The sequence below is a fragment of the Pinus tabuliformis genome, chromosome 3_1, assembly GCF_031772625.1.
Source record: "Pinus tabuliformis cultivar Carrire ecotype Pingquan chromosome 3_1, CPIR1, whole genome shotgun sequence".
NCBI classification, from domain to species: Eukaryota; Viridiplantae; Streptophyta; class Pinopsida; order Pinales; family Pinaceae; genus Pinus; species Pinus tabuliformis.
Genome location: NC_142301.1, coordinates 157,280,933 through 157,353,021, shown reverse-complemented (window position 1 = coordinate 157,353,021; position 72,089 = coordinate 157,280,933). Strand labels below are relative to the sequence as shown.

The 72,089-nt window shown below is 36.3% G+C and overlaps 1 protein-coding gene across 1 annotated transcript; it reads right to left on the bottom strand.

The window, feature by feature from the left end:
• Positions 1–21,582: 21,582 nt before the first annotated feature.
• On the bottom strand, positions 21,583–49,995 carry LOC149186271 (F-box/kelch-repeat protein SKIP4-like). Its single transcript, XM_089410951.1, has 2 exons — positions 49,528–49,995; positions 21,583–22,818 (listed from the first exon to the last, which is right to left on the bottom strand). Exon 2 carries the CDS (start codon positions 22,811–22,813, stop codon positions 21,686–21,688), a length of 1,128 nt encoding a protein of 375 aa, XP_089267077.1. The 5' UTR covers positions 22,814–22,818; positions 49,528–49,995; the 3' UTR covers positions 21,583–21,685.
• Between the last annotated feature and the right edge of the window lie 22,094 nt (positions 49,996–72,089).

The following is a 72,089-nucleotide window of genomic DNA, read 5'->3' as shown; positions in this document are numbered from 1 at the left end:
ACCAAATCTGCAAGGTTGTGATTTTATAGAGCTATGAATCTTTGCGGAGGACAGGGTATGTGTGGGAGACCTGGGTATGAACAAATTTCGAGTTAATATTATTATGTTTCATTGTGCAGATCTTTTAGGAGGACAAGGTATGTGTGGGAGAACGGGGTATGAACAAATTTCGAATTAACATTATTATGTTTCATTGTGCAGATCTTTTACTGTGCACAGGAGGGGGTATGTGCAGGAGAATGGGGGTGCATAAGGAACTTTATTTGACAAGGACAAAAATAATGTTAAAATATTTCCTTATGCATAGGACAGAGTATATGCCATAGAACAGTTGTATAGAGCTATTAATCTTTGTAGAAGACGGGGTATGTGCAGGAGAACATAATAATTAATTATTATGTTTCATTGTGAGGAGCTTTAACTGTGTGGAGGACGGGGTATGTGTGGGAGAACAAGGTTGCATTTGGGAACTTTATTCTGTAGGGATGAAATTAGGATGGGGTATTTGCGGGAAAATGACGGGTGCATACGGAAATTAATGTATGTTACTATTATTATTATGTTTCAATGTGCAAAGAGGGAAATATATTGCACATTGGCGACATAGTTGTTGCCTCTACCGCTAAAGAGAGCAGTTGCATAGAGCTGTGATTTTATAGATATATGAATCTTTGCGGACTGAAGGATGTGTGGATGAATATTATTAGGTTTCAATGTGCAGAGCTTTGACTATGCAGAGGATGGAGCATGTGAGGGAGAACGGGTTATGCATAGGGAACATTATTCGGTAGGGACGAAAGTAATTTTAATTTGTTAATGTTAATATGCTATTATTGTGTTCCGTTGTGCGAAGCTTGCTTGCATGAGGTTTTCCTTGTGCGGATATTTTCCAATGTGGGGAAAGGAGAATGTGCAAGAGACAATTGGTGCAGATGGAACTTTATTTCACAAAGATGAAATTAATTTTAAGCTATTTTGCATTTTAAACTTTTGCAGATTTAGCTAATAAGGTTTTTAGTTTGTGTCCTTAATGTCTTAGTTATGTTTGTTCATTTAGTGTTTTCCTATGTGCAATGAAAAATGTGTGGAAGATGGGGTTTGTGCGATAAATTTGGGATTTGTGCTAGTGAGTATAGCATTCGTTTAGGCGTGCACTTTTCTCTTTCATAGTAACCATTAGCGTGTTGATCTTGTCAAAATTCAATAGAAACAGAACATGTGTATGGATTTTACGAGGCATTTCTTTGGTTATTTCTCTCACAGTGAGAGCATGACAGTAGTTTCTAGTGTGGTTATCTTGTATTGTTTCATTTTGACCTGTTTTCCATTAGAAACTTTTACCGATTTAATCTTGCGGGACAAAAGTTGAATGTGTGGAGAACGTTGTGTGTGTGTGAGAACGGGGATACATAGGAAACTTTATATTGTAAACACGAAATTAATTTAAATAGCAACCACACATGCTAAGAAATTCAATAACGCTAAGCAAAGCTCTGCATAACAAACATTAAATAAGAAACATCACTATTTCGTTTTAAATAAGATAGAAACAATTAATCATTAATAAGCTTCAATTTCGTAAAAATTACATGCATTTAATCAATGTGATGGATCATTAACCAAATCGTTCATTTTGTCGATTATAATGTTGTGTTGAGAATATGGGCAAATGTTATCAACATTAAAAATAGGTTGATCAAAGTGTTCATTTTTTCGTCCAACAAGATTTCTGGTGTGTTCGCAACGCATCATTTCCCATATTGTCGGCACAGAACATTATAATCAAATAGGGCCTCTTGATAATCACAGGGATTCTCTTCAGAACTATCTAGTGCGATTGGATCATATTACACTAGTACACAATATAGGCTCTTCTTCATTTTACGCTTTTCATCGTTGGCATTCCTTTAACTTTTCTTTATCTTAATAGTGTGGCTTTATCTATTCTTGGTGTATTTTTTGAGCTACTTTTATTCTCGCAATTGCAAACTATTCTATTCTATTGATCTATCGGTTCATTTTGTTGGCTGGTGTTTTATAACTCTAGCAAATTCGTAGCATTTTCCATTTTCAATAGATGATCATTACATTTGCTTTATCATTAGTCCTTGCAGATCAATATCAATACACTTTTGTATGGAATATGTGTGAAATATTTTTCAATTCAATTCGAAAAGGATAGCATACACGTGCGACTTCGAAAATTGATATATATTCATGCTAGCGCAGTTCTTTTTTATTCATATCATCCTAATACCCAATGAGTCAAAATGGTCATTAGGATTTATTTATTTTTGTCAGCATTTGATTTGGAAATAGCATTGACTGCTTTATTTCAATTCAATTGTCAGTACTATAGAAATTATGGTAATTCCTTCGTGTTTAGACACGGTTTCCATTATATTTCTTATTATCACTTTGGTTGTTGCGTAAGATTTTAACTAGAGGAAATTGGTGTACATCATCAAAATTGCAGGGAAAGGATTGGGACGATTAAAAATATAGATAGCAGTCTATCTAGATAACGATATATCTAAGGATGTGTCGCAAATATGTCATTATGTTTCCTTGCCTATTAATGTATCGCCTCATCGTTCTACAGTCTCAACACTTCGGTTACCTTTTTTACTCATGCTAGACTATGCAAATGAAAAATAAATGTACTAGTTATATGTGTCCCTTTTGCACTTAGTTTCTCCCGCACATACCCTGTCTTACGCACATTCTTCATTGCACATAACAAAGAAAAAAAATCTCAACTCTGTATTAGCTAAGAGCATAACCTTTGATCAATTAATTAGTTATGTGCAATATTTGTGCCGCACAATTATATCTGCAAAATTTCTGAATGGAAAAGAACTTAAAAATTCTTGTACAGTTCTAAATGGAAAATATCTTAAAAATGCGTCCGTACAGCTATTAACAAATGCTTGTACGGAAATCTCACTCTGCGGAGAGCAAAAATTGTGATCATTTGAGCATTGGTTGTTTTTCAGATTCATGATTTATTGAAAAATACATCTTCAATTTTCAATTGATTTTGAATGACATCTCCAACACGCATTAGATTTTTTTGCTTTATGTTCAGCATTACGTGTTTTTCGTACAATATTTAGAGATGTCATTAAGACCCAATTGAAAGCCAAAGGTTTTTTCATCTATGTAGATTCGTATCTCTATGAAATTGCTCTTCCAAATAGATAAATTGTAAGAGTTTTAAATGGAAAACAACTTAAAATGAAATAACAAAAAAATAGCACACTGGCAATACATGTCGAAGCGATCCATGGTGTAATTTTAACAAGTAATGTGTCGGTTCTTGCATTGGCCAAGTGTTCATCTTGCATTGGTTTTTGGCATGCATATTGGAATAGATCATAGTTCTCGGGGGGCTCGTTACGAATGGTTTTTCTCATAATTGTCAGAATTGATAGTCTGTTCTGAGAATTGTGCATTTTTCTCATTAGCGTAAGAATCATAAATCAAAAGGTTTGAGTTTTATGAAGCTCTTGTGACGTAATTTTAACAAGGAACATGTCAGTAGTTGCATTGGCCAAGTCTTGATCATGCATTTTTTTTGGAATGCATATTGGAATAGTTCATAGGCGCGGGGGAGGGGAGGGGGGCTCGTTACGAATGGTTTTCCACATAGTTTTCGGAATCGATACTCTATTTTGAGAACTGTTTGTTTTTCTATTAGCATAATAATTATGCACATTATCTATTTTTGAAAACAAGTACAAATTTTATGATATTTGTATCAGGTACATTGTGGTTCATTTGTTTTGTGATTCTATATCTCATTCATAGACAAGAGTTTTACGTGAATCGGTTATAGCTATATCATTGTGCTCGTTTTCCTGTACATTGTTTATGTTGTGCTTATTGTCAAGCAATATCTCATAGTGAATTTAAAAAAAAATTGAAGCGTAATTGCTAAAGCATCAATAAACAAGCGTGTTTGAAGTGTCATTCCTAAAGCATCAATGGAGAAGAATTTGTTTACTATAGAAAGAAATGGTACAGACACAACATTAAGGAAACATAATCTATTTCGTTTAAACAATTTTTCATATGTTGTGGGAGATTGATCGTTCAATACTATCCGAACTCTATTACATTTTAGATACACGTCAACATAGTTATGTGAAGGAACAATAGAACATTTCAGGAATTGTTTACATGAAGGGAACGTCAAAGCCATATTATCTTACGAACGTGAATTGAATATAGATGCATTAATACAAATGCATGGTATAAATAGCCCTGATGTTTACCTGGAGAGGATGAGAAAATCAGCTTCGAATATTATCGTTGGGGAAAATCGAGGACTTTTTGGGGACATTTTGTATACATTGGTTGTCGAACTGGCTAAAAATTCCCATAAGACTTTGGTCAAAGACAACAATGAAAAACTATTTGCATTTTAATTCTAATTTGTGCAAAGAAAGTTATGGCATATTGTTTCATGACGAAAATTCAATTGTCAGACATTTTGAACCACTTATGTGCAAGAAAAAACGTTCAATAGGAATTGATCATGAACATATAATAAATATAACAACGTAAAAACGAACAAAACATGAATGGATGCAAATATAAAAAAAACATAGGTAGACATATGTTTAAGAGACTTTCTAAATTCAGGAGTACATATAGTGAAAGTTGTTTTGAAACAATATGTCAATTGATGGAGAATGAATATGATGTTCCCTATTTACGGCACATAATTTCACAAAATTTCGACAATGTAATCATGTCTAATGATTCATTTCCCTTAAATTGCATATAAATATACATGAATGAACATGCAATTATGAAATTTCCTGGAATAGTAAATTGGCAAGGATACATTATACAATTAGGAATTCCATACGAAAAAGGGAAGATATATGGCAGCCTTTTGTTTATGACTAGATACAGTATATCTTGAACATAACTATATGCATATGGTGTGCTAAGACTCTAACTATTGTGGCTAAATTTCGTGGGTTCGAGAAAGACACAATGATATTCCATGTTATGCAATTTGGTATGAGAATATGTCATTTTCATTATGAACCTCTCAAAGAGATATTACAACAACAACAACAAAAATCACGTCCTATTTAAGCAGTTAACGAAGAGCAATGTATAGAAGAATCCAATAAAAAACATAGTGGTGTTAATATGAATGACTTCGAAAACATGAACGTGAATGAAAATGGCATAGAAATTGAGACAGAGTTTATCAACACAAATAAGAGATCGTGACTATCATTACATCTACTCAAAAAACATATAAGAAACAAGGATGTTTTTGAACCAAGTGTTCTTAGAAAACTATGCAAGCCATTAAATTATAGCTCTAAGAACATGGGCATTGATGAAGATACTATTGAACTTAATACAAAACCTATGAATGTAAGCAAGAGACCGCATTCTTTGTTTCACGAAGGCAAAAAATACATAAAAACAATAATGTTATGGAAACAAGTCGGATTACAAGACGATTGAAACAGCGAAAGTCAATACAGAATAGCATATTTGCTAATAAACATAAAGAATTGTTACAAAGGTTCGATTATACATTTGAAACAGTGGCTAAAAAATAATATTTTAGGAAAATACAAGATGTTCATGTTTATGATTTTTCAATATGCATTCAAACTTGGTTTAAAATAGATTTCAGCGAAAAACAAGTCAACAATGTGTCCAAAATTAAGTGTGTATGCAAAAAATGCATAAAGGCATTAGACAATGACAAAGTTATCAAATTTGTAGTTCCAGAGCGAAATAGCCATTAAAAAAAAAAAAACAACAACAACAACAACAAAACAATAAAAAAATAAACAAAAATAAACAAAACAAAAACAAAACAAAACAAAAAACAAAAAACAAAAACAAAAACAAAAAAAAACAAAAACAAAAAAACAAAAACAAAAACAAAAAAAAAAAACAAAACAAAAACAAAAAACAAAAAAAACAAAAAACAAAAAACAAAAAAAAAACAAAAAAACAAAAACAAAAACAAAAACAAAACAAAACAAAACAAAAACAAAAACAAAAAACAAACAAAAACAAAAAAAAAAAACAAAAATACAAAAAAACAAAACAAAACAAAAATACAAAAAAAAAAAAACAAACAAACAAAAAAACAAAAATCATAGTGAAAGAACTTTATGAATTGGAGGAAACACTATATCGTTACAATTACCATTTTTGCAAATATGAGAACTTGGACAGCATTTTAGAACACCGCAATTGGCATTCACTGGTGGACTAATCAATGTCGCTGCCGACATATCTCGAATTCAAATTGCACTTCCTGGTGACATAAATGAATCTAGTATCGTAGTCATGACAATTAAAAGACATTTAGTTTTTAAAAGCATACTTGTTGGGAAAATATGTGTTCATAAACTCATGAAGGCACTGAGACGATTATGTAAAACTCCACTCTATAAACTAGAGAATGTTAGAATAAATGAAGATTGGAGACAAGTCTTTGATTGAAACAATGATGCATATACATGTGGGACACAAACATACAAAAAGCAATGATGATAATGATTATTGTGATCAAGAGTTGGTAACAAAAACATTATTACATGGAATTAGAGATTAGTATAGTATTTATGATCTTTGTAATAATCAAATAAGCATTGGTCTAGGTGAAGGCTATAGGTACCTCAGAGGTACTACTGAGTATGGATTATGGTACAGGAGGATAGAGGGAGTGAAGCTCAAAGGCTTCACCGATGCAGATTGGGTAGGGAATCCATCAAACAGGAAAAGTACTTCATGTGTCATCTTCGGTGTTGGGTCTGCAGCTATTTCTTGGTATAGCAGGAAACAAAGGTATGTGGCACTCAGCTTAGCGGAGATTGAATACATGGCTACAAAATTCAAGCAACATGTGAGGCCATATGGATGAGGAAAATACTTGTGGGTGTTTTCAGTCAGGAGATGAATCTAACAGTGATATATTGTGATAATCATAGTTGCATTAAGCTCTCTGAGAATCTAGTATTTCATGACAGGTCCAAGCAGATTGATATACGGTATCATCATTTGCGGGAATGTGTGCAAAGGAGAATTATGTTGCTACAGTAAATCCCAACTAAGGAGCAATATGTTGACATCTTGACAAAGGCATTGTCAAGAGGTAAATTCGAATTCCACAAGTGCAAGATAGGGGTGGTGAAAAAACCCTTTCTTGCTAAGAGGGAGTATTAGAAAGTGTAGCAAGAAAGGATCAATTTGACTTTAGCCTTAGTCAAATTGAGTAAATTGAACTTCCACATCAGAGAGACAACTATGAGACAATTAACTAGTGTGACATGGCTCTTGTCACTCAGTTAGATCAACAAATTCGAGTTAGTGGGCTTGGATTTCAGTTATCCTGTGTTGATTGCTAAATTGTAGCAATCTAGTTCAATTATTTTTAGTTGTGCTCAGTTAATTGACCTCTAATAATTAATAGAGTCAGTTGTGCAGTGAGACAGCAGTCTAACTCAGATATCTATTAGTTAACCGATCAATCAGCCAAAAATATCCCATACATGCATGGAATTTTAATTTCCCATCTAGAGTGGAGGAGACAAGGCTAGTGTAACATTAATTGTATACTAGTTGAGTGTACAGTTTTTGCATGTAGTCAGGGGATCAATTTCTTGGGAATTTTGCAAGGAAATAGGGACTTCCCTATTGTTTAGGAGCTTAAATTAGCTCAAAATTGCGTAAGGAAATAGGAGGTTGGAGGAGGAAAAAATTGGCTAAGTGTTGGCTAGAGGTACTCATTCAGTAGAGAGAACAATCTTGCTTTTGCAAGTGGTGTTCAGAGTTGAAGCATGCAATTGTAATAGTTTCTCTATTAAATTGATTAATGCAAAAGATAGGAAGGGGTTTTTTCCCAATTGGGTTCCCTTGTAAATCATTGAGTACTTGTGGTTTTGATTGTTTCATGTCTATGCATGTTGTTCTAAACTGTGATTTCCATTCCGCGAGTTAGTAGAGTAGAATTTGTGTCTCCTAATTTCAGTTTGATTTCTTGAGTAGTTGAAATTTCTATCAAATCTCTACAAAAATAGTTGCTTTATCCACCACAGAGGTAGAGTACATTGATGTCTCACATGCTTGCAAAGAGACAATTTGGTTGAAGGGTCTACTATGTGAATTTGGAAGAATGCAAAGTAGTGTAATTGTATTTTGCAATAGTCAAAGTGCTATACTTGGAAACAAATCCAGGTTATCATAGTAAGACTAATCGTAGTGATATTAAGTACCATTTCGTAAGATAGTGTATTGATGGAAGTGGTGTAGATCTCAAAAAGGTCCACACTCAAGAAAACTATGCAGACATGTTTACAAAACTAGTATTGTTAGAGAAATTGTGATGGTGTTTGGATTCTCTTAGCTTACAAAAGAGGTGATGAAAGGACATTGGAAAGGTCAAGCTATGAGGAAAATTATTGTCAAGGTGGAGATTGTTAGAGTGTGACAACAATTAAAAGAAAATGTAAAAAATGCAATTTACTTAAGTAAATTTTTGTTACAATTACTTTAATGGTGTTAGAATTTTGATATAAAATATGGACCTCAAAATTAAAAATGTGATAACAAAGTCAACTTTAAGAAAACCAATAAGATTCAAGATGATGGTGTCATCCCTAGAGGAGAAAAAAAAATGGAGGGAAAAGAAAAACTACTTTTTTTAGTCATATTTTAAACGTATTTCCATGTAGGTTTACTCAAATTTCAAGTGTGTACACTTGTTGGATGTAGAATAATATTTTTCATCCAATGAGTATTGTCTACATACTTTTGAGTGGATCCACACTAAGAAAAAATTCAAGATACATGAAAAAACATGTTTGAAACACATTTTTCATGTATCTTGAATTTTTATTAGTGTGGACCTACTCAAAAGTATGTAGAGTGGGTACTTGTTGGATGCGAAATCTAATTCTGCATCCAACGAGTGCACATACTTGTAATTTGAGTAAACCTACAAGGAGATAAGTCAAAAATACAATAAAAAATATGTAGCTTTCTTTCTTTTATTTAAAAATAAAAAATAAAATTTCTTATTTTATTATTTTCCTTAGGAGACCCATTATAGACCTCAAAATTCCCCTAATAGATGGTTATCATAACCAAATTTAGTGATGCCTACTTCATTTAGGAAGGCCTTTCCCATGGTTGTTTCTTTGAGTGATCATCAAGATTTTGCCATGTAAAATCTTGTCTGTATCGTTTATTTATGTCATTATTTCTATTTTGAATAATTGTACATACTCTAATACCAAGGGTGTGCTTGTTTGTATCACTTACCATGGCATGCCCTCTAACATAACTAGCAATGTATGAAAGATATTGTCAAGTACTTTTAGAGGTTGTTGTGGTGTGTTATGTCATGCCCTCTAACATAATCAATAATGTATGAAGGCTATTGTAAGGTATTGTTAGGAATCTTGCCAATAATAAGTAACATATGGCATAGCAAATGAAAGTGACTAAATATTTGCAAGTGATCACTGGCTATGATCTATGCAATATCCAACAGTATGATAAATATTATTTAATACTAGACTTACGAATGTATGATGCATGTTGTTCAACACTAAACTTAGGAGGCTTGTCAATAATAATGAGTATTCAATTATAATGACTAAATACTTGGTAATTGATCAAGGTTATTTTCTATATAAATGGTACTCCCATATGGAGAAGTTAAGTTTAATTGGTACTCCAGTTAGTTTAAGTTTGCAACTTCATCCCCATCAAGAAGCATGTGTGTTGGAAGAATTTGTCATTGATGTCAAAGGTTGAATGTGCTAACGTTTGTTTGATGCTTTGCGTGAAAAAAATCAAGTAAATTTGGGTACAAGGACCCTCTATATTTATGGCCCTTGTCAAACCATTTCGTTTGATAGGTGGCACATGTTGTGGATCCTACTAGTTGGAGAGATATTAATTTTTTAATTTTGATGCCCCAAGATGGGCTTTGCACCAACACATTTTCCCAAAGGGTTTTGGACTTAACATTCATTGCCTCCCCAAAAAGAAGGTCAAAATTTATAAATTAAGAAGCTTAAATTCATGGGTTCAATTTTTCCTTAAAAGGAGATTATAAGAAAGGAAAAAAAATTTAAGTGTCCTAAAGCCTCCTTGTTCAAGTCGGCTCTAGGAACAGTCATGTCTTTTCAAGGAAATTCTTATTTTTCTAGTTCAGGTCGGCCCCAACTTAGGCCTCCCTCGAGCACACACACAAACACACATATATATGTTCTAGCTGTGGTCAAATGGATGCAAGATTTCAGTTGATCTGAGGTAATAAACCAGTAGGAGTAATTTGATGCCTTGAGCTTTATTAAATACTAGAAGAAGAATATCGAGTTGCTAGGATTCTTATGTTTCATCTTTCTGTTGGATATTTTGCTAGAAAAATATGAAGATTTTGATCTGAAGTTCCATGGTCATTTTATGGGGAAAATGAGATTTGTTGGAGGCCTAATTCGGCCTTGTTCTAAGAGTTGTTTTGGAATGAAAATCGTCCTTGTTTAGGGAAAGATTTTGAGGCTAAGTGTGGCCTAGTATAAGGCCTTTGGTGGCTTGGTATAAGGCCCACTGTAGCCCTCCCTAAGGCTGAATTTCGAACTCCCTCTAAGGCTCAATTTTCAACCTTTTTGAGGTCTCTTTTTCACAAATTTGAATCTTTGTGACAAACTCAATCAAGAAAAAATTGTAGCAAACTTGATATTTGGAGCAGAATTGATATTTGTAGCAAACTTTATATTTGTAGCAGACCCCTTCTTGGAGCAGACCTTGATAATTGTAGCAAACCTTTGGTGCTTGTTTCGGAGCATATCTTTGAAACCTTTGTTGTGAAGGATGGAGTAAGGGCACATGTTGTATTAATGATTTGAGGTTTGAATTGTATTTGATTGTATATTGGATATGGCAAAGGGACAATATTGAGCTTGTTTGAATATTGTTGTATTTGGGTCATGGTCCCTAGTACAAGAGCCCAAGAAGTATTTTTTTTTATTTTTTACTCTAAAGGGTGTCATGGTGGGGCTAGGGAAGGAATTTGTACATTCCTTCAAGAATTTTTCGCCTCCTTCCAGTGGGAGTTGGTAAATCTTGGGATTATAGCCCTTCTAGTCATAGCTAGTAAATCTGGAAGTTGTAACTTCCCTTGTAATATAAATATATTGTTCTTATATATCTTGTTTTACTTTGATGTGATGTGATTGGTTAATTTTTTTATGCTTAAATTGTTGAAATATATGAAATATAGATTCCACCCCCTCAACATTTCCAACAATGTGTGCATACTTTCCAATGAACTCATCAAGTCCCTGCTCTACCTTTATTAATTCCATATCCCTATAAATAAAATTCTCCCTTGACAAGTCCACCACCTATTTCTTGACAACTTTTAAGCCACCATGAGCCGTTCACATGTTGAGGAAGCTTTTGGTGGGTCATAGGGAGTCCACTCTCCCTTCACCGACTAGATAAGCTCCTCCTCCCCACCCCAACTAGTGTTGAACTTAATGGGGGTTCCTTAGTGTGGATCATTCACTCCTAGTTCCAAGACAATAGGAGAATAATCTGAAAAAAAAAATTGAACTAACCTAGTATATATACTTACTCACCTTCTAGAGCACCAAATCCAAGACCACAAAATGGTCCAACCTCTTGAAGGCAAATTATTCCCCCTAGCAATTGTTCTCCCAAGTTGGCCTTACCATTATCGATTCAACATCAACCATCCCACCCAATTCCAACTTATTCTGGAAATATACTGGAAGTCAATTTGAGTGAGCCAAGAGACCCCATACCTCTCAAGGGCTCAGAGTAAAATTCATGTCACCCTCCATAATTAGATTATCCACCTTCAAGACTTGTAGACCAAAAATTTTACCTAGAAAATCCCCCTTCCATCATAAGGGTCATAAATGTTGGTAAGCATGAACGTATGATCTAGACTCAAGAATAATTTTGTGTAAATGTTAGATTCAATAGCAAAAACATTTGTTAAGCAGAGCTTAGAACTCCATCCTGTAATCAAACTAGTAGACAAGCCATTGGAATCAACATAAGCAAATTATCAAGAAGTGTAAATGTTTTTAAAACCAAAAATCAAAAGACCCCTTTTCCCATAGTTTCTTGAACATAACATCTGAATTGTATAACTCAATTTGATGCTTCAAGGTCAGATTCTTGGTGAAATTATGCTTAGGGAATAATCTCTAAGAGGCTCGAAGAAAAAAAATTGTTTCCCTTCGTTAATCAATTTCACAACCTTAATTTGATCCTTTTTAACTGTAGATATTCTACCCACAGTCAAGGCCCCAAGGTTTTAAGGGAATCTACCTCTAGCCCTTTGACTAAGTGAAGCAAGTTTGTGAGTTCTTTTATCTTGGCCAAAGTAAATAGTGACTACTCCCTCTCCCCAAAGACGAAGAGCAAGATTTGTCTATTCCATCTTGAGATGGATCCAAAATTCAAAATGAAGTATCTTAGTCCTCTAAAAGTTTAATTGTTTGAACGGACGAAATAGGATCACCTAGGGGTTCCTACCCAGGGATTTCCATGACATTGGTCGTCAAAACACTGCTCTCCCTAACTATTTCATCAGCCCTCATATTGCTCGGAACAGCAATAAAAAGAATAGGAATAAAAAAGGAGTCTAACTTACTTGAAAGTTATATAATGCCAAGAACAGACATGACCTTCTCTTTAGGCCCTAGGAGACAAACTTGAGCTTCCCACAACCAACCTACAAATGCCTTCATTAGAGTTTTAAAACATCAACATGCCCTCAAATAAGGAGATATAAATGTCCCCTATAAGCACGTTATCATCTTCACCATTCTGAAAAGTATGCAAGACCTCCTTCTCCTACCGTGCCACCGTGTTGACCTCTTGGCGTCCCAAAGTAGTAGCCACATCCCTCCAATCCCAAATAGGAATTACTCTACACTTGACCCCAAGCATAAACAACTTCATTTTACACCACACTTTCCTCATCATCGACATCCCGTGGCCTTTTCCAACATGACTGTAATCATGACAATGAACACACCTGAAGGGGACGTTCAAGTGGTCTAGCCTTTGCCCACATCGTCTTTCAACTTGTACCAAATCCACCAATTCATATAACCCTCACCTAATATCCATATCCACCAACACTTTTACGACAAAGTGCGACAAACAACCGACATAGTTATCATCAATCAATCATAATGGTCTTCCCCAACTGGTCTCCAATTCCCTTATCGCTAAACCTGACCAAAACTCCATGGGAAGATTTGGTAATTTGACCCAGACGAGTGTATTTTCAACAAAGTCCTCTTGTGGGTTAAAATGGGGGTCCATGGCTTTAGTACCAATAATGTAATGTCCACAAAGCACAACTTCTTCATAATCTTCTTAACTTCATCCAAAGATTGAAAAATAAAATCGAGCCAACCTCTCGAGAGTAAGTGGAAAATCGACATGTACCCTAATACTGGAAGTCAATTCTCTCATATTCATCGCCTTACCAACTCCACCTCTAACATTCTTCAAAAGAATTTTCCCAAGAGTTTTCCCTCAAATCTACAACTTGATCCATCATAATATCTTCCCCAACCACCAATACTACTCCACTACCTCTACATTAACAGTAAATGTAGATTCTAAGCAAACACACATTAACAAAATAAACCTACAAATCATATGATAATAATAAAATCAATCCAATTAACATATATGTTGAAATAGAAATCTTTAAAAAACTTCTTATAATAACCATCAAATATATTTGTACATTCAAATTTACACAAATTGTTATAACTCTTAATCATCTAAATCCAACAACAGACACAAACAAATATTGTAAAAATCAACTATATTCTATAAACATAAGTAAATATAATAACCATCAAATATATTTGTACATTCAAATTTACACAAAATTGTTGTAACTCTTAATCATCTAAATCCAACAACACACACAAACAAATATTGTAAAAATCAACTATATTCTATAAACATAAGTAAATTTTATTTTACATTTTGAAATTAAAAATAGGAAATATATACACCAACATTTAAATAGATAGTCAATTGGATGTACCTCGTATGCCTTGTTGTCTAAGAGTCCCTCGAAGACTGAGACTAAAACATATGTATTTCTCAAATGGAATATAAAAATATTTCTTCGAAGGAAAAACATTTAAATAGATCAAATTTAATGATATATGTGTGTGTGTGTGTTTCTACTAATAAGTATAATTATATCATTCAGAATGTGAAGATTTTAATTTGTTTTTAATAAACTATAATTAAAGAACAAAAAAATATAAAAAGTTTTTATTATATATAAAATCTTGTTATTACATGTTTCAGTTTTGTGTCTTTTAATTTCATTTTGGATTACAGAGAGTTATTACATTGAACCATTTACAAAAGAAAAATATATGAAATTGTGCTCAAGGCATAGTATCTAAGAGGCCCAAAGATAATTTTTCATTTCCCTTCATTAATCTCTTTCACAACTTTAATTGAGCATTTTTAAGTGCACATCTTCTACCTACAGTGGACACCCCAAGGTTTTTAAGGGAATCTACCCCTAGCCCCCCTGAATAGGAGAAGCAAGTTTGTCAGTTCCCCTGTCATGGCCAAAAGGAAATAGTGATGACTCCCTTGCCCCATCGATGAAGAACAACATTTGGGTGTGTCACCCTAAGAGAGATCCAAACCTCACAATGAAGTATTCAAGTCCTTTGAAAGGTCAATTGTTAGAACAAACAAAATAGATCACCTAGATGTTCTTGCCTAAGAATTTCCATGACATTAGCAGTCAAAAATAGTGCTCTCCCTAACTATCTCGTCACCCATCATATCGCTCGAAACATCAATCAAAGGCATAGCAATGAAAAATGAGTCTAACTTTTCTAACTGATCTATAGCACCAAGAACAGACATAACCTTCTCTTTAGGCACCAGGAGAAACAAAGTCAAGCTTCCCACAACCAACCTACAAACACCTTCATTAGAATCTTGAAATTTCTGCATGCCCACAATTAAAGAGATGTGAATGTCTCCAACAAGCAATTTGTCATCTTCACCATCATGAAAAGGGTGTGAAACCTCCTTCTCCTACCACGCCACTATATCGACCTCCTAGCCTCTCGAAGTACTAGCGACATCCATCAAATCCCAAATAGGAATTACTATAGTGGCTCCCAAGAAACAATGACTCCTTTTATGCCACACTTTCCTCATCATCAATTTCCCATGGTATTTGGCAACATAACCATAATCATGACAACAAACACACCTGATGGGGATATTCAGGTAGTCTAGCCTTTACCCATGTTGAATTTCACCCTGTACCAAATCCACCAATTCAAATAACCCTTAGCTAATATCCATGTCCACCAACACTTTGACCACAAAGTTCAATGAACAACCCACATAGCTATCATCAATCAGTCATAACGATCTTTTCTAGCTAGTCTCTAATTCCCTTATCGTTGAGTGCAACCAAAACTCCATGGGTAGATTATTTGGTACTTTGACCCAAATGGACGTACTTTCAACAAACTCCTCATGTGGGTTAAAAACGGGGGTCCATGTCTTTATTACCAGTAACGTAATGTCCACAAAGCACAAATTCTTCAAAATATTTTCGGCTACTTCCGAAGATCGAAAAATAAAATTGAGCCAACACGTCAAGAGTAAGTGGAAAATCGACAAGTACCCTAACACTGGAAGCTAATTCTCTCTTACCCACTGTCTTAACAACTTTTCCCCTAACCTTCTCCAGACGAATTTTCCCATGAGAGTTTTGCCCCCAAATCGACAATTTAATCCATCGTAGTATCTTCCCCAACCACAAATTTTGCTCCAATACCTCTACATTAAGATTAAATATAAATTAAATTCTAAGCACACTGACATTAACAAAATAAACATACAAATCATATCATAATTAAAAATCAAGACAAATAACATATCTATTGAAATATAAATCTTTAAACAACTTGTTATATTAACCATCAAATATATTTGTACATTCCAATTTACATATTGTTAAAATTTCAACAACACACATAAACAAATATTGTAAAAATCAACTTTCTTGTGGGAAGGCAGGAGCAGGCGGAGTTGTTCTTCACCTCGATGAAGAAAGAGTGTTGAAATTCTCCTGGGGCCTAGGGGCATCGGCTAATCATCAGGCAGAGTATATGGAATTATGGCAAGGATTGGAATTGGTTTTACTCAACGGACTTCGACAATTGAAGGTCTTCATGGACTCCAAGTTTGCCATCCAACAAGTGATTAAGTGTCGTAAGAAAGATGACACATGGCTCCCTCCCATCTTGCACCGAATCAAAATGTTAATTAAGCAATTTGACAATATAGATTTTTATCATATTAAAAGGAATTTGAATGAAGAAGTTGACTTCATGCCAAACCGTGGAGTGTTATTAAATCCCAAGGAATTAAAGGTAGATGATGAGGAAATAATATTTAAACCACTCCCTTAATGTTGAGCAAGCAATCATAAATAATTGTGTTTACGAGGTGCATTAAGCTCAGGATCAGGGATCAGATTTCATTTTTTATACGACACCATCTCAAATCAAGCTCCATATTAATTAAGACCCAATAGAGGTGTCATATTAACTTGGAGAATCATGCTTTCATGGCCACATGGAGCAGTGATGTAAGCTTGGAGCTGACACCAGACAAATGGATTAGCAAAGATTTGATTAATGGGGAAATTCAAATGTGCAAAACCATAATCTCTGCTCCAGAGTACCAATTTGGTAGAGGAAAATGCTTTGAAACTCAGAGGTTCTATGCTCAGTTCCTAATGGACCCGATCCAAGTGGTTTTGGTAAATGTAGCAGCCTTCAATGTGACAGATTCCCAGAATGCGGTCGGGATGGGAGATTCACCAAGTCTATATATGGAGCCCTTAGGAGCTTATGATACCAATGAGAAGGTAGTTCGATTCCTCATTGCTTTGAGTCGTCAATTACAGAGATTACAAGCATAAATGGAAAGAGTTGACGGTGAAGTCGAAGAGGAGCTCAGCGTTCACATGGCCAGGATAGCAGGAGCATTGGATTTCTTAATCACCCTGACTTCTCGCAATGTGGACATGAAACTGATAGAAGCCAGAGCGAGCAATGAGTTTCTCTCTCATCGGCAGGGGTTGCTAGAGTTGAAGTTGGAACGTCTGCAGTTCACTGTCGAAATGTTGGAGTTTAGGGTCAACAATTTAGGGAGGAGGGTGGAAGAGAATGGTATGGCGCGCGTTCAGGGAAACGACGGAAATCAGGAGTTAGTTGTGAACACGAAGAAAATGGAGGATAGCACTAGTGTCGTTATGTAGTGTTTAATGGAGTTATTTTGGAGATTTTATGGAAGGAATGTTTTTAGTACAGTAGTATGTATTCTCAAGGAAATCTCTGATGTAATGGGCGGGAATTATGGACGGCAATTGAAAATCTCATGGCACACGCTGTAAAAGATTAATAATGCCAAATATACCTGTTTTTTTTTATTAATCAACTCTATTATATAAACATAAATAAATTTTATTGTACATTTTACTATTAAAAATAAACAAATATATACACAAACATTTTAAATAGATAGCCAATTGGATGTTCCTTGTGTGCCTTGTTGTTTAAGAGCCCCTTGAAGACTGGACTGAAACATATGTATTTGTCAGAAGGAAATATACAAATATTTCTTCAAAGAAAAAACATTTAAATAGATCAAATTTAATGCTATATATATTAAGAAGTTTAATTAGTTCATTCAGATTATTATATATAAATTATAAAATTTAATTTAAACACAAAAACATATATAAACTTTATTACATATAAAATTGTATTATTACAAGTTTTAATTTTAAGTGTTTTATTTTTATTTTAAATTACATATAATTGTGTCAATTCTGCTTGGGGTAGCTCAAGTGGCGATGGTCGTGGAATGAAGTTTCATTGAACCGGAGATTTTGGGTTCAAACCTTGTACTACCCTTCCCGTTGTGGGGTGAATAATGGACATGTAAAATCGAAAATAAGAGTCCTGCCAAGCTTAACTAAAAAAAAAATTGTGCCAAGAGGCGCTCTCCATCCCAATATGGAAGAGATGTTGTACTGTCATGTCCTATCATGTTATGTATATTGACTTACATATATATATATATATATAAAGGATAAAATAATTAAAATAAAATTGAGATAAAACAATCATTTTATCGTTAACAATTTTGGGCTTCAATTTTTGACAACCCATGGTTTTGCCAATGGTGTGTGTGTATATATATAGACACACTCTATCAATCTAAATCTATCTTAACTCTGCATCTACCAAACATCGAGAGGGATCAAATCTTTGCCAAGTTTTGACAAGCCATGGTTTTGTTAATGGTATTCTTATGTAAGTTGAAACATATATATATATATATATATAGTATTAGCAGTTTTTGGCTCCAGGTTTTGCCAATTCATAGTTTTTCCAATGGTATTTTTATGTAAGTTGAAATATATATATATATATATATATATATATTCTACAAGCGTAGATCCATCTTAACTCTGGATCTACTAAGCGCCGAGAGGGATCAAATTTGATCCAAAATTAAAAAGTGAAGGTTTCATGAAATGATTTGCAAGCTAGTTTATGTCTTTTAGGCAATGGATCGTGATTACAAAAGCACATAAACTTAAGTAAATTTTGCAGAGATTAAACAGTTAAAAATGGATAGATAGATAGATAGTCAATTTACCATTGGTAGTTTTTGGGCTTCAGATTTTGGCAACCCATGCTTTTGACAATGGTATTCTTATGTAAGTTTATATATATATTCTATCAGCGTAGATCCATTTAAACTCTACATCTACCAAGCACTAAGAGGACCAAGAGAGATTTGATCCATTTGAATGCTTGGTAAATCCCTAGTTAATATGGATCTAAACAGGTTATTATAATGAACTATTTATAAATAAAAAAAATGGATATAAGCAACTTTGATACTAATTTCACATGTTTGATTTATAGTTTGGTCTTTTTGTATCCTTATTTTTATTTTTCATGTTATCGTATAGAGATTTGATTATTCTCAGTGTTGTTGAAAATTGGTAGCTGTAGTTGGTATTTTGATTGGCAAATCACGAGAAAATTTGTATTTTTCACACTTGGACAAGTCAGCCCCACTCATTGAATGGATTTGACCCTATGGTCAAAACCCTCCTAACTCACATATAAATAGAAGTTCATTGACCTCATTTGGAACACACATCAACTCATCAATTCGATCTGATACAAGGAGATTCATCCACACGTGTGAAGGAGAAAAGAAGAAGAATATTTTTGTGTTGACCAACTTGCTTATCTAATGTTTGACTAACATTGACTTGGGCTTTCCTACTTCTATTTCACTGAAATTTTCACTATTTTTGGAAGCCATGACTTTTTGTGGTTCGTTGGCTAAGGTTAACTGAAACTTTGCTCTTGTTTTGGTTTGTTAACCGAGGGTTGATCATAGGTCAACCTCTGTGCTTTGACCAATCTTTTGACTATGGCTGGTTGACTGTAATTTGACTGAATTTCGGCCCCTTTTGTTCAACTACCTCATGCTGAAATTTGGCCCCTTTGTTGCAAACTTTGACTTGGACAGTGTTAACTTTTCTCCCTCATTTGACTAGCTTGACTTGGCATTTATTGAGATCACATGTTTGGAATCTTGTTTCTTATGTACATTTTTTGATGAACTAAATTTTCTCTCACAAGGAAAGATTGTTGGGTTTTCCCTTTGTGGGTTTTACCTTGGTCACTAACCTAAATTTCCGTGCCTCCTGTCTTATTGTATACTGTGATCTCTATTGCTCTATTGAAGAAGTTAATGGTTGAAATTTTTCATGTATAACTGCTTAATGATTGGAATGTTCTAAAGAAGTCTGATTGTATCATTAAAAGTAGTTATCAATTTGAAAATTTGTACTAGTCATGATTGCACTAGAAATTCAACAAGCGCTTGGTAGATTTGGACTTAAGATGGATTTAGACTTGTTATTATAATGAACCGTTTATTAAAAAAAGATATAAACAACTTTGGTACTAATTTCACTTATTTGATTTATACTATGCTCTTTCTTTTTGTATTCTTATTTTTCCTTTCTTTTTGTATCCTTATTTTTCATGTTATCATATATCATTGGAAAATCAAGACAACTATAAATGTTGCAAGGACACATATCCAGGAACTTTCCCCTTGTGCTATCTCGTAAGCTCTCCCATCATATAGTAGAAGGTTTAATGTAAAACCATTAAGCTCGAATATTGTCTGGAGGTATCTTTCTTGAAAATGATATTGGGTTTACAATAACCACTAACCTTACAAGCCATATATCCATATACAAAGCCAATCTCCATAAACAGTCCTATAAATGTCACAAGGTAGCTGAGAGGGAATTGCATAATCTAGAGGCCATGTTACCGTTCCTGTTTAATCTATGTTTAGAGAGAAGTGTATAGACTAGAGGCCATGTTACCGTATACATATTTAATTTCTATTAATATCTTATCAATGCTAAACCGTGCCAAGATATGAAGATTGTAGTTTTCTGTGACAATGGCAGATAGGAAAACAATGCCATCCCACCTGATAATAAATGGCTGAGCATTGAGTTGGTCTCCGACAATTGTTAACATGCCAGCTCTCTTCAGTGACCTCAAAGAAAAACTCAACAATTTACAGAATGATTATCAAAAAAAGGGTGATATCACATCATTGGTCACACCTCAAAACACGAGCAAACATTCGAGAACTGACATGAACACTGAACAATATATTGTTGAAGGATCTCACCTATGAAATCTTGCAGCTGCAAAGCTGCACATTTACGTTTCTATCATTAAAGGATGGCAAATGGGAAGAAATGAATCCCATGTCATTCCACATGATAATACATGGATGAGCAATTTAAATGTTTCAAAGTATTTTTAACATGCCAGCTCTTTTCAGTAACTGAAATGATGAACTCAACCAACCTAAAAGCGTTCATTGAAAAAAAAGGGTGCTATCACATCTTCAGTCACATCTCAATTGACAAAAATTGGAGAACTGATGCAAAGACCTACAAATTTAATTTTTAAAGCATCTCAGGTATGAAAAATTGCAGTTATAAAGATCCAGAATATTTTACTTCACAGAGCTAGTTAACAGAATGTTAATGGAAGATGTGTTTCATATGGAAGGCCGAAAAGGGCAACCCAGCAAGAGATCGTCTGCTAAACAAGTAGTAGCTCTCTAGCATCAAGATTCAAAATTCAAATACAATACACAATTCTATACAATAAATAATTACATAAATTATGTACAGAAATAATTGTGAGCTTTTGTTTTTGTTTTTTTCCCAATTGAAAACTTCGTGGGAAAACCCAGGGGATGCTTACCAACTCTTGCAGATGACATCCCTAGTAAACCCACCAGCCTAGACTGGGATTCGAACTGGGCACCTGACAACACAGAACTAGCCAAATGCCCAGCAATATTGCTAACATCCAGTTGAGCTAACCCCTTGGGCTACGTAGACAGTAATCAGTTGGAAGTTGCAACAATATAAATTGACTCTTTGGCATGCAGCAGTTGTAGTGTATAACAATTTTGGCATTTCTCAAATTGCAATGGTTTTGCAACTAATAATTATATCATCCACAGAGCCCAATCCAGGAATAGAAGTTGTCATCAATGTTCCCCTGACCCTTCCTACTTTCTCCAAGTCTAGCATCAGAGTCTGCAGACCCCTACCTATAACAAAAAGCATGGTCCCGATAGCTGTAATCTTACATGGTGTTTTTATCAAATAAGTAGATATTCTCCCAAGAGATACCCAGCTTTGATTTTCCTTATCTAATATCATCAGTTTAATACCTGCAGTTTGATCTAACATGTACACGTCATCTCCCACCACTACTGCAGGACCATACCAATTCATAGTCATTTCATTATCAACAGCAGACCATACATCATTGGATGTGTCATATACAGCTGCATAAATATCTGGGAATACATTTGTACTGACGTGCCTGATATATATTCTACCATCACAAGCCAATGATTCCCCAAGGTCTGGAAAAATATTCAGGTCTTCATGGGATGTCCATTCATTTGCTTCTGAATCATATGTTTCCCATGAAGACAGTGCCCCTGAGTTAGATCCTATTCCCCCAATTGCATAGAGGTTCCCATCAATGGATCCACTCACAAAATGGCACCTTGCTGTCCGCATGTTTGCAACTTTCTGCCACTTGTTTAGTAAAGGATCATAGCAGTTGACCTCATTGGTCGCATCTTCAGTCCAACCACAGCCACCAAGCAGGTAGAGTTTCCTTCCCAGAACCTCACACGTCATCCCATATCTCTTTGAACATGGATAGGGCAGAGCAGGGAGCTTCTTCCACTTTCGTCTTCCAGGATCAAGCACATAGCAATGAACACATTCAGAGCTATCTCTACATAGTGCATAAATCCAACCATCTGCAATTCCCAACCTTTGACGATAGAAATACAGTTCACTGGATAAAAAATCCCTCCATTTCTTAGAAACACATTTTAGAAGCTGATGATCTCTACGAGGCACCCTTGCTAGGCAGAGAATTCCAATGTCACGAGGAAGACCAGGAATCAATTCAGAATCACTATGCCTAAAATCAGAATCAAATTGAACTCTTGTGTTCTCAACTTGTGATGCGTTATCTGAGTCTGGCTGCTTGCAATATTCCATATAGATGTGTTCTGACATGACTACTGCAATAACAATATGTAATGTGAGATGATATCATCTGACATAAATGGAGTTTAAATAAAAACCAAGCCCTGGGTCTTTAAAATGTTCTTTAAAGAGATCGCAAAAAGAATTGACCCGAATTTTTTATAATTAAAATGAAAACAAGTATGCAATCATGAAACTAGTGCTCCTAGAAACAAACTCACATTGAAAACTAATGGATACCTGAAAAAACTGGAAACATGCTGGCTGAATTTTGTTGCATGTTTTTTTGTGGTATACTTTAATAGACATAATTATGGCAGAAACAACAATCAAAGTGCAGTCTAGTTTAGTGGCAACAAGTCTGATGTGAGGAATCTATAGAACTTGACTGGTAAAATTTAGAATTCTTCACATGTTCCCCACAAACAGCACAGAGCTACCCCACGATATTGCAGGTGCATTTTGGGAGTTTCCAGGGGCAGGTTAGTCACATGACTGTTTTAAGTGAACATTCTCAGCATTGTGTGACAGAGTTGTCTAGTTCATTTAAGCATGCTTGAAAGGCCTTTTACGGAATATCATTTTAATATTGCTGGGACTGAAATGAGAATCAGTGTGGTGCTGTGGAGTTAAGAGGTCAGTCATATTTCATGCAGATTGCTAGTGGCAAGGACACTTTATTAGAGATGTCAGTGCCCCATTTTAGACTTGACCTAGCACTTTAAACAGCCACCAGTCCAGGCACTGATCCAGCCTATTTTTACTCTCAAGACTCAGAAAAAGAAGGCATGTCTATAGCAAGAATTAATTACAGATTTGGTACTCTAAATTAGCAGAAGTTTATTAACAAAGTTTGCAGATCGTCTCATCATAAAACAGCAGTTGAAAAGGAGCATTTGCCAGCTGTATTCTATCTCTAATATACCGCATGCCTGAACAATGGAGTGGCTTATGTCAACATCTGGAAATATATGGAAGTCACTCATCATTGTCAAATTCAAAGATGGCTATAGAATTGTTTACAAATTGACTCTGTATCGGACAGGATCTAAGTCAAGAATTCCAGCCCAGTCAACACTGTAATGTGGTGTTCTTTATTAGAAAAATAGAAGATCCAGAACAGAAATAACAGAATATAACAACATCTAGAGCTGAAATGACAAATTATAACAGCAACATGCAATTGTATAAGAACTGGAATACCACAACAGCAATACCTTTATTTGAAAAGCAATATTCACTTGCCTCTTCAAGGGAGCAACCTCCAGATGAGCAGAGCTCCAATTACAATATGCTTCACGAGACAGCTCATTACATTGCTTCTACTTCTTCATATAGCTTCTATCAGGAACTTTCTAGTAGGTGGAACAAGCAGTAAACGTCCTTACAATTATTGCTTTCACACTATCTATTAAATAGGCCTTATTTAGTAAAATGGCCTCAATACATTGCAACCTATCTACTTAAGGGGGATATAGTAGGACTCTAACATGCCCTCCCCCTTATAAAGCAAATTCATCATTGTGCAATCCGGTGGAAATGCTATAACCCTACCAACCCTGAAAACTGTTTAGTCCATTGAATTCTGAATGGGAAATAAAATTCTAATTTCTCCAAATGAAGTCCAACGAGGTTGGAAACACTCTCAACCATCCTGAAACAATTAATAGTAACGTTAAAAATTTAAATAAGATATAGGAGAATGTTACTCTTACTTTAAGAATTTAATATAACTATTAATTACCAAGGACATAGAATGCTCAAAGCTCTATCCCCTGTCTTTTTTCTATCTTCATGGGTTGTTCAACAAAAAATCTAGAAACGGCACCCAAGCATCCCACTTCTAGGGGAGTGGACCCAATACATTAAAGGACCTTATAGGGGCCATAAAACTTAGGAGAAACTTCTGGTGGTGGTTGTCTTTGAACAAGTTATGCTTGGAAGGTTGCAAACGGAGTAACACTTAATCCCATTCTTCAAAATGGTGTTTGGAACAATGTTGATCACCTGTTGCTTCATCTTGTTCTAAGGCATTACCAGATTATCATTGTGAGTGTGGAGAATGTCAGCACAAATGATGAGGGTTTGTCTTCATCTTGTTCCAAGGCATTACCAGATTATCATTGTGAGTGTGGAGAATGTCAGCACAAACGATGAGGGTTTGTCTACCTATTGCATGTGAAGACTTCTAGTAAGTAAAATAGCACTAACGAGGGCTTTTAGCCATAGGTAACCTCAAAGGGAGTCATTCAAGTGGCATCATGATAAGTAGCATTAAACCACCATTTTGCTAGAGGTAACCGCTGGACCTATTGGGATCATGACTCTAAAGTAAAGCAGTGCAAATACACTTCAAGCACTTGTTGATAGCTTCAACCTCACCATCAATTTGGGGGTGATATGCTATGCTAAGATTCATTGAAGTGCCCTGGAGTCAACAACTCTTGCTCGAAATTACTAGCGAAGGTGAGGACATGATCAATCACAATAGATTGCAGCATCTTAGTCATACCATGGAGTTTAAAGATATTATCCATGACTACTTCAGCTATTTTATAGGCCCTAAGAGGTGTTGCAGAGCAAAAAATGAGGATATTTGGAAAGGTGATCAACCATAACCATGATTACGTATTTATTGCCAAATTTGGGTAACCCCATAATGAAGTTCGTTGAAATATTAATCCATACAACATAAGTCACCACATTTGGTGATTGTTTACCTTCAAATTCAAAATTTGTCGGATTTAAAGGCAATTTGAATAAATTCAACCTAGATTCAAAGAATTTCAAGCGGAATCCAAACTCAAGCTTTAACTGCAAGGAAAACTAATTTGATGAAAAATCAAGGGTTCGTTGAAGTTCAGCCTTAAAAATCGAAAGAGAAAAGAAAAAATTAAACCCTAGCTGCCGGCTCCACCTAGTTTTCACACCATGATTTTTGTTTCCTCCAAGGCTCAAGCTACAGTCCACGTGATGTATTTCCAATTTTCCCGGACCTTCTAACAATGGCAACTCCTCCACTCAACACAATTCTAGGCCCCAGCTTCCTTCACCTCCTCTGCGTAGCCACAAACACCACCACCCACTGTTAATGCATGCATTTCCAGTTTCCAATTTTTCTCTATGCAAGTTGTAGCCCCATGCTCCTCTACCCAACAAGTTTCCTCTGTGCAATTGCAAACTCTTCCGCCCAATGTTGATGCCAATGCCCTTGCAAGTTGCTTCCAACATGCTGTTGTTGTTTCTATCATGTGTTTAATTACATATATTTTCATTTTATTACAAATATTTTTAAATTTTGTAGTAATGTCAAATTCAATACCAAATTTTATCATGAAAATTCACTGTCAATTTTTTGTCAAAATTCAAGGTCGTTGAACTCAAATTCTAACTCGAGTGAGGTAACTTACCATACAACTAGCACAGTTGGTAAAGGTTGCAATTCACCTGAAGGTTTTGTTAATTTTTGGGTAGCTACGGATGGTATTCCCCAACTACAAGTCGGCCCATGAAAAGGAGGGAAAATTAAAATTTTAATAATTGAATTAAAATGGTCAGGTTGACTCCAAAGTACCAATTGTCCCAGCACAAGGAGACATGCCCCTTGGGCACCACTAGACCACTATAAATACAAACTCAGCCTCCCTCATTTGGATGCAATTCGAATCATCACACAATCTGATCTTTTGTTCACATATGCGAAGGAGAGAGATAGAAAAAGAAGACCGAAGTTTGACTAGAAGTTTGAACAATGCTTGACCAGCACTGACCGACCTTGTTGTTGATTGTTTGACCACAGTTCTGGGCAGTTTGACCGAATTATGGGCAGAGTTAACTGAGGTTTTGGGCAGTTGCAGGAGGTCGAATTTCAGCTTGTTGACTGAGGTTGACTGAAATTCTAGGCAGCAGCAGGAAGGTCGACTTTTGGCCTATTTGACCAGTTTTGACTTATATTGATTATGCGGTCTTTTGACCAAGTTTGCCTAGAAAAATCAAATTGTACTTTGTTGAATTGAACAATTTCTCCTAAGAAAATGATGTTGAGTTTTTCCCGAGGTTAGGTTTTCCCAAGGTAAATTTGTGTCTCTTTTGTGTGTGGTTGTCTCTTTATGATCCTATTATCATTATTGCATTATCGTTGAGATTTTCTATGTATAATTGCTTAATGACATATGTGACATAAGTTAACTTGATTAAGAAATCATTGGAAAGTAATTATCAGATTAGAAGATCAATTTCTCTTATGAAAAATCAACAGGGTTCACAGTCTCACCCTTGTGTTGTTGGCATATATTACATTCTACCACAAAGGTACAAATGTCCTTCTTGCCTTCCTAAGAAAATGAGCATTTGATCATTTCATATCTTTTATAAAACCCTGGATAACCTGGTGTAGGAGAGGAATTAGTTTAGATAGCATCTATGACTTAAATGTTGATTGCTTGGTCAAATAAAAATGCCTTTTATAGCAAAGCTCTTCATTTTGCTAAGTGTATCCATTTGAACTTGTTGAATCATGTTAGTGATCTTATCAACCATTCATGGTGGACATTATTCAACCAATTTGCCATGAAGGATAGTGAAAGGACAGACCCTTCCTCTTCATACTTCCAAGAGAGAACATATACTACGGTCTACCACATTCTCCTTTCCCTTCTTATAAATTATCTCATATTCATATCTCAACATTTTGGCGACCCATTTTTGTTGCTCGAGGGAAGAAATTCTTTGCTCAAGGAAGTATTTCATGTTGTAATGATCGCTTTTAATATGGAAATATTCCCCGCATAAGTATGAACACGAAATATCCATAGCATGCAATATAGCCATCATTTCCTTTTCATAAGCTAATATTCCCAAGTGCCTCTCAAATTGTTGTTTGCTACTAAAAGCCAATGGTCATCCCTCTTGCATGAAGATTGCCTAATGCTTTTACCAAGGCATCACATTCCAAGACAAAGATCTTATCAAACTCAAGCAAAGAAAGTTTTGGGGTTGTACACATAGCATTCTTCAATTCCTAGAAAGCCTATTCAACAGTGGCATTACAACTGAAAGAATTTTTTTTAGCAAGGATGTGAAGGAGTTGCAATTTTACCATAGTTCCTTACAAACTTTCTTAAATAACTAGTGAGACCAAGAAAACCTCTTAAACTTTTAAGAGTTTTGGGGCAAGGCCAATCCTTCATTCCTTCAATTTTTTTTGGATCCACACATACATCACCAAGAGTAACAATATGGCCCAAATATTCCACTTCAAATACAACAAAGGCACATTTGGACCTCTTAATAAAGAATTGATGATCAACAAGTAGTTATAAGACCTAATCCACATGGGTGACATGGGCTTGCCAATTTGTTTTGAAGATTATGGTGTCATAAAAAAAAGGACAAAATGACACAGAAAGGGTTTCAAGAATTCATTTATGAGACTCTAGAAGGAGGAAGAGATGCATTGCAAAGACCTAAGTGTTGAAATTGTAACTAATGTTGGTCTTCATAATGTAATGTAAAACTATCATTGATGTATTCATTATATTCATTATTATATTTATTTTTGGTCAGAGCATGTTCTTCATGCTTATGGAGTCAAAAAGAGTCAAAAAGAATTTATTATGAGTCAAAGAAAAATGTACTTGAGTCATGTCCCATTTGGACATTTGTAAGAAAAGAATTTTGAATTTTATGTTGAGTCAATAAGTCCACAAAATGACAAGCCGGCCTTCCTTGGAACAAGTCAACTTGGACCTCCAAGAGACCCCTACTCGACCTCCTGTACAGCTATATATAAGAAGCAAGTTCAACCATCTTGGTAATCAATAATACACATGCAAAAAGTACATATGAACCAATGTTACCAGACTCAGAATCGGCAATAAATCAGCAAGGCAAAAGAGCGAAGAGTTTTAACTGGATCGCGAAAAAATCAAGAAAAAGTCAGGAAAAAACTAGTAAATTCAATAAATAAAGATATGCACATATATTGAATTTGAAAAAAAAAAAACATTTTTCATTTATATTCAATAAAGCCATGTCCAAACAATGCATAATATCAATAGATGTCCAAAATATCATGAATGAATAAGTATCTCATATATGTTATGAGTCCAAACATGATCCAAAGTATTGAGCAGTGACTCCTAACCAGTGACTACATAGAACCAGAAGCATCTGCTTCTAAAAGTTTATAAAATACTGCATACTAATCAGTAGAAAAGTGGTAACTGAAATCTCTTGATTGCTGCTGAAATGATACGATAATGGTTTGCTATTGAAATCTATGACAGAGCACACACTGAAGCCAACGCTGGAGCACACCGCACACTACGTCTTTATTACACTACACCTCTATTACGCGAAGTAAACTGAAATTGAAACCATGCCTCTATTACCCTCTCGGCGTATGAGTTGCCGGGTCTGAGCAGTGAGAAGTGAGTTATGGACTGACGTCTAATTTTTAACCTAACTAAACCACGCGGAAAACAATGTGGCAACGCTAAAAGTTAAAACCTGTGCTCGCCGATTCGAGGGCTGAAAATCATCTCAGTCGCCTAAATCGCAATTAATCGGTGAGTCGTGAGTCAAACTCGTGTTGACCATGAGTCAAACTCGGTCAACGCGAGTTTGACTCGCCTAGAGTTGAATCGGATCGTTTGAGGGAAGAGCAGAGTTTGACTCGCGATTAATCGCGAGTGATCGGAGATTCATGTTTCACTGATCTGAACCATGCGAAGGAAGACAAGAAGCAGAAGTAAAAGTAAAAGGAGACAGAAATGAAGTCAAAGAAGAGAGAAGAATATTTTTGCTTGGCAAAAAATTTTTGTGCTACTGCAAGCCCGAAATCTCAGGAGTTGACCAAATTTGGGACAGTTTGACCATCGTTGACTTCAGCATTGGAAGTGACTTGAAGGAGGGTTTGACTTGGCATTTTTGGTGGCAGTTTTGGTCTTGGTCTTGGATATCTCATTTTGATCTGATTCTATAAGAGAAGGATTGTTGGGTTTTCCCCCTTGTGAGGTTTTGCTTGGCTTGGAGCCTAATTTTTGTGTCTCTTGTCTCTTTGCTTTTCTTGAAAGACTGGACATTTGTATAATTGCTTGTTGAAGAACACTTAAGTAATAAGAAGACATTAAACATTCACTAGTAAATATCAAGGAAGATCAAAGAAGCAGTTGAAGTTTGCCTCTTAAAACAGGTCAAATCTCTCTCTGGGCTAGTATGTCGAATTTTTGTGACATGTCCCTCTATGATACGCGTTTCTGTGGAATATTTCTCTTTGTGATGTGAAGTTCCTATGACATAATTCTAATGCGAATTTTAGAGGCACCTTCTCCTATGGTGATGCAAGTCTCAGAAATATAGAAGTCATAATTAATCTTCGCTAGCCTTTGCTCAAGTGGTTAAGAAGGTCGAAGTTTGCATTTGATATTTTTTGAAATTTATACGAATCTTATGTCGAATGCGAGATCCCTAATGTACTATGGTATGCGAATTTTTTGTGAAACTATGGCACTATACTTCTACAGTATGCGAGTTTCTTAAAAGAACTTTTCTGTAACATCTTGTGGACAAACTAGAGACATAATTTATGAGAGCAATTGTTGCTTGGTGAAGAGTCAATTTGACACTTAAGCAATAGGTCTACAGCGCGTACCTGTGGCTTTATACCCTTGCAACTTGAATCAAGTCCTGTGGCATTTCTCTGAGGTTCATGCGAGTCACCTATGGCAATATATATCATGATATCCAAGATCAAATCCTTGAGGGACTAAGCAAGTTAAAGAACAGTAATATACATCCTTAAATGATGATTCAAAGAAATCTGAAGTTTGTACTATATCATGCCTCGTTCAAAGTGACATTCAAATTTGTAACCAATCTAAACATCTTTGTCACAAATCAGTAGAAAGCATTAGAATTTTATGAAAGTTTGAGCAAGACGAGATTATTGCGAAGATTAAGCTTGAGAAGAAGACCATGTATGACATCTAAATTTGTAACTAGACTGGGCATGGAAGGTATCTTCTTAAAGGTGTCATGATCAATGATGATCATGACACCAAATAACAATAACAATTGTCCAAGATCCGAACCATACAAGGCATCTGAAAATTTATGAGTTGTCAAGTACAAATGATAAATTTCTCCAAATTTTGTGCCTCCATATTATGCAAATCTTGCGATAGTATACGTCTCTATCTCTTATACAACCATAGTATTCAAAATCGGTCAGTTTGAAGCGTAAACCGGTCGGTTCATTAGACCGAGCTATCCAACCGGTAGAAAAATCGATGTCAATCCTTGCAAGATAGGGTTTTTAAGTCTAACTGCCCGATTTTCTCATAAACCAGTTGCTTCCGTTATAAACCAACTGGTTTATTGCCAGGTCGAACGTAGACCCTACAGAATGCGGTTTTGCAAGTTTTGAAGCGGTTTTGAGGGAAACTTGGGGCTATTTCCCTCCAAAAACAGCCCCTACAAGAAAAGCATTCCTCCCGTCTCATTTGCCTCACACATCTCAACCCTAACAACATTGGCAATCAATGGTAATGTTAAATTCTTTACTCAAATTTTTAACATTACCATGAAATGACTCAGGATGTTTGAGAGTAATTTCGACCTCATTGGATTGCATATGGAGAAACTAGAATTTTAGATTTCACTCAAAATTCAACAGACTGAATGGTTTTCAGGATTTCATGGTTTGGGAGTTTGCAATGTTTCCATTTGTTTCTATCATATGTGAAGGTATGAGATAGGCGTTTGATCAAGAGCATGAAGCCCTTTAAGTACCGTGATGCTGGTGGCATTGATTTTTGAACTTTGTTGATGTTGGTGGTATTGATTATTGAACTCCTCTACCATGGCATTGACAAAAATGTACCCTTCACTCAAAGGAAAATAATTGGTGAGGCATGCTACATTTTTTCTACCATGTTATAAGGTTGAGGAGATGAACCTTTCACTCAAACCAAAATCATTGGTTAGACATGTTAAACTTTTTCAATTTCTATCATATTATAAGGTTGAGCAATCCAAGTCTGAAGACTTTGAGCTAGATGATGTTTATGTATCTCTTATTGATGATCCCATTTCTAGTAGTACTAAATCAACGATAAGTTTCATGAGTGATCATGTTGATCAGTGATTTGAAGTTTTGAGGTCTAGTTTTGCTGCTACTACTACCACTATACTGAGATTGCAGAGGAGTTTTAAGGGTCCTCAAACTCTGAGCCAGATTATTTATGTAGCTCATGTAGATGATCCAATGTCTAGTAGTGGTGATGAGTTTGATCATGATGAGGAGTGATCATGTTGATCACTAATATGTAGACTTGTAGTAGGCCAGTGGCCCCATAGCTTGTAGCATTGTTTTTGGACTCTAGAGACCATTTAGAGCCTCATTGATCATGTATTTTGTTGTTAATATGTACTGCACTCAGTACCACTTTGATATATTCACCTTTACATGGTATATAGATGAGCAAACTTTGCAAATTTTGTCCCTATTAGTTTGGAATCGTGGTTTTAAATCTTAAAATTAGTTTTTTTCATTAAAAATTAATTATTTCATGCATTTTTTTAAAGATCGGTTCATTGAGATCTTATCGGTCCAAGTTTGATCGGTTCCGGTTTGATAAGTGGATCAGTTTGGTCACCAGTTTTGGTTTTGAATACTACGTATACAACATTTGTGATTATATGTGAACACATTGGTTCGTGGTTATATGTACCTAAGGAATGTTACTCCTTGACATATGTGAAGGAAAAAAGTTTGAAGACCTAAGGATACAAGTTGACTTCGTTACAATAGTCTAAGGATATAGGTTGACCTCTGAAGTTGACCTTGTTAAAGTAAAGGACAAATTTGTGACATTTTGTTTTGCAAGATCACCTCAATGGTATATAGTGGAAGGGGCCTAAACTATGAGAACCATCTCTGTAATTTTGTCAACTCTCTGAAAGTACTATGAAGATTATGGAAAGACTAAAACCTCCTCTATAGACGATGTATGTGCAAACTATGTGAACCAAGACAAACGACATTGCAAACAGCTCAAAGAAATCTTTGTGGTTCGATGGTAATCATTGTTGGAGATAGATGACACATTTCAACTGAAGAAAAAGTCAAAGGATTAGATCTCTGTAAGGATGGATAAGGTAAGATTGAAAAAGGTATGTATAAACTTTGTTCATTTGCAATCAATAACCTATGTCAATTGTAGTGCATATAATGCTAAGATAATGATCTAATGATCTCTTGAAAGATAACAATGCATCATAAAAAGGGCCTGTGTTGATATATTTTAAAGATCATTGATATGTTGGCATTTGAAGTCTTTCCTTGCATATACAGACTAGGATTCTGAAGTCAAGTAATGAAATGAATTCCATCTCACATATAGAGAGCTTCCTAATGACATTTCTAAGGTTTGCAACTAACTCATTAGTATGCTTGTAGAATTTGTAATTCTTAAATGGTAGATCTTGAAGACTTTGGAGAATCTAGGGTTTGTAAACCCTAGCAAAAGTTTGAATTAGAAAACCCTAGGGACAAAACCGTAACTAATTGTTTCCGCTATAAGAAGAAGATCTAGCTCTTGAAGATGACAGAAATGACATCATGCTAATGTGAGAACAAGGTTGGTGAACAGGTCCAAGACTAAGAGGGAACTAACCTTCCTCAACAGATAAGTACTCTATATCTCCTTTCCTTGACTACCATTGTTGTTATTTTTTCTATGCACTTTTTTTTTTGTTCTTTCATAATCTTCTAACAAAGTTTGCAGTTCAAAACAAGAACTATCTAAGCTTTACTAGTAAATGGAAGATTTGAAAGAACGTAGCAAAGAACAAAGATTTTCTTAATCTTAATAGACACAAATGAACAAGGAGAAAGCAATTTGAAGTATGCATCAAAGAAGTCAATTAGATGGCAGCATGAAAGCAAGACTTAATAAAAGGGAAGAAGTTCACTTACCTCAGCTGGAAAGAGGGAGTTGTAAGATCTTGGATGGATACAATACTACTTGAAGTTTGGCAAAGAAGCTTGTGATCAAAAGGACAGATGACATATCTATGGCAATACCCTTTAGCAAGAAGTTGAAGAGTTCTAATATTGTTGATACATCATTGTACCAACAATTGATTGGTTCCCTGATATATTCAATTCAAGAACACATCGATTGGGTTAACAGTATTGATGTTGATAAAGATACTACTGATGGTTGGGAACTGGTATGATTTCTTGGAAGAGCATGAAGCAGAACTCTATTGCAATGTGAAGGAAGAAGATGTGAAGGCTTGTACAATCAATTGTGAAGAAGTTTGGCTCCATAAGGTGTTTGATGAACTACTTGATGACATGTTGGATTTGATTATGATATTGATCAAAGTTGCATGAATATCGTCAAAGAACCAGGAAGGTCAAAGTGATTTATAATTTGAGAGTGTGATACAGATAAGAGCCGAGAAGCTACAACAGATCTCCACAGAAGAACAGGTAGTTGATCTAAGGGAAGTATGAGTACTTTTGACACAAGCTTGGGCTTGTAGTTATCTCCTCCTTATTTAAGAAGGAGTGAGGATCTCCTCCCTGGTTGAGAGGGAGTGAGGGTGGACACCATGTTCTCCATGTGTCACATATTATGGCTAGGACTAACAGTGGTAAGCCTAATGCATGAACACTGATAAGGAGAATGGTGTATTGGAAAAGCATCAGGGACCGACATTCTTGAAGATCTGTAATGTGACCAGGACTAACTGCTGTAAGTCAAGTACATTGATCTAAGATAAGAATGGTCCTGAGGACTGACATTTCTTTGTGTCAAGTATTGTGACAATGGTTTGGGAAATGGCCCTGTGAGGACATACCTTAGTGAACACCCGGGTGTGGTATGTGCCTTGGAGAGGCGGTGGTGTCCAAATTTATGCCTCCCAACATTGTGCTCTGATCTAGTGGAGAGATAGAGCTTACTTGTCAAGGCATTGGTAGTTTGACATCATTGGTTATGATGATGTAAACATCATTGATGCTTATCAATTCAAATCCTTATATGAATATTTCAACTTGAGAATATCTTGCTGAGTCATTATGAATACCTCCCTAGTTAAGAGGGAGTGTTGAAATTGTAACTAGTGTTCGTCTTCATAATGTAATGTAAAACTATCATTAATGTATTCATTATATTCATTATTATATTTATTTTTGGTCATAACATGTTCTTCATGCTTATAGAGTCGAAAAAAGTCAAAAAGAATTTATTATGAGTCAAAGAAAAATTACTCGAGTCATGTCCCATTTGGACATTTGTAAGAAAAGAATTTTGAATTTTATGTTGAGTCAATAAGTCCACAAAATGACAAGTCAGCCTAGGCCTCCAAGAGACACATATTCGACCTCTTAGACAAATATATATAAGAAGCAAGTTCGACCCTCTTGGAGATCAATAATACACAGACAAGAAGTACATTTGAACCATGCAAAGGAAGACAAGAAGCAGAAGTAAAAGGAGAGAGAAATGAAGTCAAAGAAGAGAGAAGAATATTTTTGCTTGGCCAAATTTTTTTGTGCTACTACAGGCCCAAAATTTCAAGAGTTGACCAGAATTGGGACAGTTTGACCATCGTTGACTTTGACATTGGAGGTGACTTGAAGGAGAGTTTGACCTGGCAATTTTGGTCTTGGTCTTGGATATCTCATTTTGATCTGATTCTATAAGAGAAGGTTTGTGGAGTTTTGCCCTGGCTTGGAGCCTAAATTTTGTGTCTCACGTCTCTTTTCTTTTCTTGAAACATTGAACATTTGTATAATTGCTTGATGAAGAACACTTAAGAAGTAATAAGAAGCAATTAAACATTCACAAGTAATTATCAAGACAGAGAAATCAAGCCTAACCTCACTACACTCGATTTCTCAAAACAAAGAGCATCACAAAAAACTTGTACTGCCTTCATGACTACGAAAAGCAAATTTAGGAATACTCCCCTCCATGTGAATTTAGTGATAACCCAATTGAAGATCAAGTTTCACGAATAATTGAGCACCCTTGAGCTCATCCAAAAGGTCATCAATGACAAGATGGAAAACTCATCCTTGATTGTCAATTTATTCAAAGCTCGAAAGTTAGAACACGTGCCAAGCGCTTTCTTTCTTGATAAGCATGATGACTAGTGAAAAATAAGGGCTAGTACTAAGGTGGATGACATAAGAGACTAGCTACTCCCAAACTATCTTTTATATTCCACTTTTTTGGGCAAATGGATGATGATACAGTCATACATTTGGTGGAAGGCTAATTTGTATGAGTGAAATCGAACAATCATGCTCATCTCAGGGGGGTTGTAGTCTTTAGGGAGGTTTAAAGACAAATTAGTGTTTGGCCAAGACTAATTGGATGTCATTATGAATGGGTTGAGAAGGTGTTGCAAAGGCTTGAATGGAATGGAATTTAGCAACAATGCATAAATTCCCCTTTTTAAGATATTTTTCCATACGGTGGGATCTAATGTTCGAGAGACTGTTGACTATCATTCCTCCTTTAAAAGTATAACAATGTCCCTCTTGCTAGAAACTCATGTAACTCAAAATCTATGGAGATGGGGCCTAACGCCCATAACCATTTAGCACCCTTGACAATGTCATAGCCAACCATTTCAATAGCAAACATGTGAGTTTTTAAGGAATAACCACACACTTGAAGTCTCACAATTTTACAATGACCACCACATCTCATAAAACCTCCATTAGCAATCATGATTTGAAGTTGTTCACAACATGGATGTAGCAGTGGATTTCTTGGGCAAAACAACGATGAATGAAGTCAAGGATGCTACTACTATCAATTAAGACAATGACTTTGCCATGTTTGATGTTTCCAATGAATTTGAAGGTTTGGGGAGCATAAATTGCAATCAAAGCATGCAAGGAGACTATGGTTCCACATACTAGGGATCAAACAAGGAAATGGCTTCAACCATGTTGCAAACATGGTGTTGGAAAAAATATCATCAAGGGTTTGAAAAAAAATTATTAGCAACATCAGGAAAATATCACAAAATATTGGTGAAATTAAAATATATATATATATATATATATATATATTCAAAAAAACAAAAAAAATCAACTTTGTGTATGTCTATTCACGGGCAAGGCAATATTTCATGTGTCTCGCAATAATATCACAATACTTATGATATTATTGTAATATTTTCAAGAACAAAAATATCACGTCATTTACCAATGACAATATCATTTTGGGGTGAAAATCATGACAATGTGATATTATCGCAATGTTTGCAACACTAGCTTCAACTAATAGATGAAGAGCCTCTAAAGGTATAGGTTCAACTTCATCATCAAAAATGTCCTCCAAAATGGCCATAAAGAGTTTTTGTTCCTTCCATTTATGCGCAAGAAAATATTTCTCATCACAATTTCAGCGAAGAACTTTAAATTGCAACTCCACAATTTCAACGTGAGTTAACATGTGGATCTCACGAGGTACGGAGGACACAGAAGGATTGGTAGGAGGGGAAATAGTGAGACAAGGATGAGGAATAGATGGAATCTTTTTTATTTGAAAATTCACCACCTTTGGGTTTCTCGGGCTCTTTTAGAAGGTTCCAACAAAGTAGTAAAATGATCCATTAAGATTTGTGCATGTATATCTTCCTTCAAACCACTAAGAAAGAAATCCCTTTAAAAAGTATTAGACACACCTCCAATGCAGATGGCCAACTACTCAAAAGCTAACATGAAATCTTTGATTGTGCCAAATTGCTCAAGGTTAGTCGAGCATCCCAAATAAAGAGTGTTGTTTCAAAGCGTACACAGAGGTTAGAGACAAATTGTGTCCAAGCAATATAAACTTCATGCGAGTTCTTATGTTATTGCCACAATTGCCAACATTTAGGATCCAAATATAAAACATCCATGCAAAGTTTCATCAAACCATTTGTGATGCCATGCAAGGAAAAGTAATGTTCGACCTAAGTGACCCATCTTGTGGGGTCAAATGCATCAAATATGTTGAGATCAACTTTAGGAAGTTTGTGCCACATGTGAGTCGTGGAATCACAAACAAGTGAGTTGGAGTGATGCCCAATAAGATTGGATAATTTAGCCCCTTCATTGTGGGACGATTGGTTCGACCATTGATAATGCTTGGATTGTGAACTGAGGATTCGAGTTTGCATAGCCATGAGTTTGGACATATTGTTGAGTAGTGACTCCAGCTTGGCTAGCTTGTCATCACTGACATCAAGATTTTGTTGAGCAGAGGAATGGTTGTGGTATATCTTGTGTTGCAATTCATCACACTAAGTTTCTAGAGAGGAGACTTTGGTGGAGCCATGAGTTTGGACATATGGTTGAGTAGTGACTCTAGCTTGGCTAGCTTGTCATGGATGACATCAATATTTTGTTGAGCAGAGGAGTGATTGTGGTATATCTTGTGTTGCAATTCATCACACTGAGTTTCTAGAGAGGAGACTTTGGTGGATAATTTTACACCTTAAGCGGTAGCCATAGAGAAGTGGATCACAAGAGAAATAAGTTATTGGAGAATGGTACCAATGCAATCAGAACTACATCCTAGGTCTATTGAGATAAATACCTAGTAGTGATGTAAGCAAGTCTACCAAAAGACTTACTAGAGAGTGGTACCACAATGCTCAACTCGATGCAAGTATTCTAATGAGATAGGTCTCAAATATCATCAAAGATCCCAAAGTTTCAAGGCTATAGAGCTAAAAAAACAACAATGGAAACGTTCAATGATTATAAGGAAAAGAAGATGCCTCATTGTTAAGACGCGTTTCGAACCAACCAGTGTGGTTCATCGTCAGGACAAGTTGAAGAACCAATCTGGCTTAGCTCGATTAAATATAGTGTGCAGAGACTCCAACGGCTAATTTGACCTAATGAACCTGGTCAAATCACTAAAATAGTTAATTAATATTTCTAGAAATAGTTAAAATTGGTAAAAAGGAATTCATTTGTTAATTTAAATAAATAGATATATTATTAATATTATTTCTATTAATAGAATCTATAGTATAATACGAATATTATAATTATAATGGTCATTATATATTAAATGATTTATTATTATTTATTATTTAAATAATTGAATATTAATAAATTAATTTAAAAATAGATATATTATTAATATTATTTCAAATCTCTAGTATAATAATAATATTTTAATTATAATGGTCATTATATAATGATTTATTACTATTCAAATATATTATTAAATAATTATTATTTAATATTAATAATAAATAGATATATTATTAAATGATTGAATTCATTTGTTAGTTTAAAGATAGATATATTATTAATATTGTTTCAAATATTAAGAGAATATTTTAATTATAATGGTCATTATATAATATATATTAAATGATTTATTATTATTCAATTATTATTTAAATATAAGTGAATGGTAATAAATCACTACTATTTTTATAATTTAGTTACATTAGGTAATTATGTAATAATAACTTAATGGTCCATTGGTAAGTTAGATTTCCATTATTTAGTTCTTTAAAATATATCATATTCAATATTTAAATATAATGGTCATTAAAATAATAAGTTATATAAAGTAATATATGTTTATTGAATACTCTATGACTACTAAATAATTTTTAATAAGTTATATAAAGTAATATATGTTTATTGAATACTCTATGACTACTAAATAATTTTTAATCATAAAGTAATATATGTTTTTTAAGATGCCTCATGTTAAGGAGCGCTAAAGTGAAAAAGAACAAGTGGCATGTTAAAACCTATGTTCCACCAAGACTCTACAATGGGGGGAGGTGAGTGCGAGGAGACACACACGGGGGGTGGGGTGTGGGAGTATCCTCAAATTTTATGGAAATTTAGGGGGGACAAGGGGACGTGAAATACACCGATCCATATTAATCATTCATATTGATACATACATCATACTCATCATTCATCCATACACCACGAGATTCAATAATGAAATGCATTGATCCATATTCATCATTCATCATTCTGGAATCTACATTGGTTTAAAAATTAAATTCATCACTCATCATTCTCGATTCTAATTTGATTTAAAATTTAAATTCATCATTCATCATTCTAGAATCTAATTAGTACTAAGCAAAATGGACTATAGTAGATACTAAATTTTGAAGACTAGAATAGTAAATTGATATAACTAAAACTCAAAAGGGGTGCTTTTGGGCATCCCCCCTCAAAAGGGGCCCTTTTGGGTGTCCCCCTTTTAATGGGGGATGCCCAGAAGCATCCCTTTTGGGGAAACGCATCCCCCACAATGGGGAAATGTTCCCCCCTGCGTCACCCCAAAAGGGGGACGTGGGGAAACGTTTCCTAGGGTATCCCATCGTCTCAGGTGCGTGGGAAGCGTGGGGTGCATGCACCCCACCCTGGGGGATGCATCCCCATGGAACATTGATTAAAACTCCCATGACAAAGTCAACATTCATTGTTATGACGAATTAGTTGTGCATTTATTGATATTATATGTGATAAATGGAGACCTAGTTAAACAAGCATGCCAGGTATGGGGTTAAATAATCAATAATGGCAACATTCCATGATTATAAGGAAAAGAGAAAGCCTCATGTTGAGGATCGCTAAAGTGAAAGTGGGCGAGTGGCATGTTAAAACTCTCATGACAAAGTCAACATTCATTATTAGGAGTTAGTTGAGTACTTATTGATATTATATGAGATAAATTGAGACCTAGTTAAAGAAGCATGCCTCAAATAAACACTTAAACCCTTTTTTTAAGTTCGTTATTCATTCAAGGATGGGCCTATCCTGGAGAGCACCTTACATATGGCATCTATTCATTATCTCAAAAAGTAAAGGGTCGAACCATCTATCAAATAAGAGCATCATAGTTGGCACAAGCTTTGAGAAAATCTTAGATAGAGGACACCTTTGATCAAGGAGGCATCAAGCATGTTTTACAAGGATATTAAAGACCAAAGGTGAGGAAGACCCTTCTCTTTAAGAGAATTTGGAATTGGTATATTTCCCATTGGTGAAATTATGGATCTAAAAATAGCTAGCACTTTAATATTTCTTCTTGGAGGAATTTGTGGATCTAGTAGCCATATATTATTATTTTATTTTAAAGAAATTGAGCTAGAAAATATATTTAAGGATTATCTCTCTCCATTATTTTCATGGTTGGATTTTTAAGGAAATTCTCCAAGCCTAGTTAAACATCTAGTAGGACAAGAAAATCGAGGGGCGATTTCCATCATTCTTCTTTTTTTCTCTTGGATAACTAGGGTTTTATGCTAGAGTAGCCATTGCCTCTTATTGTTGGAAACAATATTTAGAGGGTTGTTCTACACAATGAGAAGTGACTAGGGTAGAGATTTTGAACCCTCCTTGAATCCTTAATGTAACTTTCAACATTGAAGGAATTTTTTGCTAAGATTTTGGATTGGAGGTTTGGACATGTTAATGATGCATTTAATCTTAGTGGATTGTTACTGAAGGCGTGATGTGTTGTTGGTTGTCCATTCTTTAGAAATTTGTCCTACTTTGTCCTTTTCTTTTGGAATCTCATGTTATGGTTATTCCTTCATTTTAGGTTTGGACATTATTTATTGGTTGTAAATGCATGGTTGTGATGATGCATTTCCTGTCAAGACTCTCACTCTATTATAGCCTAAAAATTCAATTGGAGTAATTATGGCACATTGTTATATCGCTTAATTTTTCCTTCACCGTACTCTTAAACCCTCTTTGTTTCTGGATCCTTGACCACATAACCCTTGGATTGGCACCAGTATTGATCCACCATCCAATTTACTCCTAAAGGTTCATCCTACACTTAGGGATACCCTCCTTGTGTCAAAGGAGAGCCAGCGTAAAGAGAGACGAAGATCTGTTGTGGTGACAGTGGGCAGTGATGCAGGACCATCTGACCCCCTTTAATCAAAAGAGGAATCCAAATCGAAAAATGAGAGGAGACGTGGATCATCGGAGCTAAACCGGAGAAATTCTGTTAAAAAAGGGCTAAAATGATGGAAGCGATAAGTCTCTTGAAGACTTAATTAAATGTAATCTGCCATATGCATGTATGCGTATAGAGAGTTTAGGGGTTTGTTGAGTGATTGTGGGAAGAAATCGTGCATCTTAAATGATCCACGACTGTTGTAATCTCTTATAAAAAGAGAGTCTGTGTGTGTGAGGGGGATAGTGATATAGATAGAGATTTATGTAAACCCGAGTGAGCAGAATGTAATCGAGAGAGAACTCGTTCTAAGGCTGAAATGCCTTAGCCTGTATTCAATATTGTATAATGAATAGATTGTGTGTTCTGTGGATTTCCGCATGCTTGTGTATTTCAGTTATGTTGTATATATCCGTGAATGGTTTAAATCTCGTTTATAAGTGTGTTGATTGACCATCGATCACTGAAAGGATCGATGGCAATCTAAAATATCATAGTTAATTGTTGCCTGAGTGTTGTGCGTGTCGTAACAGAGTATGGCAGAGGAAGTGGCTTCAAAGCGTAATTCCATTGAATAACACAGAATTGGATCTAAATCCAGACTTGAAATTTCATAGACGGAACCTATACCCTTATCGGGTCCATAAGACTGATCGGATCGGCGCATTGAAGTGGAAGGGGTCTGGCCTTGAGGATTTGCGAAATGCGATCGCGTGATTTAATCACAACCGTCGGATCGCGAGCCTGATCGACGGTCAAGATGTGATCGCAAATCACAATCGGAGGAGTTAAGGGCTGGCGAATATGGTGTGCCGACATCTGAAATGCTGATATGCGACATAGCGATATGCCAATAGCCGATAAGCGGAGATCGGAGTTCCGGCTTATGTGTTCGTAGCGGGTTCTCCCATTGTTTCCTGTGTATTTGCGTTAAAGTGGTGCGGTCCCGATTTTTAAGAAAAATCCCGATAGTTAAATGGTCCAGGGTTTTAAAGGTTTAAAGCCGAATAACGCTTCCAATAGGTTTTGTGGGCCGTAACCAACAGGCCTCAGGATAGAAAATGTTAAAGAAAGGGGAAATTGGCTATACCCGAAATTCACCTTTCATCAAGTGGTATCAGAGCAGGGAAAGGATTTCCTGCGAAAAGGAAGAAGAGTGCAAGCAGAAGGAGAAGAGGTACAGTTGTGTTGAAGACTGGAGAGTTATGGTCTTTACTGTCGTACAGCGAACAGCAGCGGAAGGTGAGAAGACTTGCAACAAGCCTAGAGCATGGAGTGCTCAATTGGTTCTAGAGAAGAGAACCAGAATGATGCCAAAAGACTAAGCTCAGAGGAGAAAGCTTGGTGAGGTATCGTGTAGCAGAGGAAGACTGTTACTGCAGAGGTTTGGTTGCAGCTCACAAAAGATCATAAAGGCAATTCCACAGGGATGTGGGTAGAATTGTTAAGGATAAGGAGAAGCATATGACCAGGAGGTCATAAATTTTTGTGCCTCGGGAGTCTGATGTAGGAGCATCTAACCCCCCTTAATCAAAAGAGGAATCCAAAGCGGAGAACGAGAGGAGATGTGGACCATCAAAGCTAAATCGGAGAAATTTTGTTAAAACAGGGCTAAAATGATGGAAGCGATAAGTCTCTCGAAGACTTAATTAAATGTAATCTATCATATGCATGTATGCGTATAAAGAGTTTAGGGGTTTGTTGAGTGATTGTGGGAAGAAATCGTGCATCTTAAATGATCCACGACTGTTGTAATCTCTTATAAAAAGAGAGTCTGTGTGTGTGAGGGGGATAGTGATATAGATAGAGATTTATGTAAACCCGAGTGAGCAGAATGTAATCGAGAGAGAACTCGTTCTAAGGCTGAAATGCCTTAGCCTGTATTCAATATTGTATAATGAATAGATTGTGTGTTCTGTGGATTTCCGCGTGCCTGTGTATTTCAGTTATGCTGTATATATCCATGAATGGGTTAAATCCCGTTTATAAGTGTGTTGATTGACCATCGATCACTGAAAGGATCGATGGCGATCTAAAATATCATAGTTAATTGTTGCCCGAGTGTTGTGCGTGTCGTAACAGAGTATGGCAAAGGAAGTGGCTTCAAAGCGTAATTCCATTGAATAACACAGAACTGGATCCGAATCCGGACTTGAAATTTCATAAACGGAACCTATACCCTTATCGGGTCCGTAACACTGATCGGATCGGCACATTGAAGTGGAAGGGGTCTAGCCTTGAGGATTTGCGAAATGCGATAGTGCGATTTAATCACAACCGTCAAATCGCGAGCCTGATTGAGGGTCAAGATGTGATCGCAAATCCAATCAGAGGAGTTAAGGACTAGCGAATATGGTGTGCCAACATCCAAAATGCCGATATGAAACATAGCGATACGCAGATAGTCGATAAGCGGAGATCGGAGCTCGGAGTGATTGGAGATCGGAAGTGCTGCAGAATGGAAAGCGAAAGAGCGGACCCGATGATATTTATGAATGCGGGTGTATAGTTTTTGAGTTCCAGCTTATGTGTTCGTAGCGGGTTCTCCCGTTATTTCCTGTGTATTTGCGTTAAAGTGGTGCGGTCCCAATTTTTAAGAAAAATCCCAATAGTTAAATGGTCCGGGGTTTTAAGGTTTAAAGTCGAATAACGCTTCCAATAGGTTTTGTGGGCCATAACCCACAGGCCTCAGGATCAAATTTATAAATGAAACGGATTTTGGCTATACCCCGAAATCACCTTTCATCAGGCAGCCTTCTTGGTTCCCTAGGGTTGCATTAATATTTTAGAATCTTCTCACTATAAACAAGAATTTGGCATTTTTTCATTCTACTTCTATCATAAGCACAATTACACAATTATGTTTTTCAGGAATTTGACACAATAATGAAATCTTTTTAAATGTTGAAAAAGGAAATAAATGTTCATTGAAGAATAAAAATAAGCAAGGTTTCAAAAAGGGAAATATGTTGATGAGGGTAAGGATTGGTATTTCCAAAATCGAATAATCACACACACGCCCAAATAAGATGTGTTTCCCACTCTGAACTTTTCTCCACATTCTAATTTCAAAAAATTTAAAGCCCATTTTTTATTTTCTTACCTTATCCCCTTCATTATTCCCTAAGATTTTGTGGATAGGGTGATCTAACAATGAAGAAGCATGTCAAGCCAACCACCAAGGTTCAATTCCCCTTGGACACATGAATACTTGGTTGTGGAACGGTACAAGTGCAAAGTGTTTAAGACAAAATAATAGCCACCCCCTGTCTTGACAGTATAATCAAACTATTAAAACTGGCAACTAGGGCCAAACTCCACATGGGTCATCTTCCTTATGACAGCTGATATTTTTCTTGGATTCCTCTCTCCAAGAGGTGTAGGATTGATCTAAAGATCATCCGATTCCAACATGTACAAATGAAGTTATGAATTTATTTTGATTATGGACAAATTGTCAAGGTCAACGAGCAAACTTAGGTAGGCTCAGAAGCCCAACAGTCACATCTATTCATCCTCAACGTTTGCTATAAATACATGATGCCTTAGCCTCATTTGGACACACTCATCCTCACACATCTCTCTCTCTCCTCATTGATTGGGTACGCATTTCTGGGCAGCATTCTCTCTCCACACGTGCGAAGGAAAGAAGGAGAAATTTTTGTTTTGGGCATTGACCAAATTTCTGGGATAGTTTGACCATGCATTGACCAGCAACATTGACTCCTTTGATTGCGTTTTTGTGAGGGCTATCTCTGTTTGGGCAGGCCGCATTTCTAGGCATAGAAATCAAAGTTAAACGTTGACTTTGACTAGCGTTGACTACAGCTAGGGCTAACCGCAAGTGGCCTGTTTGACTAGATTTTGACTAGGTTGTTTTTGGGTTGTTTTGAGGGCTAATTCATCTTGTTGTTTGGAGACCGAAGTTGACTGAAGTTGACCAATTTGTTGAGGGTCAAATATGCCCTGTTGACCAATGTTGACTTTTCTGGTTAGGGCTCTTTTGCTGATGTCATAAATTATCAGATTTGTAAATTGTACTATCTCTCTCTCTCTGTTGAACTATTGAAGACTATAAGAAGAATTGATCAAGGGTTTCCCCACATTGGATTTTGTCCCTGGTTGGTGCCACATCTTGTGTCCTCGTCTTGGCTTGTCTTCTACTGTTTATGTTTATGTTCTATCTACATTTTACTATCATGTTGATGTGATTGCTAAATTGGATATTGATATTGGGCTAATTAAAAAATTGAAGTAAAATTGCTCTAAAGCATAGAACATACCATTGTTGCCTAAAATTAACACAAACGGAAGTCTTTGTGTTGCTTGTTTCACTCTTGTGGGTTGTTTAGCCTGCACAACTGAACAAGCTATAATGTTTCTCTCAATCCAGGATTAAAAGCTCTTCAATGCACTCATTATAGTGTTATAACCTGTTTTATATGGTTCTAAAGTATGGGGCACGTGATCTTGCATCAAGAGGGTGTGGACAATCATGCTTCAACATCTTATTTGATGCAAACAAATTGTTACTTAACGCGTTGTACAAAGAGAGTTGACTATATCTCCCCTTTGTCTCGAGACCACCTCAGGCTTATCATCTGTCTCCACGGACTACAACATCCGGCAAACTCCTCCTCAAGCATTAATAACTATTTTTCGCACTTTGCTTCTCAAATAAATTTGCATACTTGGTGCAATTGAGTCGGTGGCCTTGTTGAGACACAATAACTCTTGCAGTAAATAAACATTTCATTTGGTTGTTTCCATTCATACTCAATCAGAAATCTCTCTTTGATGCCCCTCTTTGTGTCCTCCCACTAAAGGAGAAAATTGAATCTGCAATAAGGAAATATTTTCGCAGGAACTACATGCGAGTCTTTTAGATTGCACCACTCAGGCCTCTCAAACCTGAGTTGGCATTTTGTTTAAAGCATTTCCTCCAGATCTTCGGTCGAGCCAACTGCCTTCAATTCCATTTGTTACATCGGCTTTATTTTCCTCTTGCACAGCTTCAAGCGTGCTTACACCAGTTGAGAGTGGAACAGATTTGCAAGATTTTCCCTATCACATAAAGCGCAAACAAAGGAGCACTTTATCTTTAGGTGGCCAATATATTATAAGGTTAGAGAAACGTTTCATTATCTCCACAAGGGCTTGAGAAAAACCCTGGGGCCTATATATACTAAGCCCATCAGGAACTATTCATTGGCCTGCACTGCCTAGGAACCGACCTTATAGGAGTCTGACCCAATTAGAAGTGGAACTATTCATTGGTCTGCACCACCTAGGAACCGACCTTATAGGAGTCTGACCCAATCAAAAGTGGAACTATTCATTAGCATGCACCACGTAGGCACCAACCTTATAGGAGTCATACTCAATCAGAAGTGTCATCACTATTAGACACTTGCTAGGAGATGTATTACTAGATTCTTCTCAAGTACTAGTGGTTACTTAAGTTTGAATATTACAAGTTCATCAACGATACTCAACTATAAATAAGAGTGATGTTTATAACATATATCAATTTACAACTAAAATAATGATTTTTTCTAATAAAAGGAAGCAGAGTCAGCATACACTCTTCTTTGAAGGCAATATTTTTGAAAAAGTAAATGAGTACAAGTACCTTGGGATTGATTTCAATAACAAGCTTAATTAGGAGGACTGCAGAAAGAATAAAATTTTAGGAGGGTAGAAAACATTATATGCTCTTCAAAATAGATGTAGAGAGGCAAAGCTATGGGATTGGAAAATGACTAAGGTGCTTATGGGCTCCTAGTTTGCTTGGTGATGCTCTATGGGTGTGAATTGTGGGCTAGCAGCACTTCTGTTTCAAAATGGAAACAAATTGAGAAAATCCAAAAACGCTTGATCATAAGCAAGTTCAAAATAAAAAGTTCAGTTCCTTATGAGATAATGTTGAGTGAAACAGGGGCAGCTCGCATCGAAGCAATTACTATGATGCATCTCATAAGATATCTAAAAAGAATTGAGCAAATGGGAGTAGGTAGATGGCTTAAAGTTGTCTTCAATATAGGCATGAGTGAAAGAAAGAAAACATGGACGAGAGAAAACAACAAATGGATGCATAAATGGAATATCTACCTCAATGCATGTCGCACAAATAGCAAGGAGTTAAAGAATTTTGTTATGGAGAAGTTCTGCAAGCATATATGGAGAAAAGAGTTGGGTAGAAAGCAGATGTACTATGTTGAGGAATTCAACCATACTTGTAATCTCCAACAAAAAGAGTACATTAGAGCTAACATTCCGTGGAGAGCAAAGATTCTTATTGCTCAATTAGGAACTAAATCGCATCAACTAAAGATTAAATTACAAAACGCGACAAGCATAGAAGCTAGCGTTTCTCATACACATTAAAATCTCATTCAATCATTCATTAAGTCCAAAAGAAAATTTTAAAGGTTAACCATTTATATAAAATCCTAGCAAATTCTAATATTTTTATAAAAAAATAATCTAACAATGACATTTAAAAATTTATAACCAAAAAAAAAATATCGATGATTTTTTGTGCATACCCAGGTCAATTACCGAGAGGATATTAATTGCATTATGTGTTGACATCTGGATTCTAAACTACTAATTCAGATGATAAGCAAAGCTAGCTCCAGGTTGGTGCACCTTCTTCTCAAGTGCATTGTCTCTTTATTGGGCCTTCTTCAACGTTTAGCCCATTTGCCTTCAATGAAGGCATGAGTGAAAGAAAGAAAACATGGATGAGACAAAACAACAAATGGATGCATAAATGGAATATCTACCTCAATGCATGTCCCACAAATAGCAAGGAGTTAAAGAATTTTGTTATGGAGAAGTTCTGCAAGCGTATATGGGGAAAAGAGTTGGGTAGAAAGAAGATGTACTATGTTGAAGAATTCAACCATACTTGTAATCTCCAACAAAAAGAGTACATTGGAGCTAACATTCCGTGGAGAGCAAAATTTCTTATTGCTCAATTAGGAACTAAACCGCATCAACTAAAGATTAAATTACAAAACGCGAGAAGCATAGAAGCTAGCGTTTCTCATACACATTAAAATCTCATTCAGATTAAAATCTCATTCATTCATTCATTAAGTCCAAAAGTCATTCATTAAGTCCAAAAGAAAATTTTAAAGGCTAACCATTTATATAAAATCCTAGCAAATTCTAATATTTTTATAAAAAATAATCTAACAATGACATTTAAAAATTTATAACCAAAAAAAAATGTCGATGATTTTCTGTGCATACCCAGGTCAATTACTGAGAGGATATTAATTGCACTACGTGTTGACATCTAGATTCTAAACTACTGATTCAGATGGCAAGCAAGGCTAGCTCCAGGTCGGTGCACCTTCTTCTCAGGTGCATTGTCTCTTTATTGGGCCTTCTTCAACGTTTAGCCCATTTTTATGGTCCTCTTTTCCTTTTAACTCTTTTCCTTTTGAATGGTTATAAATGCTTGTTCTACATTAAAGTCACTGTGACTTAATTTGGTCTTTTGTGGATATATATAGAGAAATGCAGTAATCCCAAATCCCAAATGAGAAAAAGCTTGAAATTTGCCATGTGATCAGACATTACCGTTCAGATTTAAAGAGAAAATTGACCTTATGTTTGCTGACTAAAAACTAAAAGATGTATCTGTACATCTCAATCTCCTCTATAACACACACATATATATATGATTGAAACTAATGCAGTATTAAAAAACTATTGATAATTCGAACCCTAGAAAATGCGAACCCTTACCTGCACATCAACCCAGCGGCGGAATCAGATATTGCGCTCCACGGGCTCTGATAAACTAGGGCTTCATTCGATGGCGGCTATGCATGAATGCCCGTCGGATAGGTGAGTATAGACCAGGCTAGAAAGGGTCCATTTGGATAAATCAGGCAGCCAAACTGGAAGATTAGCTCTCGGCTTTCTCCGATTTAACGTTGAATAAAGTCCAGAAAAGGGTGTATGACGCAAGAAAAACAATATAGACCTTAAATGAGCTTATTCTTCCAGCCTGCAACACCCCGCAATGGGGATCGTTCTCTCTAAGACCAAAACGAACCGTGAGTAACCTGGGGCTGTTATATCAGAGAAATTGTTGCCATCGAAATGGCTCAGAGAATCCTTGCGTTAAAATAGCTCAGATTTCGTATCGTGAAAGAAATTATAAAACGGAAAATGCGCACAAATAAGATGCCTTTAAGCCTACATCTGGTCCTTCCATTAATAAAACATTAAATTTTTCTGTCTATAGGTAATATATTAATTTACATAATTCACTTGGTCGTGGTTTCAACGACATAAATACCCCATTAATTATAAGAATAATATAATAATCTTTTAGCATAATTAGAAATGGAATTGAAATTTCAAATATCAAGTATAATTAACTTTGGTTGTATATAATTTTTCATAGCAAAATCAATTTCATTATTATATTATTGAATATTTAGCCATTTGAGCAATGGGTTATAGTTAATTGTAATAATGATGTATATAAGTACTATGGTGTTAGTGCGATGGTACAACTATAAGCAATTTGTCATACCAATATTATAACGTAATACATCTGGAATGTATATGGTGTATAAATTGATATAAAAATTTATAATTTAAAACACAATTAACTTTATTCTTTAATTACTTTTAATTTTAAGTAATATAATATATCTATGTAATAGTATTTAAATGTATTTTGTATTATGTGATAATTTATGGGTTTGGAGTATGTCTTAAAATTATTTCTGTTTGGCTAAGAGCTCGTTTTCCTCGGACGTAAGGAAATAGGTTAACGATCCAAGATCCAAAGGCATTTGGTAGAAATGAAAGTCTGCGCCCTTACAGACCACCCAGCGGGTTATTCCAGGTGGCATGGTTTTCCTTGAATAATGATGATGAGTCAACCTGCATTCGCAGTTAGCAGCTAGAGATGGTTGTTTTCACTGTTAGTTTGACAACTGAGTTATGATAGGTTTTCCCGCTGTGTAAAAAAAATGATGTAATAATTCATGTGATAATTATTAGAAGTTTTGTTTTGGGTATAAAGTTGACATGGTATCTTTTTTTTAAATTTTACATGTTTTGTTGGTATAAGGTGCAAAGTTGATGTGATGAGATCCTTCTTCAATGTTTTGTTGGTATAAGGTTCAAAGTTGATGTGATGAGATCTTTCTTCAATGTTTATGTTTTTTGTCTTCCATGTATTTTGTATCATGTGATAAAAAATTATTAGAAGTTTTATCTTGGGTATAAAGTTGTATGTTACATGATGGTATCCTTCTTTAAAGTCTATGTGCTTTGTTGGTATAAGGTTCTAAGTTGATGTGATGAGATCCTTCTTCAATGTTTATGTGTTTTGTCTGGTTTTAAAGTATAAGGCCTTAAATTAATGTGATATTATCCTTCTTTAATATATACGCCTTTTGTAAAACTTGTATTCGTAATTAGTATGTTTGTAATGTTTTTGTTTGAACCGTAAATGAGGGACTTACAGCCCACTTGCTTCATTAAAATAGACAGTTTGTGGAATTAACTCTTATGATCTTTGTCTCTCTAACTTGTGGATAGATCTATGTTCTTTGAATGGTTGCAAGGCCTTTATTCTTGATTTAGTACTTAGTGCAACTACTCTTGAAGATTAGAGGTATGGCATGCGCTCTAGTGTAACTTGTGCACATCGACCAGCTAACAACATGATAGTAATCATGTTAATAAAAGCCAAGACTTAGCAATACTCAATCACTAATAATTTTGTCTTCAATGCAATTCCCTAACACATTGATATCCCATTTAATTAAATCTATTAAGATGATCAAGGTTGAGACTATGCTTCTTTAATCATTGTATGGGCATGAAGGCTCCACTTAGGGTTGGGTTTAAGGTTTTGTCACTAATTTGGTACCATAGGCCAGTAATAACCATCAACAAGTTTTAGTGACTTTCCTTTTATTGTCAACAATAGGCCAATCCTTGTTGTGCTAAGATAATAATTCGCAATCACTGGACTTGTTTCTAAATAAAATGAACAATGTGGCCAGCATGTAATGCCATCTTTGAACAATCGAGAACTCGGCTCAAGGAACCAATACAAGGAATTGCTCATCAAATTTGTGTGTATATTCTTCAAAGTAACAACAGTGTCATGAGTCAAGCTTTCTTTAATAAATAGAATTTACCACAAATTTCCAATCCAAGGGAATGGCATATCTCATACCAAATTGTCATGTATTTATACTTAGCTCCCTTCAACTTAAATACCAATTCAACCACACATATATGAGTTGGCAGTTAAACAAATCATGTATATATACCATTGATTACAATTGAAAAAAGACAATTTGTAAACCATGTTTGAAATAAAACTCACCTCAATGGTTTTGATTAACGTACCTACCCAACATTCAATGCATTTGTTGAACAACTTGGAAATAACAATTCAATTTATTGTTCCATTGTAAAGATGACCTTTTGCCCATCCATTTCTTTTTTAGCCTTTTGATTTTTCCTTTATTACTCTCCCAACTAGAATTTAAGATAACAAGAGGGACCATAACACATGCTTGGATTGATCTCAATCTCAAACATGTCAAGTGAATATAATCTAAAAAACAACTTACGTCTTATCAATGGACAACTCCAAGAATTTTTGGTAGTAAGACAAAATGTAACAAGCCCAAGCATTTGCTTGTTGATTTGTCACCTCAACTAATAAGAATATACAATGGTAGGAGGAAGAAGAGATGAACTTGATACATGTATTATTTAATTACATTTTCATATGTTGTCTATAGTCCTAAAGAACCCAACATATATGCAAAAGAGGAGGACACATTACCCAATCCTCATTCCATCCAGTCAATTCATACAAACCATGTATGGTCTCTTGGGTTGAAGATTGGAAATATACAGTCACATTAATAGAGCACATGGCCACATGGCCTCAATGGTGGCGTCTTTATTGTATATGAGTTCATCAAACAATGATGGGTGGTGTATGGTGAAGGAAGAGACTCAATTTTGTTGGCAAATGACTCCAACAACCAATAAACTTAAAAAATGGAATTAGAAACTCCTTAAAAGAAAGCAATAGCATAGTAATGGCATCCATATATTCGTCATCTCTTAGGAAATCAAATGGTGAATGAAATAGAGTTGTTAGCATTCAACTTAGACAAATGGAGAGGGAAACCATAAGAGAGTTCTGCAAGCAAAGGTAAGAAACAAATTCTTACACTGCTAGAAATTTCCAAGCAGTCATTGACATTGAGTAGCTTCCATTAAAAAATTTGGCAACATTTAAAACTAAATGAGGTAAATATATCAGGCACATAGAAGAGATTCTCATTGCACATAAAATCAATCAGATAATGGATATGGTGATTTCACCTAGAGAAATCAGTAGGAAAAAACCCCCAACATTGAATAGTTTTCTCAATGATATTTTCACAATCAGAACTACAATGTAGTCATATGGATGTATGTGCATCCTCCTCTTCATGGCTAACCTACAATCAAAAAATCCCTTTAGTTTCAAATTACTAGAAGTTATAAGAAAGTTAGGGCGTAATGGGAAGGCAAAGAGGCTGAACTTTCAGATCTTGTTCCTCTCACTTATATTTCTATTTCTTATTTTATTTTATTTTTATGTTTTTCCTCTCTTTTCTCTTATTATATTTGCATATGGGAGGTTATATTGTTTTTTTTTTAAGTAAAAAACAATTGACTTTCAATTAGTTCTAGAATTTTTAAATAGATTTTATAAAGTCTATTAAAGTTTTGAAAAAAATAAATATTAAATTTAATATTTTGAAAATTAAAAATAGATTTTGAAATTTTTAAAATTTATATTTATATTTTTTTATGGGTTCATATTTTATGGGGTTATAAACAGTATTTGTCAAAAAATAAATAAAAAGATATATATCACTGAGTGCCATCATAATACACATATCAATATCAATATTTATAACCAAATTTCAATAAATCTAATAAATTATAAATATTTGATTTGACATATTATTATTAAAATATTTTATAATTTAAACATTAAAATATGAAGAAGGTGCCCTCAAGTTCAAAGCAAACCTAAAATACAAGCAAGGAGCATATGGCAATGTCTAGTAATCACATGTCCTTTTCTCCTAAGAGATGAATATTGTGTCATCAAGATATCACTCTTTCACATTAAATTATTACATGGTGTCATTTATACTGTAATGGATTGCATAGTTATATGTTTTTACTAAAGTGAAATTTCCAGTCTATGTGAAACTTCAATCTATTATCAATTATTACAAAATATCATTTGATCGATTATCGAGTTTTCTAGAACAAATATCAATACAACCAAACTGTTGGCTCTCTTTCCAACATCAAAAGGCTAAAACTAAAGTGTTGATGAATCACCCATAGTGACAGGTATGTACTGCACACTCTATTAAACTTAGAGTGACGATGATATTTGAACAAATATAGTATATATAGGTAATAATGTTTATTCTAATTTAAACTTAAATATCAAAGTTAGAATATTAATTTAATCACAAAAAGATATAGGAATATGTTGCATATGGATTGAATAATAAAAGTTCAATATAATTTTATTTTAAATTTTTTTATTTAAATGCATTCATTATATTATTACTATAAAGTTTTATGTTTATGATTTAAGAAAACAATAAACTTAAATAGTCATTGTGGAACAACATAATTACACAGCAGGTAAAGAATTAAAAGAAAAAAATATCTTTTAGAAATATGGTGTTTTATTTTTTAACATTTATTTCATTGAGCAAACTTTTTTTAATTGAATTCATTATTTGAACTTAATACAATTCTTTTTAAATTAAGCTTAAATAATGTGGTTTGAAAAATTATATTTTAATGATGTAAGTTACATGATGACATAGGAGTATGTTGCATATTGATTAACTATTTAAACATTAACATATTGTTAGTTTTTTTTAATTATTTCACTGCGAGATTTTTCTTTATGTTTTGAAATTATTTTTTGAATGAAAATAATTAAAATCTAGGCATAGAATTTTATGAATTTGATTATTTTATTTAATTATGTTGCATAGTCTACGTGTTATATATCATTCTCTCATATCTATACACAAACCAATCATCTAATTCAATTTGTCTATATGCAATTTTAATTGTTTAACTATTATTATTATAACAATTTAAATTAATCTAAGTCTTAGTCAATGAATCAAAAATTTCATATTCTTATTTTATTCAACGTTAATTAGGAAAGTTATAGATTCGAAGTGTATCTTAAATTAGGGTTTATGATTACCATGTAAGAAATGGTGTACAATTAATATATAACAATTTAACCATAGGAAAAGTTATAAATCTCAAGGCTACCTTAAATTGGGGTTTATGATTACTCTCGAACATATTTTGTATAATTAATGTATAACAATTTAACTTTATGAAAAGTTATAAATTCAAGGCTACCTAAAATAGGGGTTTATGATTACTATGTAAGATATTTTATATATAGATGGTTTTGGAGGTTTTTAACTCTATAATCATTTAAATTAATCTTAAATAGTTATCAATTACTTTTTACATAAGAGGCGGGTACTAAGCAACAATGTTGCATATTACACTTGTTTACTTATTATTAAATTGCACTTAAGTACTTATTATTATTCATATTTGTGTCAAATCATTGACAAATATTGATTTTAAGAAATTTGATTCGAAGATGATGCCCTTTTGGTAGGATTTAATCGTAAAGTTAATTTTATTAGACATGTCATTGAGAAGATCCATCCACAACATATGGTATGAGAGTCATTATCATTTAATCTTATTATAATAATGGAGTTTTGCATCATTATGCAATGCATTACATTGTGAAAGCTTGTCAAAGGGGTAGAGCGAATAAAATTCTAACTAAAATTACTTATGTTATGAAAGTCATAGAGCATTTTGGAGGGAATTTAATCCAAGGGTTTATTTGAAGAAGCATCCAATTGTGGAAGTATTGTCCATGGTTTTCATGGCTTATTGGTCTTACATATGGTATTAGAGTCTATGTAATGTACCGACTTATGAAAGCTTTTGTCCTTGAAAATAAGTTAAAATGAAACAATTGTTAGCCACCTAAATGACATGAAGCTATATAGTATTCCAGATTCATATCAAAAGTAAGAGATATCATTAGGGAAAACAAACATTAAGGTTGAATAACTTGGTGGCTATATTAAGATATTTAGACACTTAGGAGTTTTTTAAGATCCATTTAGTCTATATTCTGAGGTAAAATGTGTTTCTTTAGTGCGCTTTTATAATTATCCAATCAAACAATCATAATTATGTTCTAAATATAATGTGATCCAATGGTTCATCTTCTTTTCAATACTAATGGCGCTTAATCCATTTATTAACATCTCATTGGTTTGTGATCTCTATTTAAAGAACATGGATGGCCATTTGATTATGATCTGTTATTAGATATTGATGTGTAAATTGTTTTCCCTTTGCATTAATATATTGTCTCAAGTGATTGAGTTGGCTAGGGCCATGAATTATTTTCCCTCTTTGAGGGTTCTAACCACATAATACATTAGTGTGTTGATCTTTGGTATATTTGTGTGAGCTATTGCTTTGAGATGTTTGACATATCTAGCATAGTTCATTTACCAGACATGGTAGTAGAGCACTAAAGAAGACCTACTATCATTGTTGATCAAGATCTTAAACCTATGTTGCTACATGCATCAAACGACTTTAGATTTCTATTGCTTATTATCATTTATTGGTTAAGTGAACTAGTCTAGTGTGCTCAAAGCATTATTTTAAATAGGAAATTATTTATGTTTCATTCAAAAAGGTTTTTGTTTGTCTAACCTTTTCAAGCAGATTTATTAGTTGTATCATTCTATCCCCAATAAGAAATGTCTCCATGTTCTCAGATCAAATAACTCCAAGGCTTATCATATGGTTAATTCGGGGTCAAGGCTAAATCAAGGTGCTTTAGTGGCAGGGGAAAAAATGCTATGTCCCCCTTCCTTAACCCCCTCCCCCCCCCCCCCCCAAATGTTTGTTATTCTCATAGTAATCATTCTAACCGTGTGTGTGTTCTCTTTGTGTTGTTCCTTTTCAAGTCGCCTCATGGAACATCTTTGGGTCAGTTTGAATGCAATGAATGGAGATCCTGGGTATCTTTGGATGAAGGCGGTAGTAGTTTCTAGGAAGTGGGTTTCACCTCATTGTATGAGAGTGGGTCGTGGGTTGATGGAGAAATATGATTCAAATAAAGGAATTGTGTGGGAATGTCAAATTTAGATGTATGTGGAGGACTTATCAAGTCCAATCTATTTTGAAAGTATGACGACGATAAGGAATGTTTGTACTTTCTTCCTACCTAACTCCTTCCTGTCCAACGTGTGGCCTTCAAAGTTTGGATGATGTCCTCTTCTTTTTTAGGGAAGCTACAAGCTCATGCATTCCACCTTGGGATCTATTAAGTGTGTTGCGCAAGCCTTGGTATAAAGGAAAGATATTCAAGATATTGTTTTGGTTTGAGGTAAGCGAATTATCACCCCTTTGTCATTCCATTATAGACAATTTTAGTTTCTCCATCTTGTATTATCTCATCATGTCTTCAAAGAAAGAAATTGTTGGTGCTTTTGGTTGGTGGTCGTCATTTCTCCTATGGTACCATTTGTCTATAGGCTTGTGTTCTCTATCTTTGGGTTTCTTTCTTTCATGGTGATCATATGAATCAGTGAGGGTACTCCTTGATTTTATGATGGTGCATTTCTTAAATATTATGTTAATTTTGACGAATATTGGGGGATTCCGGCTAACTCTGGGCTAATTTTTTTTTTTGAACTAGAACTGTTAATATATTTATGGATCAACGGTTGGGTCGTAGCCTAATCAACCGACATTACAAGGAGACTTAAGTTCATTATACCTTTCTACTCCTATCAATTTTCCTTCAAAGTTTTGAGACTTCAAGGTACATTGCATCGGCGATTGAAGATTACAAAGAGGCGCCTTAAGACACAAAAGGGAGTGATTAGCAATCCCCAAGCAATCGCGTCGGAGGAGGGCTATCGGCAGTATCGGGACAAAGACCAAGTCTATTAGCAGTGCGATCGGCCCCCGAAAGTTAAGGCCCTTAAATACTTGACGGTATTTTAATATTGGATATATAAATAACACATAAAGCCTTCCGTCAGTGTTGAATCCTTATAAACCATTATGATGAGAATGTCCGCAAAACAATCCTTTCCGCCTTAGTATGATCTTGGCGCACATTCCGAGGTTCCACCTTTATCGCTATCGAAAGTTGACACATCCGTGGCTCTCTTTACAACACTCCTCCTCCACGACCGATATGCGATTGAGATGTCGAACTTCAAACTTTTTAGGCTCACACACATAACCACTTCGGGTCTGCACTCGTCGACCCTTCGCAAAAGCTCGTGACTCTACCAAATTCCGACCTCGATCGGCCAACTTGCATATTGAACCTCCGTCGTTGATCTACTTTGGTTGGATCCAACGGTTCTCATATGTTTCGGACTTCAAACTTTTTAGGCTCGCGCACATAACCACATCGGGTCCGTACCCATCGGCCCATCGCAAAAGCTCTTGCCTCTACCAAATCCTAATCCCCAATCTACCGACTTGCATGATGAATCTCCGCCGTTGATCTACTTTGGTTAGATCCAACGATTCTCATATGTTTTGGGTTGATAACATACCCGTGGGTTAACCACCCGATAAAGCGGTTTCCCCACCCTTCGCCACTGTTACGTGTCCACCACTTAGTGGAATCGGAGCCAAGCTCACGATATCACTTACCACTAATAATCATGCCTGAAAAACCACTCAAAGATAGAAAACTGCCTTTTTGTTGCGTTAACTTTTGTGCTCTTTCACAAGCGATGACCCTTGATCTGCTCCAATGAATGGTTCTGATAGTTCTATTGGGTTCATCTATTGCTGGATCTGGGTCGTTGATCGCTAAGATCCAACAGTTGCTCGGGGCGTACTTTGCTTGGTGCATTGTTGTTGTGCTATGGGATGGCAGTCCACACGGGCTCATCTGTGTTTTTCTGAGAAACCCCTAAGTCAAACAACATCCCTCGTTGGCTTTGGTATCTACCTCCTTATTTGAGGTGCAGAGGATGTGAAAGAAGGAGGAAGAGGTAAAGAAACCCAGCAAGCCCCGCAACCTCTGGAGAGTGTTGTTGAGAGCCGGATTGCTTAGGTGCTCTTCTGAGTTTATTGTCTTTATCAAGAGCTCTGAGTCCCTGAAGACCTGAAGAGTTGTGTGGCCATGCTCCTGAGCAATCTGGCAGCCTTTAAGAAGCCCGAGAATTTCAGCCTGATTATTTGTGCTCTGTCCTAGACCCCAGCTGTAGCTATCTATACGGGAGCCATCCTGAGAGTAGACCACTCCACCTGCACCAGAGATCCCTGGATTGCCTTTGGAGGTGCCATCGAAGAAAACTGTTACCTTTCCCTGCTTCCTCCACCAGGTTTGGAACTCTACATCTGGTGTTTTGATGTGCCAAGTAGGATTGAATGTGGGGCAAGTAGGTACTTCCTTGCTGACCCAAGTGAGAAGGGTACCCAGCCAGCTTCGTTCTTCAGTTATGAGGGTATCATCTAACTTGCTGGGGTAGTTCCCTAGAGCTTCTATCAAGGACGCCTTAGCTCTGGCTACCACAGACAAGGGAGAGGACGATACATTGTTGAATATCCAATTATTTCGAGCAAGCTAGAGCTTCCAGCAAATGAACTTGGCAATGGAGTGCTAGATCCGATTCCACAGAGAATTTGCGTTAAGAGCCCTAGGGTACCTCGCAGTCCAGGTGGAGAAAAGTTCCACGACTGTGCACTGGAGGGGGGTGGGTGCATTAAGACCATGTAGGACGAGAGCCCATACCGATTGTGCAAAGGCGCAGCTTACAAAGAGGTGATCTACATTTTCGGATGCCAAACTTCACAAAATGCACTAGTGAAGCCCTATAATGCCTCTGTGGGTAAGATTTTCACATGTCAGCACTTTCCTATAGATAAGTAACCAAGTGAAAAAATTTGCCTTGGATATACCGTATTGTCCCATGTGCGTTGCCAGATGGAGGGGTTGAGAACTTGATTTTGTGTGGGCTGCAGGGCTGCAAAGCCAAGCGCAGGGGTGTATACCCCTATCTTCCCCCATCTCCAGAGATCCGATGTGTGTAGGTTAACCGGTGTTGAGCCCTTCAGCTTATCCAAGAGAAGGTGTTTTTGGTGAAGTAAATGTGCTGGCAGGTTATGGAAGACCCAGTCTTCCCAGTTCCCTTGGTTGTCCCAAGCAGAAATGTCGACTAGACTATGCAATCTGTGCTGGGAGAGCCAGTCCTGGAGATCAGCTAACTCCACTGTGTGTTCAAGGGGGGAATTTCCCATGATTTTATCTTGCCATATCATAATATTTGCTCCGTTTCTAGGCACCCTATAAAGTTGGTTTTGGAAGGTGGCAAGCCCTTTTCTGCAAAGGTTCCAAAGTGGTGTGCCTTTGGGAACTCTATCCGCTTGGAGGTTTCTCAATGAGACTCCTTTGAAGTATTTATTCCAGAGGAGTTGGCTGACTAGGTGGTGTTTATTGGAGTAGAGTTACCAAAGGATTTTGCCACCTAAGGCGATGTTGGCCAGACCAGGGTCTCTAATCTGAAGACCTCCTTCCAGCTTTGGCCTTTTCACTTTGTCCCAACTTACTAAGTGAAATTTCTTCTCATTTCCTTTGCCTCCCTGCCATAGGAAGTTTCTAAGCAGTTGTGAAATCTAGTCCGTGATTGTCTTTGGTGCCAGGAGGAAGGAGGCCTAATAGATAGGGAGAGAGGAAAGGACAGACTTTATGAGGATTAGCTTGCCAGCGTAGTTAAGCCACTGCCCACCCCAAGCAGCTATCTTGGTTTTAATCTTGTTGATGGCTTCAGTCCAGAGTGAGGCTCAGTTTGCCCCCAGAGTTAAAGGCAATCCCAGGTATTGAATTTTGTCCCAGGAGGCATAGCCCGAAAAGTCCAAAATTCTAGCAATTCGGAGTGTGGTTTGCTCCTCTGTGTTCCAACTGTACACTGCAATTTTTCTTTTATTAATAAGCACTCCTGAAATGATACAGAAGCTATGCAGGGTCCCATTGAATTCCTTTTCTATTTGAGTGGAATCTCCTCCCAACAGAAGAGAATCATCTGCGAACAAGGCATGGTTGATTGGTTCTAATCCAGTCGTCGATCGGATGCCTGGGAGAGTACCTTTATTTCTTTCCGCTATCAGTTTCCTGCTCAAGGTGTCTGCCATTATTATGTACAGAAAGGGAGATAGTGGGCATCCTTGACTTATCCCCCTTGAAGCTTGGAAATAAGAGGTAGGTCGGCCATTAACCAGCGGGGCGATCCATGGTTTGTTAGTGCAGGCCTTGATCAGGTTCACAAAAGCTGGGTTGAATCCAAAGGAAAGTAGAACTTTGTAAAGGAATGAAAGTTTTACTCGATCAAAGGCATTGGTCATATCCAACTTGATCAACATCCCTTGCTCCTTCCTCTGATGACTGGAATGCATGGATTCTTGAACAAGTATCACATTATCTAAAATATGTCTTCCTGCTATGAACCCTCCTTGACTGGGAGAAATGAGCTTAGATAACAAAGGTTTAATTATGTTTGCAAGAAATTTAGTAAGAATTTTGTAAGAGACATTACATAGTGAAATGGGTCTAAATATGTCAAAGGTAGCCAGATTCATTTCTTTGGGTATTAGGGCAAGAAAGGTGGATTTGATACTGCCTCCCACTTTAGCCTTTTTTTGAAAAGCCTTTGTAATTCTTAGTAGGTCAAATTCGATAATTGTCCAACAATCTCTGTAGAAGTGTGTCGAGAAACCATCTGGGCCTGGGGCTTTGTCAGGTTCCATGTCCCAAATTACATTACTGATTTCTTCCTCAGTGAAGGGCTTCATAAGATTTGAGTTATTCTCCTCGTTGACCAAGGAAGGGATCTGGGAGAGGAAGTCATTGGAAATCACCTCGTCTCCTGTTCCATCCTCTGTGTATAACCGCTGAAAGTGAGTTTCAACAACTTCTTTAACTTGGGCAAAACCTTTGGTGACTGTCCCATCTGTTGAGGTGATTTTTGAGATGTGATTCTGGGAGAGGCGTGCTCTGAACTGCCTGTGGAAGAAGGCTGTGTTTCGGTCACCTGCTTTCAACCATAGGCTTCTGGACTTAAGCCTCCAGGATTCTTCTTCTTTTTTGAAAGAGCTGAAAGAAGCAAGTTGGGCTACTTGTTCTTTCTCCAATTCATGTGTGGTTACGTCTTTGTCCTCCATCTCCAACTGTAAATCTGCTAACTGTTGGATAGTTTCTTTTCTATGTGTGGTGAAGGTGTTGGGAGGCGTTTTGACCCACTCTTTTAGAGCTGCTTTGGTTGCTTTTATTTTTTGCTCCCAAACATAACTGGGTGACCCGATGACCGTGATAGACTAGGCCTTGTCAACGACTTCCATAAACCCTTCCTGCTCTATCCACAAAGGGCTGAAGCGAAACGGTATAGGCCCCAGGTTTTCTTCCTCGTCCAGTTGTAAGAGGATGGGTTTATGGTCCGAGGTGAGCTTTGGTAGGATTCTCGTTGATACTATTCTCTTATCCATCAAAAGAGTGCTCTGCACTAGGAATCTGTCAAGCCTGGCTGAGATGTGAGCTGCCCCTGTTCTATTGTTGGTCCAAGTGTATCTCCCCTTTTTGGGTTTAAGATCAAGAAGATCCCACTGCTGAATTATGTCCTCCACAAGGGGTAGTAATGGATCTCTGTTATTGTTACCCCCTCTTTTTTCTTTTGGGTCAAGAACGATGTTTAGATCTCCTGCTATTACAATGTTCATGGGAGAATAACATTCTACAAAATCTATAAGTGTTTGCCAACACTCTTTTTTCTCAAGGTAAAGAACAGGAACATAAAGATTAAATAGGGCAAGAGTGATCTTACTTGCTTTATTTCGAAGTTCAGTGTAAATCTAATGTTGAGCCTCGAAGGAATTCTCCAGCTGGAATAGTTCCTCCATCCAGACCGTGGCAAGTCCTCCTAAGGTTCCCCTTGCACTTACAGCCATCCCAACTTTGGTCTTCTAGTTTGTTCTGCTTAACTCAAGAAGGGCTTCCCTTAATATTTTTGTCTCTTGGAGCATGAGGATCTCTGGGGTTTCTATTTTCATGAGATCTTTAACAGCTACAGCCTTCATGTGGTTCCCCAAGCCTCTACAGTTCCAAGAGACTATACGCATTATTTATTTGGGGTAGTGGAAGAGAGGCCTCCCTTTGGTGGTCATGCTTTGGTGTTTCGACTTATGGACATTTCTAGAGTGGATTGACTTCCTTGCATTTTTTGCCTCTCTGCTTCTTCCTCTCTTGCTTCCTTGAGGCATTTCCTCCCTACCCACTTCGAGGGCCTTTCAATTGTCTCCTCTTCTAATGAGCTTGTCAATTCCAAGGGCTTCTTTCTTATCATGTCTGCATAAGAGGATGGTGGAGAGCCTCTTTCTGGGGAGTCATTTTGGGCCGGGGAGGCCCCTGTGTTTCCTTCCTCGATTAATGAGGGGTTTTCCTGCTGTTCTGCATCACTTTCCATAACAGGGGTTTCTTCCTGTGTGCTGAGAGCTATGAAGGAATTTGAGGGGAGGTCTATTCTAGGGGGTGTTACCCCTTCCGGCTGTAGTTTTGTGGATGGCACACTGGTTCCTGCTTGTGCCCCTTTCCCTCTCGGTTTGTTGTGCTGCTTTGATGAGGCTGTTTTCTGCACCATTGTCCATTGGTCTCCTTTCATTTTCTCTGTTTCTTCTTCGGTTTTATTTTTACAGTTTCTTGCAAAGTGCCCGTATCCATGGCAATGTCTGCACTTGAAGGGCAGTTTCTCGTAATCCAGTTCTTTCACAAGAGACCATTCTGCCACTGTTAGATTTATAGCTTTTGGAAGCCCAACTTCCAGATCAACCTCGACACAAATTCTGGCACAGGAGTATTGTCCCTTCCTGTCTGCTCTGTCAATGTACTTTCCAAGGGTGTTTCCAATGGTTTCTAAAGTCTTCGGGCTCCAACAATGCAAGGGTAAATGAGGGAGGCGCACCTAGACAGGAACAGCCGAGGGCACATCTTAGGCTGGATCAAAGTCTGGGGTCCATTTGTTCAGGTACAGGCCCTGGGGTCCCATGAAGTATGGCCCGTTTCTAAAGATGAGGTTCTTGTCTTCAATATAGTCAAAAATGAAAACGAAATAACGCTTATCGACGAAATGGCATTTTATTCCTTCTGAGACCAGTGGTCTCTAGTTGCCTTGCACTCATGATTCAATGGCTCTTGGTGATGGCCATAACCCAATGAACTGGCCGATGAGTCCTCTTTCTGTAATATTTAGGGCAGCACGACAGGGTTCTTCAGCTGGAAGAGCAACGGTCGGGATTGTTTCCATCTTCTTGACGAACTTCTGCTGGGAGGTTGAAATTGGGCGCTTGCTGCATTCGCCCACCAGCTGTTTGAAGGCCAGGAGCTCAGGGGGGAGGGAGGAAGGAGGCTCAGAGCCTCCCTCTGGAGCCATGGCTATGAGGAGGGTTTGCAGGGGGGCGCTCAGAGGTAGCAGCAGCGCGTACAAATTCGTAACTCTGGGCTATTTGTTAATTAAGTTGAATTAGCCAATTTTAAGACCCAATGTTCGACTCTCTTGGAAGCTAAGAAAATTGTGGGGTTTTCTGGTAGTCCTTGGGACGTGGCAGGTGGCTATTTTTGGTACAGTTTGAAGTTTGCAATGGTTTCTTTATGCCTAGTCTATTTTCATTTGAACTTAACTCTTTTGCTCTTATGCTTATGTCTCATTCCCTTAGAGGTTTGGTGTTGTTTATGCCCCAGGTGTTGTCTTAGGGAGCCCTATACTTGTGGAATATTGAAAATCATAATAGGAAATTCAACACAGTGTTGGTGTAACCACCCCTCCCATATCTACCCAATTTCACCTGCTTGCTAGGGAAAACATGAGAGGAGGAGATACTATGACAAGACTCGGCCTCCTAGGTCCCATTAAGGAAGTGGGGCCAACCATGGAAGACAAACTGACAACTCATAACATTCTACAGGGACTACAGGTCACTCAAAGGCTGAGTAACCACCCTAGGTGGCCAAAACCTGAGTTGGACACCCTTTTCTCTGACCTGGGTCCCAAGCTGCTCCCAAAATAAGACCTACATGAGTTTGGAAGCCTACAAACACATGCACAAGCATGTATCCATGCGGTTGCAACCTAAATGTCCAATTCAAAGCATGCGGTCCCAGATTTTAAGCCTAAATTCCAGGTCAGCCTCTAGACCATTGCCTAGAACTTAGTGAGACTTTCTAGAATTAATAATGACATCAGGACAAAGTTATTCATACAAATTTTGATCAAGGACTTGACCTAACCAAGCCTAACCATAACACTCATTTCATCAAACATCTTAAGGACATGTAATCTACAGATCATGAATGCATATTTAAACATAGGGGTCTGTTACTTATCTGAGAATCATCAAGAAGGTCTAATGTCCTCTCATAATAGCTTCAATAACATTTATTAGCTCATGCATTCATTAACCATTCATTAACAAATAAAAAAAGATTAAGAGCCATAACCAATATACATCATATAACTAGCATATAACCAAAAAAAGAACAACATATACACCATGTTAGAATAACCATCAAAGCCACATAATAACAAGTACAATTACTCATGAAAATACAAGAGGAAAAGATCTCTTATTAATATATGTAAAATCCAACCAAGTTAGGTACTTCCACATACCACCTGACGAAAGATTGGGCTAAACCAAACCTCTCTTTCAACTAATCACCCCCATGCCATTTTCCAAGAATGAATGTGGGATCTCATGGAATAAACCAAACAAAACCAAACCAAGACTTCCAGAAGCCAAACCACCTCAACCCTCAACCAGTGATTCCACCTCACGGTCAGACATCGTCAACACCAACCATATCGGTCTCTACCTAAAATATCTAGGGCTCTAGATCAATTGTCCCAACTACGACTCCAGGAACTAGTAACTCAACCCATAGCCTTCCAGGGCTCCAGAGCATTTGTCCAACCAAGGCTCTAGGACTAGTAACTCAACCCAAGTTTTTCTAGAGCTCCAGAGAATTTGTTCCAACCAACGGCTCCAAGAACTAGTAACTCAACCCGCAAATATAAGGAACCTGAGTACCAATCAAAAACAACAAGTTGAAGAACCCACAACACCATGGCTATCCAGGAAATGGCAAGGCTAGGAAAAACCACTATCAATCCAGGTAATCCTCCATGCCAATGACAGATCGTAACCAAATAACCACATGCATATACCATGCATGCCAAAACTAGCAAGGAAATCATACATTCAACTCGATACCTACAAGGTAATCCCACTTTAGCTGCTAATCCCATTGTCCCCTTATGCTTTCCTGCTTTCCTTTGCCTTCTTTCTCCAAGTCCAATGAAAACTAGAGTGCTCCAAGCTTGCTCCAACAATGCTCCAAGATTTCTCTAAGTGTTCAAGAGTATGAGAGAGAAATAATAGAGAGAGAGCTCCACCATAGAATTGTCAAAAGTTGTGAATTGTTCCTCATAAGCCTTTTTATCATTGAGGCCTATATTTTCTTCATTTTTCCTTAATTTTTCCTTCAATTTTTCTCACATGCAATTTTGTGACCTTTCATCTCCCTTATCTCTTATTTTCCATTATTTTCAAAAATAAAATGTCAATTAATGCCACTTTGCCTTTACCAATGCCTTTGCCAATTTTCATAGCCATTAATTAATCACCATTGATCCACATCATTATGTTTTTCCCAACTTTCAACTTGGAATACGTGTCCCATGACCTTGGTTTTATTTTTATTTACATATGAAATCAACTAGGGGTTGTTATAGTTGGTTGGTAAGAATTTATTCATTGAAGTGCAACGGAATCGATCCCTTGATTCTAGATTCCATCTTAGAACCTGTTTCTCAAAATTTGTTAATTGGATTCAAAGTATGCCTCATGGGGGAGATGAAACTAATATGGAGGTTATCCTTCAACCTGTCGAGCATGATATTTCTATGATATGGGACAATATACTGTCTCTGCAATCCAAGATTCAACTAATGGAAGACAAAATTAACTCTCTTAGGTCCCAGATTGAGTCAATAATTTTGAATTTGAATGAAAACAGGGTTCAATCAAGAGACTTAGAAATCAAAGTGGAGGAATAATTCCTCATGGTTTAATGTAACATTTTGATGCTTTGTAAATTTCAGTTTTTGTTAGGTTAGTATTGGCGAACGTACAAGTGAAATATTGTAGAGATTGTTAGGGTCCTATGTCTAGGAATATTGGTCATGTTAGTCTTTCAATTTATCTAAAGTTAATTTGTAAATATTAGTCATGATGACGTGACTATTATGGTTTAAAGAGGTTTATATTTAGATTAAGTGTCATGTAAATTTGTTTATTTTTCTAAAGGTCCAAATGTCTAAAGTCATGAGGTTTCCTTATTAAAGGGTAATCATAGGTAAGTTTTGGTCACCATGGAAATAGTACAAAAATCATGTTATACAAATCCTTAGTTATTATGAGTTAGTTACCATCCTTAACCATTATAAGTGGGTCACCTAAGTCTATAGACTGTCTACATCAACGCAATAATGAGATGATTTTGGCACATATTTGGAGGCTCTTTAGAGTCAGTTTGAATGTCATTTCAAAGACAACTCGTGATATTAACGGGGAATAACGGTCAAAAGGAAAGTCCTCCCCTTTTCCCAAAGCGTTGTGTTTTCAGAAGGTGTTGCACATTCATGATTATCTTTTCCTATCACAATCAACGCTCTCATTTCCGCTCTAGACCATTTTGCATGTCTATTTGAACTTTCATCTTAATTCCAAAACACTCAGTCTCTTCACCATTTTCATCGGAGGCTCTGGTTTGGTTGTTTTATTTGCTACGAAAGGGAGGCAGGGGCGTTGCAATGTTATGAAATAAGCTCTCAAAAATATAGAAAAGATAGATCAATGACTTAGAAATCAGCCTCTTCGAAGGGGAAACCTCCTTTACATTACACAAATGAACAATTCTTGGATGATACAAATGACAAAACCTCCTTTCTATATATAGGAGTCTAAGGGGTCACAATATAATCGAAGCCAACATAACAATAACAATATAAGGGCAAAAAAATAACAATAGTGGGCTTCTATGGGGCACAATAATAACAATATGGGGACAATAGGGGCACACCATTAACAATAAGGGCTACAATGACAATAGTAATGGGGGAATCACTAGTATTATAGGGACCTAACATGCCCCTCTCCTTCAAAAAGGTGTTGTCCTCAATGCTAGAGTAGTTCTGGATGCTTCTGTATAAATTTTTCATCCTCCCATGTGGAATCTTCAGGGGGTAAGTTCTTCCACTTGATGAGATACTCTGAAATTGATCGATTTCGTAGCTGTCGAGTTCTTGTTTCTGTGACTGCTTTAGGTTCCCATATGATTTTTCCTTCCTCATCAAGTTCTGGCAATATTGCTTGAACTGGGAGCTTGTCACCTATAACCTTTTTTAAGCATGAAACATGGAAAACTATGTGCACTCGGGAAGCTGCAGGAAGCTCCAATTTGTATGCCATAGTACCTCTCTTTTATAACACCTTGTACGGACCATAATACTTTGGCGATAATTTATTATCCTTCTTAGCTTGCTTGAGGGACATTTATTTATATGGTTGTAGCCGTAGGAATACCCAATCACCCACATCAAAACTTCTTTCGTTGCAATGTTGATCTGCATGTTGTTTCATCCTATTATGCGCCAAAGTGAGGTTATCCTTTAAGAGTTGGAGAACTTGTTATTGATGCTCGATGTGATCTTCCACTACTTGAACTTTAGAATTTTCTCTTAAATATGATGTGATGAACGGTGGATGATATCCATAAAGTGCCATAAATGGGGTCATTTTTGTTGCAGTATGGAAGGAAGTGTTATACCACCATTCAACCAGAGGCAACCATTTGACCCATTGTGTCTGTTTATCAGATGCAAAGAAACGAAGATATCCTTCTGTTGTGTTGTACAACAACCCCCCATTTCATAAAATTTTTCTTTAAAAATCATAATATGAAATGGGTCCCTTTTAAACTTAGATGTGTGAATAAATTGGTATTAACTCATCATTAGAAAAACCCTCATCAAAAGGTCCAATGGAAATGATATATTATAAACCTTTTGAACAATAATACAATAGGTCCTTTAAATAATTATAAAATTCTTTATTATTACGATAAAGCGATCGCAAGATCGCATATCGTAATAATAAGAAAAACATATATAAAAGACCCATTGACTCACTCTGATCCGAAAAAAGGAAATCACTATCGGATATCGGGGAAAGGAAAAAACACATAGTATAGAGAAAACGCCTCCCCCATTTCCCCGATGCGATAAAAGGTATCGCCATCGGCAATCGGCCGTAACAACCCAATACATGAATTGTGACACTTTCAAATCCTCCGATGCGATGAAGCGTATCGCCATCAGCGATCGACGATTTTGCAATGACATAAGTAGCATGACCCGAACCCATCCCCGATTGTGATGCATTAAATCAAGGTGCGTGTTTCGAAACATATTTAAAAGGCTTGCATGCATTGTATCACCTTTTGGTGATCGAAGGATATTTTGGACTATTATTAAAACCTTCCCATTCACGTTACCAATCATCAATTGCGATTTAATTCTGATTATCCGCCAAAAATCTAAGCCACGCTTGAATGGATCATTCATCATATAAACGTTATGATGGGTATTTAAAAAACTCCTTTACCATGATTGACAGGTTAAACGACCAATTAATGAAGCAGTTATGCCAAGATTTTCCCTTAGATTGTATCTACGGCAGTTTCACTATAAGCCTTTATTATTCGCTAAATGATATAATTCTTTCATATTGGCTCATACTACCTATTCTCTGTATCACGCTGGTTTCATTCCTTGTGCAGAATTCCGTCGAAATAACAAGTTTTAAACAAATGGGAAAGAAATCCAGGAAATCCGCGGCAGCAGCGGCCCCTACAACAATAGTGCAGCCAACCAGTGATCCAAGACCAAGTAAAAAATGTTTAATTTCAGACACTACATGTCTCGGCCTTGGAAATACAAGTTGGAAAAGTATCTACAATTTAATTGAAGCAGAGGAGCCTGAGGAAGTGTCGGAAGAAGCTACTACAGACTCAACTAATAAATCAGAAGCTTCCCTGAAAGATTTAGCTGACTCATATTTACACAGGATAGCAGCACGGGAGAAAATTCTTCCATACACTGATGTAGTCAGATGGGTGGATGAAGAAATTCCAGTTTCAAATAGAACGTTTTGCACAGTTGACGGAAGAATTTTTGGTTCATTTCAGCCTGATGACTTAAGGAAGATGTATCACTTGCCCAAACCTGAAAAGAAATACAACAAAGCCTTTCTAGAGAAATTCGCAGCAGAGAACGAAACTGAGTCGGCCCCAATCAAGCAATGGAGGCAGAATCCCGCAAAGCACAAACATGAATCATCGGGTAAGTACTCCGTGGATTCATTGTCATCTCCTTACTGTTATGCTGGGGCAATGATGTGTAGGATATGGGGAATGCATGATTCGACAAAGTGTACTATTGAAATGGTTCCTTTAATGGAAGCGACGGTTAATAGTTATGTGATGGATTGAACAAACATATTGTCTGATAAATTAGCCACTGCAATTCTTGACTTCAGAACAAATGCACGTAAAACCACCAGAACCATTCCCCCTTTTTATTATAGTGCTTATATTATGGATACTCTTTGCTTTAATTCCGAATACCTGGTACTCGGGTGGAGATGGATTGCACAAGACCCCAAGCCAATCCACATTTATCATCAGATGTTATGGAAGGCACACTATAAAGACCACTTGTACCAAATTTGTAATGGTTTCATGTTGCCTATCTATTATGCCATTTTTGATAAGCCTGCCCCAAGGATTTCCGAGGAGGCAGCGATTGACTTGACTGTTGTAGGGAATTGGTTTGGGGAAGAAAAGTTCACATATATAAGGGTTTATGGTAGCCTCACAAGATCCCATGTCCTTCCTTTGTATATACCTGATAAGCTGTTGGCTCGAGAGTTGGCCTACTAAATAACCATAGCAGGAACATCCAAAACTCTTAGGAATTCTAAAAAACAGTCATGGCCTACATTTCCTTTGAGGTGCGGTGTTTACACTCTACATGATTACAAACATGCAGAGAAGGAGACAGAAAAAATAAACATGCTCAATCTGCAAACCACCCCTAACAGGCAATATGACCCAAGGAAATTTACCTATAACGTACTTGAACAAGCCAAACTTACAAAGTTTGAGCACGAAAAAGATCAATTTGACGACCTGTTTTCTTCATCAGAATCATTATTTCAGGTAAAAACATTGGCTAAAATGAAATATAAAGATGAAGGACTGGTAGAATTCAATAGGCTCAGAGAACAGAGGTTGCAAACTCTGCCTCTGGACTTATTAGCTACTACCCCAACAACTCAGTCAAGCGAGCCTGAACAACGAATTATTGACAAACCTCCTGCTACAGAGAAAATTCCCGAAAAGGGAAAAGAGCCAGAACAAGAGACAGAGTAGGAGAAAGAGAAGAAACAAGGCAGTGAATATATTGATATAGATACTCAGATTGATCCCAAACTCCTCAAAGAATGGCAACAATTTGATTTTATTATAAGCAATCCTGAGACTTCATAAGGGTTCGACACACCTCAAGTAACAGTCGGTCAAGAAACAACAACAACCACGGTTCCAATTGAAGGGACCAACGACCTATCCATCAGCAAAGATGCAGAAATAATTCCTAAAGATCCATCCAATCAGATTGTTTTGTAGATAGAAAACATACCACCATTAGATGTCTTTTACAGTCCCAAACACAGGGCTGTGGTGAAAAGACAAAGAAAAAGGAGGAGACTTGATCAATCTTCCATTTTACCAGAACAAACAGAGATGGCTAATGTAGTGTGGAAGGAAGAATTTAACCCTTCCAAAGACCTTACGAAACTTTCTCAGTATGCCGGAGCTTATTCAGCAGCCACCATGGATAAAGCCTCGGAAGTAAGCAATCTACTTAAGGAAAGAGATCAAACAATTGTTTCATTGCAGTCACAGGTGTATGATGCATAGTGAAAAATAGAACAGTTAGAACAACAACTATCAACAC

What these genes read in the sequence shown, in the direction of transcription:
- LOC149186271 (XM_089410951.1), bottom strand. Translation starts at nt 22,813, where the DNA reads ATGTCAGAACACATCTATATGGAATATTGCAAGCAGCCAGACTCAGAT.